The 71761-nt window shown below is 50.5% G+C and overlaps 1 protein-coding gene across 1 annotated transcript; it reads left to right on the forward strand.

Moving 5' to 3' along the window:
• The first annotated feature begins 13488 nt into the window (after positions 1-13488).
• On the forward strand, positions 13489-38326 carry LOC127585813 (lymphotoxin-alpha-like). The gene is made up of 5 exons (XM_052043510.1): positions 13489-13602; positions 16358-16464; positions 22293-22345; positions 31851-31937; positions 37911-38326. The coding sequence occupies exons 1-5, from the start codon at positions 13489-13491 to the stop codon at positions 38324-38326; spliced, it is 777 nt and encodes a 258-aa protein (XP_051899470.1).
• The last annotated feature ends 33435 nt before the right edge of the window (positions 38327-71761 follow it).

Genomic DNA, 71761 nt, shown 5'->3' on the forward strand with positions numbered 1-71761 from the left:
CACTGGTGCAGTGAAAAACTTACTTGCAGCAGCATAATGGGCACACAGCATCAGATACACAACATTCACAAGAAAAGCACTAATTAAACATAAATTGTACACAATTTTTACAAGAAAGAACACAATTAGATCAAGAAAAATCAAAGTCCATTTTAGTGCAAGTGGCCATAGTGTTGTTAAGCTGAGGCAGTGATTAGGGGTGCGCCAGTTGGTTCATGAACTGAATGGTTAAGGGGAAGTAGCTGTTCCTGAACCTGGTGGTGTGGGGCTTCTGTACCTCAGAATCAGAATCAGGCTTATTATCATTGACATAAGTCGTGAAATGTGTTGCTTTGCGGCAGCAGAACAGTGCAAGGCATAAAGACATAAACATTACCATAAGTTACAAAAATAAATAACGTAAAAAAACTCCTGCCCGATAGGAGCTGCGAGAAGATGGTACGGCTCGGATGGTGGGCGTCTTTGATGACGGCTGTTGCCTTCTTGAAGCAGCGCCTCCTGTAGGTACTACCGATACATGTTGGAAACACTCAGCAGGTCAGGCAGCATCCGTGGAGAGACAAACAGTCAATGTTTCAGATCAATCACAGACATTTGGTCGCCTCATTATAGGAAGGATGTGGGAGTGTTGGAAAGGGTGCAGAGGAGATTTGCCAGGATGCTGCCTGGTTTAGAGAGTATGTATTATGAGGAGAGACTAAGGGAGTTGGGCTTTACTCTTTGGAGAGAAGGAGGATGAGAGGAGACATGATAGAGGTGTACAAAATATTAAGAGGAATAGATAGAGTAGACAGCCAGTGCCTCTTTCCCAGGGCACCAATGCTCAATACAAGAGGGCATGGCTTTAAAGTAATGGGTGGGAAGTTCAAGGGAGATATCAGGGGAAAGTTTTTTACCCAGAGAATGGTTGGGGCATGGAATGCGCTGACTGGGGCAGTGGTGGAGGCAGGTACATTGGTCAGATTCAAGAGATAGGCATATGGAGGAATTTAAAATAGAGGGATATGTGGGAGGAAGGGGTTAGATAGTCTTAGGCGAGGTTTAAAGGTCAGCACAACATTGTGGGCTGAAGGGCCTGTATTGTGCTGTACTGTTCTATGTTCTATGTTCTATGTACATCGCATCTCCACCCTCCAACCCTAAACCTCCTGCTCTCACTTTCCGATCTGTGAGCTAAAATGCTGACACTGTTTCTGTCCCAGAGCTTTGGGCATGAGGGATTAAAATAAAGGTAATTTTAAGCTGTGGAGAAGATGGCAGCAAGGGGTGGATAGGACAAAGGGAATATCTTTGCTAGGCAAGACCAGCTCAAAATGGAGCTGTTAGAGGCTGATTGTGCTTGTCTGTGCGATGTGTTGGTCGTAGCAGGGCTGTGGGACATGCTGTACTGACGGAGAGAGGAAAACTGAGCCAAAATTTGCAGGTGGTTGATTATCAGAAATGGCCAGTTCTGGGGCAAACAGAAGGAAAGAGGGGAGTTACCTCAAATTGGAGAATTGAACATTTGAGTCCTGCATGTGTGGACGGAAGATGAGGTGCTGTTCCTCGAGCTTGTTTGGACCACAGACAGAGCGAGGTCAGCGTGGGACTGTGATGGGGAACTAAAGTGGTGGCTGAACGCTGATGTCCCACAGACTGATCGCCAGCCTGCGTTTGATTTCTCCAGCGCTGAGGAGACCTCAGCAAAACAAGTTAACCACAGGTAAATTCCTCTCGCTAAGGTTATGACAGGTACATGGGGGGGGGGGGGGGGGGGGGGGGGAAGGTGGAAGCTTGAGTGGGTGCAGTTGCTTGGTGAAATGCAAGAGGACAGGGTGACACCTCAGTAAGAGCAGGAGGACAGCAGGAAGGAAGGGAGGAGGTGTTTGATGGACAGACACACTCTGCCAGGGCAGGGGAAAGAGCTGTGGTTTCAGACGAAAGGCAGAGTGCATTCCCTAACTTTCATGTGGTCTTCTGCAGAGCGACAGCCTGCCTTGGAAGTTCCATGTCAGAGAAACAGCAGTGAGCACTGGTGAGCCAGGGGACAGGCCAGAACGAAACCATTATCACATCTGCACCTGGTGGATTTTTTGTTGTATATTTCTGTGATCTTCCTGCAGTAGGAACAGGACTTTTTCCAAAGGTCAAATGGGGATTAATCTGTAGGCTGGGACGATTAAAATTCAACATGAGAATGTATCTGTTGGCAGTGATCATTGCAGTACAAAATGGGATTTATCTAGGACGGGGATATTTACAAGTGGGGATTTATCTGGGGAATTAGATAATTGAAGATTAATATAGGGATTTATATGCAGACAGGGATTTTACAGGTTGAATTTGAGATTTAACAGGGTTCAGGGATAATTAGAGTTGTAAAGGACAGAAGCAGGTCCTTCGGCCCAACTCGTCCATGCTGACCAAGGTGCTCACCGTAACTGGTCCCATTTGCCCGCATTTGGCCCAAATCCCTCTCATACTTTCCTATCCAAATGTCTTTTAAATGTTGTTATTGTATCTGCCTCAACAACTTCTTAAGGCAGCTCGTTCTGTATGCCCTCCACCCTCCGGTTCCTATTAAATCTCTCCCCTCTCACTTTAAACCTGTGCCCTCCAGTTCTTGATTCCCCAACCCTGGGGAAAAGACTGTGCGCATTTACCCTACCTATGCCCCACATGACTTTATACACCTCGATAAGGTCAGTTTACCCCTCAGTTTCCTGTGGATTTATCCGCAGACCAGTATATTTCTTGATCAGGATTTGTCCAGGTTAAGGATTAATGCAGGACAAATGGGGATTTGTCCAGGGACGAGGAATAATTACAGATCAGTGTGGGTGTTTATCCAGAGAATAGTTACTTACAGTTGAACATTGGGATTCATAGAACATAGAACACTACAGCACAGTAGAGGCCCTTCGGCCCACAATGTTGTTCTGGCATTTTATCCTGCTCTAAGACCTATCTAACTCTTCCCTCCCACATAGCCCCCTATTTTTCTATCATTCATGTGTCTATCTAAGAGTCTCTTAAATGTCCCAAATGTATCTGCCCCCTACAACCTCTGCTGGCAGTGTGTTCCATGCAACCACCACTCCCTGTGTAAAAAAACTTACCCCTGACATCCCCCTTATACGTTCCTCCAATCACATTAAAATTGTACCCTCGTGTTAGCCATTGTCACAATGGTAAAAAGTCTCTGACTGTCCACTCAATCTATGCCCCATATCATCTTGTACACCTCTATCAAGTCACCTCTCATCCTCTCCAAAGAGAAAAGCCCTAGCTCACTCAACCTATCCTCATAAGATATGCTCTGCAATCCAGGCAACATCCTGGTAACTCTCCTCTGCACCCTCTGTAAAGCTTCCTTCCACATCCTTTCTATAATGAGGCGACCAGACTGAACACAATACTCCCAGTGTAGTCTGACCAGAGTTTTATAGAGCTGCAACATTACCTCGCAGCTCTTGAACTCAATACCCTGACTAATGAAGGCCAACTCTCCATATGCCTTCTTAACAACCCTATCGACCTGCATGGCAACCTTGAGGGATCTATGGACTTGGACCCCAAGATCCCTCTGTTCTTCCACACTGCTAAGGGTCCTGCCATTACCCTTGTATTCTGCCTTTGAATTTGATCTCCCGAAGTGTATCACTTCACACTTATCTGGGTTGAACTCCACCTGCCACTTCTCAGCCCAGCTCTGCATTCTGTCAATATCCTGTTGTAATCTACAGCAACCTCCTACACTATCCACAACACCACCAACCTTTGTGTCATCAGCAAACTGACTGACCCACCCTTCCACATCCTCATCCAAGTCATTTATAAAAATCACCAAGAGCAGGCGTCCCAGAACAGATCCCTGCGGAACACCACTGGTCACCGACCTCCAGGCAGAATACGCTCCATCTACCACCTCCCTCTGTCTTCTATGGGTGAGCCAATTCTGAATCCACACAGCCAAGTTTCCCTGGATCCCATGCCTCCTCACTTTCTGAATAAGCCTTCCATGAGGAACCTTATCAAATGCCTCACTAAAATCCATGTACACCACATCCGCTGCTCTACCTTCATCAATGTGCTTTGTCATATCTTCAAAGATCCTTCAGGGACCTGGTTATCAGAGAACTATGTGGGATTTATCCCAGACCAAGAGGTGCCTATGAGGTCATTGTTGGACGTCAGACTTTGGCACAGGTGAGGCGGGAAAGAACTAATGGGGAGTGTGGTGATCTGTGAAGTGATGTGTTCCTCCCACCACTTACACAGGGACTCTGCGCACACCCAACACTCCGACTCAAGGCTCACAGTCCCATCCCAAACACTCCTTTTTGAGCAGTCACGGGCCGGGGGTTCCCAGGAGTCTGCGGGAATAGAACATAGAACACAGAACAGTACGGCACAGGAACAGGCCCTTCAGCCCACGATGTTGTGCTGAACTAATTAAGCGAATGACACCTAATCCCATCTGACCGCACGTGATCCATATCCCTCCATTCTCTGCACATCCATGTGTCTACCTAAGAGCCTCTTAAATGCCTCATCGTATCTGCCTCCACCGCCACCCCTGGCAGCACATTCCAGGCACCCACCACCCTCTGTGTAAAAAACTTGCCCCGCAAATCTCCTTTGGACTTTCCCCCTTTCACCTTAAATGCATGCCCTCCTGTATTAGACATTTCGACCCTGGGAAAAATATACTGGCTGTCTACTCTATCTATGCCTCTCGTCATCTTATAAACTTCTGTCAGGTTTCCCCTCGGCCTCCACCGCTACAGAGAAAACAACCCAAATTTGTCCAACCTCCCCTTATAGCACATACCTCCTCATCCAGGCAGCGTCCTGGTGAACCTCCTCTGCACCCTTTCCAAAGTCTCCACATCCTTCCTGTAATGGGGCGTCCAGAACTGAATGCAACACTCCAGATGCGGCCTAACCAGAGTTTTATAAAGCTGCAGCATAGCTTCCTGACTCTGAACTCAATGCCTCGACTAATGAAGGCAAGCATGCCGTCTGTCTTCTTTACCACCCTATCAACCTGTGTATCCACTTTCAGGGAGCTATGGACTTGACCCCGAGATCCCTCTGCACATCAACAATGTTAGGGGTCCTGCCTTAACCTGTGTACTTTCCCCTTACATTTGACCTCCCAAAGTGCAACACCTCACACTTGCCCGGATTAATCTTCATCAGAAGTTGCATTTCTTCCGGAGGCTTTGAGAACAACCTTGGAACCTCTCCCTCACTCTGCCCAGTGGGATCCTCCAATAACAGAGCTCAGAACACTACATCTGGCTCGGGAGTCCCCGCTGGGCTGATGGACTGCAAGCAAGACGTCAGTGCTGGGGTCATTGGCCTGGCAGAGGACACTGATGTTGATTTGTTCATCCTTCCAGTAGAGTTTTTTTAGAGTCAGAGTCAGAGGCATAGAGCATGGAAACAGGCCCTTGGGTGCGACTGGTCCATGCCGACCAAGATTCCCATCTAAGCTAGTCCCATTTGCCCATGTTTGGCTCATATCCCTCTAAATCCTTCCTATCTATGTACCTGTCCAAGCACCTTTTAAATGTTTTTAATGTACCTGCCTTAGTCACTTTCTCTGGCAGCTCACTCCATATATTGATTATTTCTGGGTGAAAAAATTGCCCCTCAAGTTCCTATTAAATCTTTCTCCTCTCACATTAAAACTATGCCTTATCTAGTTCTTGATTCCCCAAAGCTGGTAAATAGACTACACGCATTCACTCTATCTGTGCCCTTCATGATTTTATACACCTCTATAATGTATATGGAGGACCCTGTAGAGACACACTGGGGACTTGCCTCTGGAGCTGTGCTGAAACACCACAGCCAATATAGAGCAAAGCACTAACTGCTGGAGGGTCAAAGCAGCATCTGTGGAGGCTAGGGAGATGGCTGCTGTTTCAGTTGCGATGCAGGATCTCAACCAGAAACGTCAACTGTCCATTTCCCTCCACAGATGCCGCCTGACCCATTAAGTCCCTCTGCACAACAACAGCATGCTGCAATCTTTCACCATTTAAATAATAATCTAATATTCTATTTTTCCTTCCAAAGTGGATGACCTTGCGTTTATGAACATTGTACTCCATCTTCTAGACCCTTGCCCACTCACAACCTACCTATGTCTCTCTGTAGACTCTCTGCATCCTCTGCGACATCTATTTCTTGGGTTATTGCCTGTGTCACTGTAATGTTATCATTTGGTGGCCTATAGACAACTCCCATCAGTTATTTTTCCCTTTATTGTCCCTAAGGGCAGGCTCAGTAGTATAGCAGTTAGCGTGATGCTATTACAGCGCCAGAGACCCAGGTTCAACTCCCGCCGCTGTCTGTAAGGAGATTGTACATTCTCCCCGCGTCTGCGTGGGTTTCCTCCTGGTGCTCCGGTTTCCTCCCACATTACAAAGACGTATGGGTTAGGAAGTTGTGGGCATGCTATGTTGGCGCCGGAAGAGTGCAGACACTTGCGGGCTGCCCCCCAGAACACTCTACGCAAAAGATGCATTTCACTGCGTGTTTCGATGTACATGTGACTAATAAAGAGATCTTGTCTTTTTGTTGCTCCAGATTCCAGCATCTGCAACCTCTTGTGTCTCCGCTTGACTGCAGGGAGGTGCAGTCCTGTCCTTCCCAGCGATTTCTGTGCCCTGCCTTGGATGGTACTGAGGTGACATACCACAAGCTGTTCCTTTACTCCTGCCTTCATTAACTTCCCATCCCACAGTCTGTTTTTATTACACACAAATCCATATCTCCCTTTTTCGTACTTTTTAAAAAAGTTCCAGGGAAGTTCTCTGCATACACTCCAGATATTTATATGCAACAGAGGGATTTCCCTGTGTTTTTATTAGCTGAGCCAAGGCTCCTGTGGCTGTGCCTTTTGTAAAGGGAACTCAGTTTCCTGAGTGTCAGAAAATCAGGATAGCAGGGCAGGGCTGGTTCTCTCCCTCATTCCATCCTCCTCGCTCCCCTTGCCGTTTCAAAGCAGTCGGCCTACTGGTGAGGCTGCTGGGCTACAAATCCAGAAAGCAGGCAGAGTAGTGGGTTCAAATCCCCTCTTGGCATCTGGGAATTTAAATTAAGGTACTGAAATCAATTCAGAGACTTCGGAGGAGGTGGGGGGTTGGGGAGGGGGTAAGAAATAAAAACAGTGGCATCAATACAGGTGCCTGCAAATCTACTGGATTGTTGAAAAAAATCCCAACTGATTCACTAAATCTTGCAGAGATGAGCGTCCTTCTGGGCTGTGTGTGACTCCAGATACACCAGTGTCATTGATTCTTAACTCAAAGACAAGGTCGAGCTTATTGTCCCATATGCACAAGTCCATGTGTGCACAGGTGCAATGAAAAACTTACTTGCAGCAGCATCACAGGCACAGAGCATCAGATAAGGAGCATTCACAAGAAAAACATAAATGACACACAGTTTTTACAAGAAAGAACACAATTAGAACAAAAGAGAATGAAGTCCACTGTAGTGCAAAGTGGTCATAGTGTTACTGAGGTAGTGATTAGGGTTGTGCCGGTTGGTTCAAGAACCAAATGGTTGAAGGGAAGTAGCTGTTCTTGAACCCAGCAGTGTTGTCACACTGAGGTGGTGATTAGGGTTGTGCAGGTAAGATAAGATAAGATAAGATTTCTTTATTAGTCACACGTACATGGAAACACACAGTGAAATGCATCTTCTTGCGTAGAGTGTTCTGGGGGCAGCCCGCAAGTGTTGCCACGCTTCCGGCGCCAACATAGCATGCCCACAACTTCCTCACTCATACGTCTTTGGAATGTGGGAGGAAACCGGAGCACCCGGAGGAAACCCACACAGACACGGGGAGAACATACAAACTCCTTACAGACAGCGGCGGGAATTGATCCAGGGTCGCTGGCACTGTAATAGCGTTACGCTAACTGCTACTGGCAATTAGGGGCAGGCAATAAATGCCAGTGGAGCCCAGCTTCTTGAAGGAATGCAAGATAAGGTGCACGTTCAATTCTCACCCCTTGCTTTTGCAATATTATAACAAGGTTCAACGCAAACTTGAGGGACAACACCGTATCCCTAGCCTGGGCACTTTGCAGCCACCCAGGGTCAATGTGGAGAACTTGTTCTGATCATTTTGTCTCTGTTTTTCTTATTCGAGTGCACTGCCGGCAGAGATGGTGGGGGCAGATACACTAGGGACATTCAAGAGACTCTTGGATAGCCACATGAATGATAGAAAAATGGGAGGGAAGGGTTAACATTTGGGAGGGAAGGGTTAGATAGAGCAGGATAAAATGTTGGCACAACATCGTGGGCTGAAGGGCTTGTACCGTGCTGTATTGTTCTATGTTCTATTCATATCATCTATCCTGCAGGGCCTATCCCCCAGTCTGGCCATGAACAACACATAACACTAACAAAGAAGCAGATTGTGTACGCAGCTGACCCCATTAACCCATTTGGTCTTGCCCCATCAGAGAAAATCCCCTTGTTCTACCCATCCCTTCCCTACTTGTGACAACAAACATGTTTTCTCATTTTTCCAAGTCTGACAAAGAGTCCTGGACCTGAAATGTTAACCCACTTTCTCTCTCCACAGATGCTGCCTGATCTGACAATTGGTTTATTATTGTCACATGTACTGAGATACAGTGAAAAAAAGCTGTTTTGCATGTTGTCCATACAGATCATTACACCGCATCAGTACATCGAGGTAATACAAAGGGAAAAGCAATGCAGAATATTGTGTTACAGTCACAGAAAAAGTGCAGTGTAGGCAGACAATAAGGTGCAAGGGCCATGGTGAAGTAGATTGTGAGGTCAAGAGCCCATCTTATCATACAAGGGAACTGTTCAATAGTCTTATAACAGCAGGGTAGAAGCTGTCCTTGAGCCTGGTGGGACGTGCTTTCAGGCTTTTGTATCTTCTGCCAGATGAGAGGGGGGGGAGAAGAGAAAATGTCCCGGGGTGGGTGGGGTCTTTGATTATTTTGGCTGCTTTCGCAAGGCAGCAGGAAGCGTAGAGAGAGTCCATGGAGGGGAGGCTGGTTTCCGTGATGTGCTAAGCTGTGTCCTCAGCTCTCTACAGTTTCTTGCAGTCCCGGGCAGAGACCTGCTGAGCTTTTCTTGCAGTTTCTGCTTTTGTTTCAGATTTCCAGCACCTGCAGTTTGTTTGAACTTCCTTTGCCCCCTCACCCCCTCCCCCGCTCTAATCACTGCCCCTTTAAAAGCAAAGGAGAGGAGAGCGCCTTGTATTGACATAGCACCTTCACGTCCCTTCTGAACGTCCCAACCAATGGACAGGACACTGTTAATGTCGGGACCCCTAACGGCATCAACGTACAAAGGGTTCTCAGGGTCCAAGTCCATAGCTCCTTGAAAATGTCCACACAGGTTGATAGGGTGGCAGAAAAGGTGTACGGCATGCTTGCCTTTATTAGTTGAGGCCCTGAGTTGAGTCAGGAAGTTATGTTGCAACTTTATAAAACCCTGGTTAGGCTGCATCTGGAGTGTTGCATTCAGTTCTGGTCGTCCCATTACAGGAAGGACGTGAGGGCTTTGGAGAGGGTGCAGAAGAGGTTCACCAGGATGCTGCCTGGATTAGAGGGCATGTGCTATAAGGAGAGACTGGACAAACTTGGGCTGTTTTCTCTGGAGAGGCAGAAGCTGAGGGGAGACCTGATAGAGGTTTATAAAATGATGAGAGGCATAGATAGACAGCCAGTATTTTTTTCCCAGGATTGAAATGTCTAATATTAGAGGGCATGCATTTAAGGTGAGAGGGGGTACATTCAAAGGAGATGTGTGGGGTAGGATTTTTACACAGTGAGTGGTGGGTGCCTGGAATGTGCTGCCAGGGGTGGTGGTGGAGGCAGATACAACAGAGGCAGTTAAGAGGCTCTTAGATAGGCACATGAATGTGCAGGGAATGGAGGGATATGGACGTTGTGCAGGCAGAAGGGACTAATTTAGTTTGGCATTTAATTACGTCTATTTAGTTCGGCACAACATGGTCGGCCGAAGGGCCTGTTCCTGTGCTGTACTTTTCTACGTTCTGTGTTCTACGTCCGACGGAAGGGTTGCCTTCTGAAGAAAGGTTGGACTACATCAGTATCAGGGAGCTTGTGGGGCAGGCAGACGTACCCCAATGAGTAGTGTTAAAATTTTGAGAATAATTTTGACCCAATATCCTGAGCAGGAATCCCTTGGGAGATATCGGGTCAAAATTCCAGCGTTTTTAACCGCCTTCCACCCCGCCCCATTGCCCCTCCTGCTGACACTACAATTGGGCGGCAGGGTAAAACCAACACCAACCACCATTCCATCCAGTCCCCCCACCACCACCCCCCAGGCCAACATTCCCCTGAAGTCGGCCCGGATGTTTTCTCGGTTAGATCTTCGTGCAAAACGCTTGTGGAAACAAACAGGCAATTTGCCAGTCGACCTGGAGGCAGAAGGTCTTTCAATGAAGGCGGATTGGTGTGTCTGGTGGCAGGGGCGCTGGTTTGGGAGGAATTCGGGAGACCAGGTGCCAGTTCTCATTGGTCGGTCGGCGGGGAGAGAGTCAGCAGCTTCACACATTTCAGGTGACACGTCCTGGGCCCAGCACACAGATGCAATCACAAATAGGACACCTCAGCGTCTCTACTTTCTGAGAAGCTTAAGGAGATTTGGCATGTCACCAAATACTCTAACTAACTCCTACAGGTCCACTGTTGAAAGTTTCCTGACTGGTTGCATCATGGTCTGGTACGGTAATTCCAATGCACTGGAATGCAAGAGGCTGCAGAGAGTGGTGGACACAGCCTGGTCCGTCATGGGCACAGCCCTCTCCTCCACTGACAGCACCTACAGGAGGCGCTGCCTCAAGAAGGCGGCATCTGTCATCAAGGATCCCCAGCAGCCAGGACAAGTCCTCTTCTCGCTGCTACCATCGGGCAGGAGGTACAGAAGCCTGAAGTCCCACACCACCAGGTTCAGGAACAGCTACTTCCCTTCAACCATTCGGTTCTTGAACCGACCTGCACAACCCTAACCCTACCTCAGCAACAGAACACTACGGACCACCTCTTGCACTGCCATAGACCTGTCTCTGTGTGTGTTTTTTGCAGTAAGGTCTTGTTTTTTTGTCTCTCTCTCTTTACTTTGTATAATTAATTATAATTTATTTTCTATGTATTGTCTGTATCTCTGTGGCTGTAATGCTGCTGGAAGCAAGTATTTCAGTGTACCTGTACCTCACCGTACTTGTGCACATCACAATAAACTTGACTTGACTTGGAGCATCTTTGTTGGACGAGTGAGAAGTGGTTGGGCAGTAGGACCCTGGAGAGCCGATAGTCATGCCTACTCTGTGTTTAACACTGTTAACCAGGACATCCCCTTTTCTCCCCCACTGAACTTCCCCGCCCCCCCAGAGCAAGGAATCCAGCTCTGAGTCACCGCAGTTGTCCCGGCGACTGAAGCCAGGCTAACCTTGCCTCGAGAAGCCTGCAGTCCACCAAGGGGAGTGGGCTCCACTCGGGAGCTGGCTGACTCTTAGCAGCAGCTAGACTGCATCGTACCCTCACCCTGCTCCATCCCAGCCCACCCACAGCGACATCCTGTCCTCAAGAGAGCAGCCATGGTGGTGGGGCTTTATAGGACGTGAAACTGCCCTCCCCCTCCTCTGTGAAGGGGCTCCCTGCAAAGTCCAGCGCTCCCTCAGAACCGCGGGCTTCAACCTCTGAGCTGTGGTGTAACGCACTTGGAAGGTTGTGCGCAGTCCTGGTTGCCCTGCTCTGGGGAGGATGTGACTAAGCTGGAGAAGGTGTAGGAAAGCTTCACGGGGATGTTCCCGGGAATGGAGGGTTTGGGTTATAAGGAGAGGCTGGACGGGCTGGGACTGTTTTCCCTGGAACGAAGGAGGCTGAGGGGTGACCTTACAGAGGTTTATAAAATTATGAGATAGGGTAAATGTTCACGATGTTTCTCCCAGTGTTGGCGAGTCTAAAACTAGAGGACATAGGTTTAAGATGAGAGATGAAAGTTTTAAAGGGGACTTGAGGGACAAAGGTGGTGCCTCAAGAAGGTGGCATCCATCACAAAGGACCCTCACCATCTGTGCAGGCAGATGTGCTTGGCTTGGAATGACACAAACCTTGTGGGCCAAAGGGCCTGTTCTTGTGCTGCACTGTTCTGTGTTGGAAGGCTTTCCATCCAGAGGCTGGTGGGTTTTTGGAGTGAATTGGAACAGGAGGTGAGAGAGGGAGGTACAGTTGCAATGTTTGAAAGGCATTTGGATAGAAATGGGCCAAAAGGAGGTGAATGGGATTAGTGTGGGGTGACATCTGGGTCAGCACGTTGGGCTGAAGGGCCTGTTTCCATGCAGTATAACTCCAAGAATTATGGACCTGCAGGCAAGAGAGTGGGAATCACTTCACCCTGCTCAGCCTTGCGAAGAAGGCACACCAGCAGCTCTACTTCATTAGGATTTTGAGGAGATTCGGTACGTCATCAAAGACTCTTGCAAATTTCTACAGATGTACATTGGAGGGCATTCCAACTGGGTGCATCACCGCCTGGTATGGAGGCTCCAATGCACAGGATCGTAAGAGGCTGCAGAGGGTTATAGACTGAGTCAGCTCCATGTCGTGTATGTCAGTGACAATAAATCTGATTCTGATTCAGTACAAACCAGGACTTAAGAGGTTAACACAAAGCAGTCGATCAAACTTCCCTTCAGGAAGCAGCCGCAGTATGCGTGTGTGTGTGTGTGTGTGTGTGTGTGTGTGTGTGTGTGTGTGTGTGTGTGTGTGTGTGTGTGTATTTGAGTGTGTGTCTGTGTGTGCGTCAGTGTGTGTGTGTATTTGAGTGTGTGTGTGTGTGTGTGAGTGTGAGACTATGTGCGTGAGTGTGTGTGTGTGTTTGAGGCTGTGTGTGTGTGTGTGTGTGTGTGTGCGCACGCGTGTGTGCGCGTGTGTGTGTGCGCGTGTGTGAGAGAGAGAGAGAGAGTGTTTGTGTGTGCGTGGCTGAGTATTTTTGAATATGGCTATCTGTAATTGTTTCCACACCACCCCCCCCACCTTGCTTGCGGACAAACACCCCTCCCCCCACACCCACCCCACCCCCACAGCTCGGAGCACCCAATCAAGGGCTGAGCAGGTGGGAGGGAGAGGGTTTAAGTTGAGGGAGAAACATGGGCCAACGACAGTGGATCAAATGTCAAAGAGGGACGGTCCTCTCGCTGCTCAGAGAAGGTCCCCTCCCACTGGGGAACTCCATTGGCCAGGGGAATTCAGATAGCGCCAGCCCTTGCCTGATCTGGGAACATCTCTCACTGCTGCTGCAGCAAAGCCAGCTGCCAGTTGCCTCCTGGACTCGTTGTAGTGAAGAGGGAGGTGCTGGAGGGGTGCGGGAAGGGCAGCTGGGCCAAACTCTGGCCCCCGTCGTCCGCCGGGGGGACGCAGCCCTCTCCCGCTTCGCCCGCCCCACCCACCGCGTCCCCAGGAGATGGCAAAGGTGGGGCCCAAGATGGTGGTGACCCTCACTCTCTGGTGCGTGGCCCTGACCATTGGCTTCCTGGGGATGGCTTGTTACCTGGTGACCGCCGGCGGCTGGAGGAAGGTAGGTGGGACCCTTCCCCTCCCCTTCCCTCACCTCATTCCCACCCTTCCTACCCACCCCCTCCCAACCTCGGCCCAACAGGGAGGTGGCTCTTGACGATCCCGCCTCCTGGCTGGACCCACCATCCCCCCCGCGGACCCCCTTGGCCGGCCTTGGGTCGTCGGCGAGGCGTACATCAAGTTCCCAGTCAGCCAACCAGGCCAATTGTGACGGGAGGGATCGAGTTGGGGGGGGGGGTGGTTGGGGGGGCTCTCTACCGAAACAATGGAGCGCGACGGGCAGGGGAGGTGCCTGGTTCAGAATCTCTCTCCCTTCCCGACGCTCCCTCAGTGCCGATACCGGAATTCCGGCGTGAAATTGAGGGCTGGGGGGGTGGGACTCCCAAGGGACCCGGCGGACGGAGGGGCAGGGTCAGGCTAGCAGGTCAACCTGGGCAACGGGCAGGCCTCGGATATTATGGGGTGGCTGAGACCATCTCCGTCCCACCCCACCCATTGCCAGGGGGAGGAGACGTTGGGGGCCCAGGCCATACCCACTGCTGCCTGCCTCACAACACAAGTCGGTTGGGCCCCCGTTTCCAGCGTTGTCTCAACTGCCCCTTTCGCCCGTCACCCAGCATCTGAAAACCACAAAGCAGAATTCCTTCAGGAAGTTCTTTGACATTTCCACCTCAGTTTTGATTCTGATTTCAAATCCCAGGACAGGCCGGGACTTTATCCCTTGGAGCATGGGAGACTGAGGGGCGACCTCATTAGGAGGGCAATAAAGAGGGGCAAGATTACACTGGCAGACAAGATTAAGGAAAATCTCAGGGAATTTGATGTATATTAAGGGCAAGGAGTGTAGGAGAATGAGGGGTGACCTTATTGAGGTGTATAAAATCATGAGGAGCATCAATAGGGTGAATGCAGGGTTGGGGAATCAGAAGGGGCATAGGTTGAAGGTGAGAGGGGAGAGATTTAATAGGAACCCCAGGGGCGACTCTTTTACGCAGAGGGTGGTCCACATGTGGAATGAGCTGCCGGAGGAAGTGGTCGAGGCAGGTACAACAACATTTAGAAGACACTTATACAGGTACTTGGATTGGAAAGGTTTAGAAGGTTATGGGCCAAATGCTGGCAAATGGGACTAGTTTGGATGAGGCATCTGGGTCAGCATGGACCAATTGAGCCGAAGGGCCTGTTTCCATGCTGTGTGACTCTGTGACACGAAGGCCATCCCCTGCTCACCCTGCCCTCCCACTCACTGTGGCCTCCACGCTTCTCCTGTTCCATCCCTGGGTTTCCATCTCTCCGCACTCCGTGCCTTCGGCTGCTCAAGCTCCGGATTCCGCTCCCTTGACCTCTCCACCTCTGGCATCCTGGGTTGAAACTGAGGAAGGCGTCACAACCTTTCCCGGGATTTCCACGGGCCCCTGGTGCGGAGACTCCTGGACAATCGGCCTGGGGCTCTGGGGTGGGAACAGGGCCTGTTCACGTACCAGGAGGGCCTCAGCCGATGGCAGGTACAGTGGGGGCTGCTCCGAGTGCAATCCCTGCTCTGGTAGTCCCGAGTTCCTCTATGTGACACTGACCTATGACTTCTCGCCCTCCCTCCCTACAAATCCTAAAGATTCGGACTCCAAAAGTTTTTGAAAAATTCCCAGCCCTGGTGCTTTTGTTTCCTGGTGCGTCAGGCCGGTGTAGGTTCTGCCATGTGGCACTCCAGGAGAACTGAGCGGTGGTCCGGTGCACTCAGGGTGGGACTGGGGTTGTGTCACCTGGCCAGTTCAGCCCCCAGCCATCTCCCTGTCTCTTCCTGAACATCTTTTTATCCCTCTCTCTTTCTATCTATCCATCTCTGTATTGCTATTTATTTCTCTGTATTTATCTATCACTCTATTTCTCTGTATCTCTCTCTATGTCACTGCTCTCTCTGTCTCGTCGGTTCTCCCTCTCTGTTTCTCTCTAGCTTTTTGTTATCACGCACCTTTCACTCTCCATCTACTTATTTACCTCATCACTGTACTGTTGCCGCAAGGCAACAAATTCCACGTCATAAGACAGAGACAATAAATCTGACTCTGATTCTATCTGTCCTGCTGTAACTCTCCACCTCTCTGTTGCATTCTCTCTGTCTCTCTATCCATCTTTATGTCTGCTTTTCTATCTCTATCCCTCTCTCTATCCATCTCTCTCTTTTTCTGCCTTTCTCTCTCTCTCCTCATCTCTATCCTGCTCTTCCTCCCTCTCTATCCCAGTCCCTCCCACTTCCCCTCTCATCGCCCTCTCTGTCTCTCCGTCTCCCCACCCCTCTCTCCCTCTTTCACTCTCTCTCTCCCCCTCTGTTGCAGACTGTCTCTATCCCTCCCTTCCCCTCTGTCAATCCCTGTCCCCCCCTTCCTCTCCCTCTCTTTCTATCAATTCTCTCTCCCTGTCAATCCCTCTTTCCCTCTCCCTCCCTCTGCTTCTCTCTCTCTCTGTCAATCACTCTCCCTCTCTCTCTCTCTATCCCTTTCTCCCTCTCTGCTTCTCTCTCCGTCAACCCGTCCTTCTCCCTCCCTCTCTCAGGAGGTGGGGTCCAAGTCACCCCGGGGAAGTCGTCAGGTCCAGAGGTCAAAGGGGAATGTGAGTGGGGCGGGGCAGATGGGGTGTGATGAACCAAATGGCCTCCGTCTGCTCCTGTGTCCTTATGTACAGACCAGCCACAATGGGGCAGCAGGGCAGCACAGCTCGAAGGGCTGAATAGCCTCCCCCTCACTGTGCCTGGTCTCCAGTCACCAGCGTCTGCCCCTGTCGCCCCTGACAACCCCCGAACCGAGCTTCGGCAGTACCCGCCGTTCACGCAGCCGGGGCTGTCGCTGGGACCCAGCAGGAAACTGGTGTAAGTCCTGCTCATCAGGGGCAGTCTGACGGGAAAAGGCAGCGAGAGAGAGGGCGGGGTGTGGAACAGGCCAGGGTGGGTGAGAGGGGAAAGGAGGGGAGGGGGCAAGGGGTAGACCAGGGAGGGACGGTGCGTGGAGGAGAGCTACAGAGAGCACGAGTGTGGACGGGCAGTCAGAGTGAAACAGAGGAGAGGCAGTGTGCAAGAGCAGAGAGGGAGACAGAGAGGGAGAGTGCAGAAGCAGAGGAGAGAGAGAGAGAGAGAGAGAGAGAGAGAGAGAGAGAGAGAGAGAGAGAGAGAGAGAGAGAGCTAGGCAGAGATAAAGATGACAGGAGCAGACAGAGAGAGGGATGGCAGAAAGAGAGGCAAAACAGAGTGAGTGCAGGAGCAAAGCTCAAGAGAGGCAGTGATAGAGTGTGCAGGAGTGGAGGGGGGAGGACAAAGAGAGCAAGTGCGCAGGAGCAGAGAGAAAGGGAGAGGCAGACAGAGGGAGTGCACAGGAGAGAGAGAGAACGAGTGCATCAGAGCACTCGGAGAGAGCAATAGGGAGGTGGGCTATGAGGGAGCAGCGAGCGAGGGGGAGACGGAGACAGGGAGTGAGCAGGAGCGGGTATGGAAAGAGAGAGGCAGAGATGGAGAGAGTGAGTGTGCAGGAGCAGAGAGAGGAGACAGAGAAACAATGTGCTGGAATAAACAGAGGGGAAAGGGGAGGTGATGAATCAGAAGTGGTCTGAAGGTGGTGGGGGTGGGGGTGGAAGGGAAAAGCAGCCCCAAGTTCTGACTTGGACCACAAGATGCTGCAGAGGGCTCAGACTGAAAGCAAAAGCTCACTGGAGAGAAACAAAGAGAAATAAACACAGTGAAGAGCGTGCAGAGAAACTGATTGAGGTGACAGGAAGAGGGTTAGAGAGGGAATTATTTCATTCAGTGAGTGCTAGGGGGGGGTTTGGAACATTGCTGGAAAGGATAGGAGAGAGAGAAATCCCCTCGCCATGGGTAAACAGTGGCCAGGGCAGCTGGGAGTGGGATAAACCCAATTCCAGTTTTGGCTAGTATGTGTGGGATGGGCCCAATGGCCTGTGTTTATGATTTTCCCAGATACAATGAAACCTCTCCAGATCTCTTCATTTCTGGTGAACTCTCGGCAGCCCCGTGTCCTGATTTGGACAGGTAGTCCCACTCAACTTTGCCCTGTTAGACTGACCCCTCGATGACCTCACCTCCAGCTCTCTCCCTCGACCTCTGAGATCTCCCATCGTCTCCACTCCCGACACTTCTGTTTCATTTGCCGGCAGCAGACGGGAAGCACTGGCAACGCCGGCATTTATTGACCTTCCCTTATTGCTCCTGACCTTCTGGAGGCAGCCAAGGTGTCAACCACGTAGCTGGGTTGGGGCAAGGGCAAGGCCCTTCTTCCATGGAGGACAGGTTCACCTGGGCTGGAGTGTTTCAGTTACCAGGGGAGACGGGACAGGCTGGGTCTGTTTTCCCTGGAGTGGCAGAGGCTGAGGGTGGGGGGGACGGGAACCTGATAGAGGTGTCCAAAACGGTGGGGACGACACAGAGGGGAGGTAGTAGAACACCTTTCCCCGTGGTAGAGGTGTCTAAAGCAAGAGGGAACAGGTTTAGGCTGAGGGCTAATTCAAGGGAGTGGTGGATGCCTGGATGAGTGGTGGAGGCAAATTCATTGGGGGCAAGAGGGGCTTGGATGGGCACATGAATGAGAGGAAAATGGAGGGATGTGGGCATTCTGTAGGTAGGAGGGATTAGCTACGTCGGAACAACATTGTGGGCCGAAGGGCCTGTTCTGTGCTGGACTGTTCTATGTTCTAAGTTCACGTTTATTGTCACGGAGATTCAGATACAGGGTACAAATGTCATCAAACTTAGCTTTCTGCAGCAGCACAGTACGTTAAAAATAAACAGAACAACACTTGTGCAAGACAGGGTGGTAAAGAAGGCATTTAGCACGCTGGCCTTATCAGTCAGGGACTCGAGTTCAGGAGTAGGGACATTGCACTGCAGTTATATAAGTCGTCAGTGAGGCCGCACTTGCAGTACTGTGTACAGTTTTGGTCACCCAGTTAGAGGAAAGACATTGCCAGGCTGGAGAGGGTGCAGAAGAGATTTATGAGGATGCTGCCTGGACTTTGAGTGCCTGAGTTATAGGGAGAGGTTGGCCACACTGGATATTTATTCCTTGGAGCGTAGGAGAATGAGGGGTGACCTCATCGAAGTTTAGAAAATCACGAGGGGTATCGATAAAGTGAACGGTCATAGTCTTTTCCCCAGGGCTGGGGAGTCCAAAACTAGAGGGCACAGATACAAGAGGGGAGAGGTTTAAAAGAGACCTGAGAGGGAACTTCTTTACACAGAGGGCGGGGAGTACCTGGAATGAGCTGCCAGAGGAAGTGGTCGAGGTGGGTACAATGGCTACATTTAAGAGGCATTTGGATAGGCACATGGAGGGCTATGGGCTGAACGCGGGCAACTGGGACTAGCAGGGAGGATGCTGTGGTCGGCATGGACCAGTTGGGCCGAAGGGACTGTTTCCATGCTGTAGTACTCTAGACTCTATTAAGAGAGAAATGAAATATAATCCAAGGTAATGTTGGGGATTCTCAGGTGGGTTCAAGAACCTGACGGCAGTGGGGAACAAGAAGCTGTTGTTGAACCTTGAGGTGTGGGTCTTCAGGCTCCTGTACGTCCTGCCTGACGGCAGCTTTGAGGAGAAGGTAGGAGGTTCAGGAGGGATCGGAGAAAGCCTTCTCACCAGAGTGGGGGGGGGGGTGGTGGTGGTGGTGTGGGTTGGAATCTCAGACACCCTGCTTGAGGGGGTGGTGCAGGCAGAGACCCTCACTACAGGTATATATGTAGATGGGCACTTGAATTGTCAGGGTTACAGACCAAGTGCTGGTAAATGGGATTAGTGTAGGTCAGTACAGACACGGTGGGCTGAAGGGCCTGTCTCTGTGTGTACGACTCTATGACGTTAGTGAACCAGATAAGCTTCCATAACTAGTTATGGTCACAGCTTTATTTTTTTGATTCTCGACTTTATTTAATCAGTTGGATTTAAATTCCCCCAGCTGCCCTGTTGGGACTTGAACCCATGCCTCTGAAACCAGTTTGAATCAGCCTTTGGTCACCGGGGATTGGAACATCCTAGGAGCAGGAAGAGGCAAACCGGACCCTCAAGTCTGCCCTGCCAGTGAGTCAATGTGACCATGGCTGATCCATCCCTGGCCTCTTCTGTGCCCTCAAGTATAACCCAACATCATTGCCATAAGATAAGAGGAGCAGAATCAGGCCAATCAGCCCATCGAGACTGCTCCACCACTCAATCATGGCTGATCATTTTCCTCAACTCCATTCTCCTGCCTTCTTCCTGTAACCCTTAACCCCCCCCCTTACCAATCAAGAACTGATCAATCTCTGCCTTAAATACACCCAATGACTCTCCACAGCCCAACAGATTCCCCACCCTCTGGCTAAAGAAATTCCTCCTCATCTCAGTTCTAAAGGGACGTCCCTTTATTCTGAGGCTGTGGCCTCGGATCCTGGACCCTCCAACCACGCCTTTCAGTATCCGGTAGGTTTCAGTGAGAACCCCTCCCCATCCATCCTTCTGAACTCTAGCGAGTACAGGCCCAGAGACATCAAACGCCAAGTCAAGATCAAAGTTTACCCAGGCAGACCAAGCCCCACTGAATCTCGACAAAACCAATCCAACAGGCTGAGAACATTCTGCAGCCTCTCTCGGCGGGAAGCTCTTGCTCCCTGGGGTACAAGGAGGACGGTTGACTATTGCATGTCTGCTCAACCTCCAGAAAAACTTTCCCCTAACACAACCTCCCTGGGGCTGAGATCGATCCAACGTTGGTGCAGAGACCCCCCAGCTCACTCACTGACTTGCTTCACCACAAGACCATCAGTGAGCAAAGGACTGCTGTTGAGATCATTGAACTCGCATTGACTGCTTTTTTTATGGGAAGGGGGTTCCAGGCACTTTTGCACAGAGAGGTGCCTCGCCCTGCTCTCCGTGTCATTTGGAGATGATTAAGTGTGTAGCACTGAAGGTGAGGGAATTCCCCACAAGTGAAGTAATGCTTTGGTTATTGCACAGAGGGACTCGGCAGCCTATCACACTGACCAGGGGTAATTTCAGTGATCCAAATTCAACCGCACCCTCCTCGCCTCTCCCCCCAGCCCCCCTGTGGTCATCCAACACGACCTGTCCCTGGGGCCCCAGTGGCAGATCTGTCCACCTCCGCAAGGGTTGGGGAGGGACAGATCAAAGTGCCAAATCCACCAGGATCAGGCCAGTTTATCTCGTTAACGTGTAACTCCCCCGTTTCTCCCTCTCTCAATCTCCTTTTCTCACCCCCTCTCTCTCCACCATTCCTCCTTCTCTCTCTCTGTCCTGTCTTATCCCTCTTCCATTTCTTCCTCTTCCTCTCCCCGTCTCTCTTTCCTTCCCTCTCTCTCCCCCTCTCCCTGCCTCACTCACTCTGCCTCTCTCTTCCTTTCCCGACCTTTTTTGCTTTCTTTTACCCTTTTATTTATACAGCACGGTAACAGGCCCCACGCGTCCGCGCTGCCCCAATTAAACCCACATTAACCTACCCGTACGTCTTTGGAATGTGGGGGGAAACCGGAGCACCCAGAGGAAACCCACGCAGACACGGGGGAAAGTACAAACTCCTTACAGACGGCGACAGGAATTGAACCCCGATCGCTGGCGCTGTAATAGTGTCACGCTATCTCCTCCCTCTTTCTCTCTCCCTCCCCCTCACTCTCTTTGCATCTCTCTCCTGCTCTTTCTCTCTCTCTCTGCCACCCTTTTACTCTCCCTCTCCCTCTTTTTCTCTCCCTTTTCTCTCTTTCCTTCTCTCTCACTCTCTCCTCCCTTGATCCTCTCTCTCCCTCCCTCCCTCTCTCCCTCCCTCCCTCTCTCTCCCCCTCTCTTCCCTCCCCCCTCTCACTCTCCTTGTCCTTTTTTACCCTCTCTCACCCTTTCTTTCCCACTTTCTCCATCTCCCCTTCTCTCTGTCCATCACACTCTCTCTCGCTCTCTATCCATGAACTGATTAATGGGATCTTTCTATGCAGCCCCATCTCTTTCATGCCTTGCGCTCTGCCACTTACTGCTCCCCTCTCTCATACCATCGTTCTCATTAGGAGCAGGAGTCGCCCTTTTGGCGCCTCAAGCCAGCTCTGCCTTTTAACCCCACATCCCTGCCTTCCCCTGGTGACCTTTAACATCCTCACTTAACAAAAATCTGTCTTCCTCTGCCTTCAAAATATTCAAAGGCTCTGCTTCCACTGCCCTTTGAAGAAGAGAGTTCTGAAGACTCACGGCACTGTGAGGGAGAAAATATCATCTCATCTCTATCTTAAACTGGTAACCCCCTAATCATTGACGTAATCCAACTTCCACCAGCACGTAGCACCAGGCTCAAGGACAGCTTCTATCCCGCTGTTATAAGACTATTGAACGGTTCCCTAGTATGATAAGAAGGACTCTTGACCTCAGCATCCACCTTGTTATGACCTTGCACCTGCACTGCACTTTCTCTGTAGCTGTGACTCTTTACTCTGCATTCTCTTATTGTTTTACCTTGCACTACCTCAATGCACTGAGTAATGAATTGATCTGTACGAACGGTATGCAAGACAAGTTTTTCACTGTACCTCGGTACATGTGACAATAATAAACCAATACCAGTTCCAATTCCCCCACAATAGAAAACATCCCCTCCGTATCCAGCCCATCAGGAACCCTCAGGGATCACTTGCGTTTCCACCACTCTGCTGAACTCCCACAGATACAAGCCGAGCCTGCCCAACCTCTCTGCAGAAGACAACCTGCCCATTTCAGGTATTAACTGAACAAGGAACCAAGGCCGTACGCAGTGCTCCACACCTGGCCTCACCAATGTCCTCTATAACTAAAGCATAACTTCCCTTCTTTTGTATTCAAATCCCCTCACAATAACATGTGCTGTGGTCAAAAAGGAACCAGTGAATTCACTATACTTGGATTTCCAGGCTTTTGATATTGGTAATTGGTTTCTTATTGTCTCGTGTACCGAGATACAGTGAAAAGCTTTTGTTTTATGTGCCATCCAGACAGATCATTCTATATGTCAGTACATCGAGGTAGTACAAAAGTAAAACAGAATGCATAACATATACAGTTACAGAGAAGATGCAGTGCAGGTAGTCAAATAAAATGCAGGGGCCACGTCGAGGTAGATTGGGAGATCAAGAGTTCATCTTTAGCGTATGAGAGGTCAGTTCAAGAGTCTGATAACAGCAGATTGAAGCTGTCTTTGAGCCTGGTGGTATGTGTTCTCGGGGCTTTGTATCACCCGCCCGATAGGAGAGGGGAGAATGACTGGGGTGGGAGGGATCCTTAATTATAGAACATTACAGCACAGTACAGGCCCCTCGGCCCACAATGTTGTGCCGACATTTTATCCTGCTCTCAGATCTATTGAACCCTTCCCTCCCACACAGCCCCCCACTTCTCTATCATTCGTGTGTCTAAGAGTCTCTTAAACGTCCCTAATGTATCTGCTCCCACAACCTCTGCAGGCAGTCTGTTCCACGCACCCACCACTCTCTGTGTAAAGAACTCACCCCTGACATCCCCCTTATACCTTCCTCCAATCACCTTAAAATTATGTCCCCTCGTGTTAGCCATTGTTGTCCTGGGAAAAAGTCTCTGACTGTCCACTTGATCTATGCCTCGTATCACCTTGTACACCTCTGTCAAGTCACCTCTCATCCTCCTTCTCTCCCAAGAGAAAAGCCCCAGCTCAATCAACCTGTTGGCTGCTTTCCCAAAGCAGCAGGAAGTGTAGAGAGTCCATGGAGAGGAGGCTGGTTTGTGTGATCACAAGATCACAAGATCACAAGATAAGGGAGCAGAAGCAGGCCATTCGGCCCATCGAGTCTGCTCCAAGGAAAAGGGAAAAAGAAATGGGGTGGGAAAAAAAGAGAGAGAAAAAAAAAACTATTCTAATCCCATTTGCCAGCCTTATCCCCATATCCCTTGATACCCTGACTATTTAGATATCTGTCTATCTCCTCCTTGAACACCCCCACTGATCTGGCCTCCACTGCTGTGCGTGGCAAGGAGTTCCACAATTTCACCACCCTCTGGGTAAAGAAACTTCTCCTCATCTCTGTCTTGAAACTGTACCCTCTAATTCTAAGATTGTGCCCTCTGGTCCTGGACACGCCCACCAAGGGAAACAGCCTAGCCACATCTACTCTATCCTTACCTGTCAACATTTTAAATGTCGCTACGAGGTCCCCTCTCATCCTTCTGTACTCCAGCGAGTACAGTCCAAGAGCCGACAAACGCTCATCGTACTTAAGCCCTTTCATTCCTGGTTCAAAGCTCTCTGCAGTTTCTTGCAGTCCCAGGCAGAGTAGTTGCCATCCCAAGCTATGATCCATCCGGATAGGATGCTTTCTATGGTGCATCTGTGAAAATAAGGTGCCACCTCAACACTGTTGTGGAAAATAAATGCTGCTGGTGCAGAAAGTGACAGAGTGCTGCAGGGAGATCGACGGGTTAACAGGAATCACCCTGCTTGCTTTCCTCATCACTTGTTGGCTGTGTACCAGCCTTTGGTGAACCATACGGATCCCTCTGCATCTCAGAGCTCCCACCTTTTCTCATATTTTTCCTGTTAGACTGCACAGTTAGAACATTTTCCCACATTGCACTCCATTGGCCCACACACCTAACCTGTCACTATCCCTCTGTAACCTTTTTATTTCGCTTCACTATTTACACATCACCAATTCCATACCACCAGTGGGGTCACAGGTAGACAGGATGGTGAAGGCGGCGTTTGGCACGCTGGCCTTCATTAGTCAGGGCACTGCGTACAGGAGCAACACACAAAATGCTGGAGGAACTCAGCGGGTCAGGCAGCATCGATGGAGGGAAATGGACTCTTGACATTTTGGGTTGAGACCCTTCATCTGGACTAAGAGACAGAGGGAAGACAGTCAGTATAAAGAGGTAGGGGGAAAAGGCTAGGGCAAGAGCTGGCAGTTGGGACTTTAAGCTGCAGTGTACAAGACATTGGAAAGTATGGTGTACAGTTTTGGTCACTTTATTATAGCAAGGACGTCATTAGGCTGGAGAGAGTGCAAAGCAGATTTATGAGAATGTTGCCAGGACTCAAGGGCCTGAGTTATAGAGAGAGGTTGGGCAGGCTGGGACTTTATTCCTTGGAGCGTAGGACACTGAGGGTTGACCTTATAGAGGTGTATAACATCCGGAGAGGCATAGATAGGGTGAATGCACACAGTCTTTTTCCCAGGGAAAGGGAACCAAAAACTTGAGGGCATGGGTTTAAATTGAGAGAGGATGATTTAAAAGGGACCTGAGCAGCAACTTCTTCACACAGAGGGTGTGGGTATATGGAATGAGCTGCCAGAGGAAGTGGTTGAGGCAGGTACATTAACAACATTTAAAAGTCACTTGGACAGACCATTGGTAGGAAAGGTTTGGAGGGACATGGACCAAACACAGGCAAACGGGACTAGCTTAGATGCACATTTTGGCAGGCACGGAGGAGTTGGGCCGAAGGGCCTGTTTCTATGACTATGACTAATGTTAAGAGCCTTCGATACCTTTATCCTTTCATATAATTTGTAAGAACTGAGTCCCCAGCGCAGATCCCCGTGACACACCATTTGTTACATCTTGCTGACCTAAATACGCCTGCTCCCTGTTACCTCACCAACTCATCTTCGAGCTACAGTAGATCACCTCCCACACCGTCAGATCTTATGTTTCACAACATCCCTTGATGTGGCACCTTATCAAAAACCTTCTGGAAATCTGTGTAGTGCATTCACTGGTTCCCTTTTATCCACAGCACATGCTCAAAGAACAATAAGTTGGTCAGACCCTATATCCCTTTCAAAAACCATGTCCACATTGTCCGATCACCATGAATTTTGCTTGTTTTAATAGCTTCTAAGAACTTCCTGTTAAGGTCTCCTGCTTTCTGTTTGCTTCATGCTTAAAAGAGAAACATTATTTTCCACTCCAATGGAATCTTCCCCAGATGTAGGGAATTTTGGAAAGTTAAACCCAACATATCTCACCAGATACGAGTGAGATGCTGTCCTGTCCCACGTGCTGTTAAGCTGGTGGCCAAGGAATTTCCCATTTAGTGAGAGCTGAGGTTGCAAAGAAGCATCATCTGTGGTTTTATCTCTTGGAGAATGTGAACACGGAACAGTACAGCACAGGAACAGGCCCTTCGGCCCACAATGTCTGTGCCGAACGCAATGCCAAATTAAACTAAGTCCCTTCTGCCTGCACACGATCCACATCCCTCCACCCCCAGTCCACCTAACAGCCTCTTAAATGCCACCGTTGTATCTGCTCCCACCACCACCCCCAGCAGCCTGTTCCAGGCACCCACCGCTCTCTATGTAAAAAAAAGCCGGCCCACACATCTCCTTTAAACTTTCCCCCTCTCACCTTGCATGCATGTCCTCTAGTACTTGACATTCTACCCTGGGGAAAGATTCTGACTGTCTATCTATGCCTCTCACAATTTTATAAACTTCTATCAGGTCTCCCCTCAGCCTCCAGAGAAAACAACCTGACCTCTCCTTATAGCTCATACCCTCTAATCCAGGCAGCATCCCGGTGAACTTCTTCTGCACCCTCTCCAAAGCCTCCACATCCTTCCTGTAATAAGGCGACCAGAACAGCACACAATACGCCAAGTGCAGCCAAACCAAAGCTGCAACGTGACTTCCTGAATCTTATACTCAGTGCCCCGATCAATGAAGGCAAGCACGCTGTACGCCTTCTTTACCGCCCCATCTACTTGTGTGGCCACTTCCAGTGAGCTCTGGACTTGGACCCCAAGAACCCTCTGCACATCAACGCTGTTAAGGGTCCTGCTATTTCCCCTTAGATTTGACCTCCCAAAGTGCAACACCTCTCACTTGCCCGGATTAAACTCCATCTGCCATTTCTCCGCCCATACCTGTAACTGATCTATACCCTGCTGTATCCTTTGGAAGCCGTTTATACTGTCTACAACTCCACCAATCTTGATGTCATCTGCAAACCTACTAACCCACCCATCTACATTTTCATCCAAGTCATTCACAGACATCACAAACGACCGAGGCCCCAGCACTGATCCCTGCAGAACACCACGGGGCACAGACCTCCAGCCAGTATAACAGGCCTCCACCACTGCGAAGCCAAATCTAAATCCAAAGGGCAATTTCCCTGACTGCACCCACTCACCTCTCACCCACTCTGGGAGGGAGAGCTCCTTGCTTCACAGAAGGTCTTCAGCTACTTCCATGAACAGTAGAAATAGATTTAGAAGCAGGAGAAGGCAATTCAGCCCCTCTAGACTGCTCCATCAAGCAATGGCTGATCTCAGTTCCACCGTCCTGTCTACTATCCCTCATAGTTGTTTCCAGGACAGAGAACAAACTGCAGGAGGAACTCAGCAGGTCGAGCAGCATCTGTGGGGGGGGGAGAAGGAACTGTCAACATTTTGGGTTGAGATGCTGCATCAGGACTGAGAGTGGAGAGGGGAGATGGCTGGTATACAGAGGAGGGGGTGGGGGGAGAGAGGCCATTAGGTGATAGGTGGGTTGAGGGGTAATGGACAGATGGAGCCAGGAGAGGGAGAGTAGTGGACACAGCCCAGTCCATCACCGGCACATCCCTCCCCACCATTGACAACATCTACAGGAGGCGATGCCTCAAGAAGGCGGCATCTATTAAGGACCCCCACCACCCGGGACATGCCATCTTCTCGCTGCTACCGTCGGGCAGGAGGTGCAGAAGCCTAAAGTCCCACACCACCAGGTTCAGGAACAGCTTCTTCCCTTCAACCATCAGGTTCTTGAACCGACCTGCACAACGCACAACCCTAACCCTACCTCAGCAACGGGACACTGCGGACCACCTCTTGCACTGCCGTGGACTTGTCTCTGATTGTGTCTTTGTGTTTCACACTAAGGTCTTGGTTTTGCACAGTTTTCTTCCCTCTCCCTTTTCACTGTCTGGTATAATTTATGTTCTGTGTGTTGTCTGTACCTACGTTCCTGTGATGCTACTGCAAGCAAGTTTCTCATTTTACCTGTACCTCACACCGTACTTGTGCACATGGCAATAAACTCGACTTGACTTGAGGTTGAAGCTGGGGACAGAGGCTGGAGGGTGATGGGGGGGGGGGGGGGGGGGACACAAAGGTTCTCAGTGCTGGAATCTGGGAAGGGGAGAATGGGAACCACCAGGGGAGAGGCGTGGGGCAGATAGAACCAGATGGGCAAAGGGATCCAATGGGCGAAGTGTGTGGATGGTAGGTGGCTAGAGCCAGGAGGGAGGGGGATGAAAATGGGTGATGGGGGTTCTGGGGGGGGGGGGGGTGATGGGAAAAGTGGGAAGACTGGAGGAAGATTGGAGAAGGGGGGGTGAACAGGATGTAAGTGTGACCTGAAATTGGAAAATTCAAATGTTATACCATTGGGCTGTAGAGCAGCCAGACCGAATATGAGGTTGAAGTTTACTGTTGTCAGAGGTGTACATACAGAAATGCCACCTCACCTTCGAAGGTACGACAGCCAGCAGAGAGAAGTGTCCTGAACAGATACAGTTAACCGGAGACACAAGGGTCTCGACCCGAAACGTCGACTGTCCATTTCCCTCCATGGATGCTGCCCGACCCGCTGAGATCCTCCCAGCTTTCTGTGTGTGGATTCAGTTAACCACCTGATTCCTGGGGTCCGGTGGGAAGAGAAAGAGGCAAGATTGGCCCCAAACAGTGAAAGAATGAGAGGCCTCTTGTGCAGTGCTCAGGGAATCTGAGAGGGGAGAGGCTGAGCACTGTTCACCCAGACTGGGGGAGTTGGTATGTGGGGGTGGGACCCCTACCTGGGGGTGGGGGGGAGAGTGATTGGGGGAGATGGATTCTGGCAGTGGGGCTGCTGTCTGAGTGAATTTTGACAGTAACACACAAAATCGCCAGTAAAAAGATACAGCTCAGGACGTGCCTGCCCACCTCCGTGAGGGTTGTGGGCGGACCCCAGAGAAGGGGCAAGTTCATTTCACTTGTAACTTCGTTCCACAAGAGCCACCCTCATCCCCAAGCCGGGAGTTCCTGAGTGGCAGCCAAACCCGTTTCCACCTTGCACCCTGTACTGAAGTAAAATCCACCCGAGATCGGCAACATGCCTCCACGTTCAACTGAAACTGTGTGGGAGTGCAAGGAACTTCACAAGGGAATGTACATCTGACCGTTTGCACTCGCTGCCTCTGGCGAGTAGCGATGATTAAGATCCATGGCATTCTCGGGGCTTCCCCTACATGACTGTCTGCTGGAGGGACATTTCCTTCGGACAAGCCCCTTCCATCCCTGCATCACCACCTCCCCCACCCTGCCCCAGCAGTACTCAGCTCAGTTCCCAAACCTGAACTATAGAACCATAGAACAGCACAGCACAATACAGGCCCTTCGACCCACAATGTTGTGCTGACCTTTAAACCTCGCCTAAGACTATCTAACCCCTTCCTCCCACGTATCTCCCTATTTTTAAATTCCTCCATATGCTGATCTAACAGTCTCTTGAACGACCAACGTATCAGCCTCCACCACCGCCCCAGGCAGTGCATTCCATGCCACAACCACTCTCTGGGTAAAAAGCCTCCCTCTGGTATCTCCTTTGAACTTCCCACCCATTACTTTAAAGCTATGCCCTCTTGTATTGAGCATTGGTGCCCTGGGAAAGAGGCGCTGGCTGTCCACTTTATCTATTCCTCTTAATATTTTGTACACCTCTATCATGTCTCCTCTCATCCTCCTTCTCTCCAAAGAGTAAAGCCCAACTCCCTTAGTCTCTCCTCATAATCCATACTCTCTAAACCAGGCAGCATCCTGGTAAATCTCCTCTGCACCCTTTCCAACGCTTCCATATCCTTCCTATAATGAGGCGACCAGAACTGGGTACAGTACTCCAAGTGTGGTCTAACCAGAGTTTTACTGAACGAAATACCCAATATTTTTGATGGGGGTTTGAGCTTTGCTTGGACTGAGTTCTTTAAATCTTTTCCACTTCTTTACAGAGAGGTGGCCACAGAAGCAGGCAGCCGTGCAGGGTGGAAACAGGCCCTTTGGCCCACCATATTCCTGCTGACCATCAAGTACCAACTGTACTAATCCCAGTTTGCACCAGCACCTGGTCCATAATGTTCCAAGCCTCGGCAACTCGAGTGCTGGTCTAGATACTGCTCTAATGGTTGCTGGTATCCTCCTCCACCAGCCCCTCAGGCAGTGCGATCCAGATTTGAACCACTTCCAGCAGTAAATGAAGAATCTCCTGTGTATGAGCTTGTGAGGCTGGAATCATGGACTGGAGTAGGGCATAGGCCAGAATGGAGTAGGGCATAGGCTGGAGTAGGGTTGTGTACAGGCCGGACTACAGTAGGGCAGAGGATGGACTGGAATCGAGTATAGGCCGGACAAGGGTAACATATGGGCCAGACTGGAGTCATACAGCATTGGAAGCTGGCCCTTCGGCCCAACTCATCCATGCTGACCAAGATGCCCACCTAAACTGGTCTCATTTGCCCACATGTGGCCTGTATCCCTTTTAACCTTTCCTATCCACATACCTGTTCAAATGTCTTTTAAACTTCACTATTGCATCTGCCTGGGAAAAAGGCTGTGTACATTCACCCTATCTTTGCCCCTCATAATTTTATACACCTCTATAAGGTCACCCCTCAGTCTCCTACGTTCCAAGGAAAAAGTCCCAGCCTGGCCAACCTCTCCCAATAACTCAGGCCCTCGAGTCCTGGCAACATTCCCGTAAATCTTCTCTGTGCTCCTTCCAACTTAATGACGTCTTTCCCATTACAGTGTAACCAAAAACTGTACACAATACTCCAAGTGTGGCCTCATCAACATCTTGTACACACATGGGCTGAGCTGGAGTCCGCCACTGTCTCCTTCTCTCTCTCCACCCCCACTGTCTCCTTCCCTCTCTCCACCCCCGCTGTCTCCTTCTCTCTCTCTACCCCCACTGTCTCCTTCCCTCTCTCCACCCCCACTGTCTCCTTCTCTCTCTCCACCCCCACTGTCTCCTTCAATCTCCCACTCTCCTTCCATCTCCCACTGTCTCCTTCACTCCCACTGTGCCCAGCTTTACCACTCTACCCTTGCTGTTCCCACCCACAAGCTGTGAACAACCTCAGTGTACAGTTGTGCGTGGTGAGAAGTTCAAGACCCATGTGACGGGGTTTAATGAATAAGGCAGGCTGATGTCAACAAGCAGTGCTGTTATTCCGTAGCGCCATGTTCCTCCATGCCAATAACTGGGTGTTTCCCTCTGCAGGATTGCAAGCAACTCCCAGACAACGGACAGCTGGGAGGTAAGTTGTTGCTCAAGCTCCTCCTGTGTATTTCTGCCCCTCAGTCGATAATGTGCAAGGTCTTCCCCAACCATGAGTCTGGAGAAAGCAGGCTCAGGGTCACGCGCTAACCTTCCCACTCTAGGATCTTGCTATGCAGTGAGTTACCCGCTGTCCTTCCTGCTCTGGGATCTTGCTGTGCAGTGAGTTACCTACTTTCCGCTCTGGGATCCTGCTGTGCAGCAAGTTACCTACTTTCTGCCCTGGGATCTTGCTGTGCAGTGCATCCGCCCTTCACCCCCTGGCAGTCCTGCTCTGCGATGCATCACGGGCTGTCCTTTCCTCTGGGTTCTTGGCAGCATGGGCCACACTTTCTTTCCACCCCCTTGGGATCCTGCTGTGCAGTAGGTCACACGCCGTCCTTGCTGCTGGGGTCCCTGGGACTCCCAGGACACTTGTCCAATCTCCCCCGGGATCTTGCTATGCAGTAATCCACACCCTTCACTTCCCTTTCTGGGAATGAGTGGTCACACCTCACCCTCCTCTCGTGGGATTGCACTGTGTAGTAGGTCAAACCCTCTTCTCATGCCCCTCTGGGATCTTGCTGTGCAGTAGGTTGTGACCTGCCCCTCTGGGATCTTGCTGTGCAGTAGGTCATGCCCTGCCCTCCTGCGGGGTACTGTGTAGATCACACCCTGACCCTACTCCTCTCTGGGATCTTGCTGTGCAGTATGTCACACCTGGTTTCCCTGTGGGATCTTGCTGTGTATTTCACATTCTGTCCTCCTCTCTTCTAGGATCTTGCTCAGAACTTGGACACATCCCCTAATCCTACCCCTCTGGGATCTTGCTGTGCTGTGGGCCACACCCCTCACCTCGGGATCTTGCTGTGCAGCCCCCCTGCCCCCACCCCCCTTGTGGGTTCCGAGTCACTGACTCTCTCTCTCTCCCGTTGTAGGCAAGACCAACAACACCAGGCAGCAGCTGACCCTCCCCACCCACACGGACAGCCCGCAGCCCTGCGGGAAGAAGACAGACAGGCCAGGTAAGCTCGGCGATCGAAGTCCGGGGGTCGCCCTGGGCCCTGGGGACAAGGGGGTGGGGGGTGTCAGGAGGAAGGGGCCGAGGAGGAGGAGGAGGAGGAGGTGCTGGGGGTCTGCGCTCCCCGCTCTCTGGGGCTGACGGGTGTGGAGTGTCAGTGATTCAGCCGCCCACCCTGTGTCAGGGCAAACCCGCAGTCCCCACCCCGAGTGTTACAGGTTCCTCACCACCCCACCCCCCCCCCCCCCACCACCTTCCCTGTAACCAACAGCACTGCTCACTGAGGTATACAACTCAACATACAGAGAGGGAGGGGGAGAAGGTGAGGGGGAGAGAGGGAATGGGAGGGGGAGAGAGGGAGGGGGAGAGAGGGGGAGAGAGGGGGAGAGAGGGGGAGAGAGGGGGAATGGAGAGGGGGAATGGAGAGGGGGAATGGAGAGGGGGAGAGAGGGGGAGAGAGGGGGAGAGAGGGGGGGAGGGGAGAGGGGGTGGGGGAGAGAGGTGGGAGGGGGGGAGGGGGTGGGGGAGAGAGGGGAGGGGGGGGGAGAGGGGGTGGGGGGAGAGGGAATGGAGAGGGGGATAGAAGGCGAGAGGGCGAGGAAGAGTGCAGTAAGATGAACGGAGAGTGGAGAGAGGGATATGGAGGGATGGAGTGAGGGCTTCCACCTCTCTCTCCATCCTAGTCACCCCCTCCATTACCTCCTCCCCGAAACTCCATCCGTCTCCAACCACCCCCTCCCTTTCCCTCACCATCTATTGTGAACCTCTCTCACTCCACCCCTTATCCTGTCCCTCTCCTTCCTGCTTTCCTTCCCTCTGTCCCTCTCTGTCTCACCCTCCCTCCATCCCACTGTGTCCCTCTCACCATTCTTCATCAGCTGTCTCCCCCCCCCCCCGCCTCCCTCATCTCTCCCTCCCCCTTTGCCCCTCCCTGCCTCTCAAGTGGCACATTAGTTGAGAAAACAAGATGGCTGACTGACTCCCTTATTCCTGTAGCTTCCTATTCATCCCTTGCGGGACATCCCAGGACACTTTACAGCCAATGAAATACTTTTAAGATGTAGTAACTCTTGTAGTGTAGGGAGCACGGCAGCTAGTTGATACTTAGCAAGATCCCACAAACTGTAATGGGATTACAAGTCAATGATCGGTCCCTGTTGTGATGCTGATGAAGGGTTAAATATGGACCTTGGTGTTGGGGACAACCCACCCTACCCTTCTTCAAGACAGTGTGGCTTAATGTTTAGTTGGCCGCTGAGAGGGCAGACAGTTAGCGGCAGATGCGGACAGGAAATCGCATTGGCTCCCACCCAGAGTGAAGTCACCACAGAGGTATTTGGGGCTGCCCAGATTTTACTATTGGTACCTGGTATTGGTTTATTATTGTCACATGTACCGAGATACAGTGAAAAGCTTTGTTTGCCATCCTAACAGATCGTGCTGTACATAATTACATCGAGGTAGTAAAAGGGAAAAACAGAATGCAGAACATAGTGTTACATTTACAGAGAAAGTGCAGTGCAGGCAGACAAATAAAGTGCAAGGGTCACGATGAGGTGGATTGGGAGATCAAGAGTTCATCTTTTAGCGTATGAGAGGTCAATTCAAGAGTCTGATAACAGTGGGATAGAAGCTGTCCTTGAGCCTGGTGGTACGTGTTCTCAAGCTTTTGTATCTTCTGCCCGACAAGAGGGGGGAGAAGAGAGAGTGACCGGCGTGGGTGGGGTCTTTGATTATGTCGGCTGCTTTCCCAGGGCAGCAGGAAGTATAGACAGAGTCAGTGGAGGGGAGGCTGGTTTGCGTGCTGGACTGGGCTGTGTCTACAACTCTCTGCAGTTTCCAGTGGTCCCGGGCAGAGCAGTTGCTGTACCAAGACGTGATGCATCGGGATAGGATGCTTTCTGTGGTGCATCTGTAAACATTGGTGAGGGTCATGGGGAACATGCTGAATTTCCTTGGGAATTCCAATGCTTCCCTATCTATGTCTTCAAACTTCCATGAAGAGAGAGCCTTTCCTGTGATATGGTGTATGTTACTGGGAATGTCAAGACGATAGGACATTGGAATGTCCTGTGGGATCCAGCACTGTGTACGAGACCCCACACATTATGGGATGGATTATGTCTCACGCCAGGAGCAACTGTGGAATGTGGAGAAGGGGCTTGCTTTGATCCTTTCAGAGTAGTTCATTGCTGGTTGTGGGGGCGGGGGTGGGAGGGGTGGAAATCCATCAGTTTCTCAAATTTCACCACCCTGTTTCTTTCCACAGATCCCCAAAAAGATGCTGGGCATCACGTGTCAAAGCTGCCAATAGCTCATATTATAGGTAAATATTGGTATTGGTTTGTTATTGTCACTTGTACCGAGGTACAGTGAAAAACTTGTCTTATAAACCGATCGTACAGGTCAATTCATTACACAGTGCAGTTATATTGAGTTAGTACAAAGTGCATTGAGGTAGTACAGGTAAAAACAGTAAAAGTACAGAGTAAAGTGTCACAGTTACAGAGAAAGTGCAGTGCAATAAGGTGCAAGGTCACAACAAGGTAGATCGTGAGGTCAGAGTCCATCTCATCGTATAAAGGAACCGTTCAATAGTCTTATCACAGTGGGGTAGAAGCTGTCCTTAAGTCTGGTGGTCCGTGCCCTCAGGCTCCTGTATCTTCTACCCGATGGAAGAGGAGAGAAGAGAGAATGTCCCGGTTGGGTGGGGTATTTGATTATGCTGGCTGCTACACCAGGGTAACTCACAGATCCGCTCGTGCAACACTACAACCCCTCCTCGCAGCCTGTCCCAAACCTCAGCTCCCATCACGAGTCCTTCCTGTCCCAAACCTCAGTTCCCCATCACCTGATCCCCCTCCTCACAGCCTGTCCCACTCCCCGAAACCCTTCCTTCCCCACAGGCCGTAAGCTTGCACACACTGGGACCATCTTCACCTCACTTCCGGCCTCATGGAATTTCCAGGTGCGTGCAAGGTGGATTCCACAGGACTTTCCCACTTTTGTTGAATGGAATTTCTGGAGTTTTGCAACGGGGACGGTCCCAACCCTGGCAGCTGGTTGAGAAAGCTCTCTGCTCAGCCCTCTTCCACTGGCCTGTTCACCTTTCCCTTGGGTGCAGTTCCCTCGCACAATGCCCGTCAGACCTCCCGGTCCCAGCACCTCGCCTTACGGCTGCGTGAAACTCTTACTGATTAATACCCCAAACACGTGGGTATCACTGGCAAGGCCAACGCTTAGTGGCCCTTGAGAAGGTGGTAAGGAGCTGCCTTTGGTTTGGGTAAAGCTTTGCACATGGCAAGGGCGCAGTTCAGAGCCAATACCATTGGTGGGTCTGGATCCACGCAAGGGCCACACCGGGTAAAGGCACCAAATCTCCTTTCCTGAGAATACTCATAAACCAGATCACTCTTTAACAATAATCCTCTCGTTACTTTTCTACCCACTAGATAGAAAAATAGGCGGCTATGTGGGAGGGAAGGGTTAGATAGATCTTAGAGCAGGATAAAATGTCGGCACAACATTGTGGGCCGAAGGGCCTGTACTGTGCTCTAGTGTTCTATGTTCTGTGTTCTACTTGGTTACCTTGGTGCTACTTAAAAAGCTAAAAGTTATTCCAGGCTACAGGTCCTCCCAGCTTACGATCTTGTGTACACTCCGTACATGCACAGAAAAAGGCCCTTAGGCCCAACTCATCCATGCTGACCAAGATGCCCTATCTGAGCTATGTTTGCCCATTGGTGGGTCTGTCCTTCTGGGACAGGTGCTCCCACCGTACTGTTGGTGAGGGAGTTCCAGGATTTAGACTCAGCCATGATGTAGATCTCTCATCTTTGGTCCGTATCCCTCTGAACCGTTCCTAGCCATGTACCTGTCCATTGTTCATGTACCCACCTCAACCACTTCCTCTGGCAGCTCGTTCCATAGGCAGACCACGCTCTGGGTGAAGTTACCCCTCAGGTTCCTATTAAATCTCTCCCCTCTCACCTTAAACCTTATGCCCTCTAATTCCTGATTCCCCAACCCTGGGAAAAGGACTGAATGTGTTCGCCCATCTATGCCCTGTACGAACGAGCGTTTGAGAGACCGACGGGATGCGTTTGCTGGCTGCCGCAGGGCTGCAGACATCTTCTTCCCGGTGGGATCTGGGTTTGTGGATGCATTTCCAAGTTGTGAATCGTTCGGGGTTACGAACAGTTCTCAGGATCGGAACCGTGCCATCACCGGGGGACGAGCAATATTTCAAAATTTATTAGAAGTTAGATTCTACAGCTGCAGTGGCAGGGTGTGGACTCACATCAGTAGGTTTCTTAGCCCAGGCCAATGTATTTCCAATCCAGTAACTCAACACCCTGTACCCCATTCGGTTTCTTTTGCCAATAGTCTTCAACTTGTGAATGTACAGTACCGTGGAACGAGCTGCCAGAGGAAGTGGAGGAGACAGGTACAAGAATAACTTTTAAAAGACAATTGGACAGGTACATGGATAGGAAAGGTTTAGAGGGATACGGGCCAAAGGCTGGCAAATGGGACTAGCTTGGATGGGGCATCTTGGTCAGCACAGACCAGTTGGGCCAAAGGGCCTGTTTCTGTGCTGTATGATGCTATGGCTCTATGACTGTGGTTCTCAACCTGACACTACATGGAAAAACATTCACACTCTCGGCTCTGGAGAATGAGGTACATGCCTAGGAGAGAGCTCGTCCTGTCCTCCCGAGGACAGCACATCCATTGCTCCCGAGTCCCTGATCCTCACGGATCTTCCTGGTAGACACCACTAAAGCATCAAATGACCTGGAACCCAGCTGGACCCATGAAGCAAACACTGCCGAGTTCAGGCCAGAGGTTGGCGATCCACTGGTGGGTGACTTACCTCCTGACACTGCAAAACCTTTCCACATCGGCAAGGCGCCAGCCAGGAGTGCGATGGAACACGCATCACTTCGCTGGGTAGATGCAGGTCCGACAACTCTCAGGAGGCTCCGCACTATTCAGGACAAAGCAGACCGCTCGATCCGCACCCCATCCACCTCCCGAAACCTTCCCTCCCTCAACCACTGGTGCACAGCGGCTGCAGCATGCACTGCCTGCGGAATACACCGCAGTTACTCGCCCAGGTTACTCGGACAGCACCTCCCAAACCCGTCACCTCCTCTGCAGAGGACATGGGCAGCAGATGCACGGGGACACTGCCATCCGCAGGTCCCACTCTGAACTGCACCCCATTCTGACTTGGACCTCAAGTCAAGTTTATTGTCCTGCGCACAAGTACAAGAATCACAGGCACCTAGGTACAGACAGCACGGAGAACATGAATCTCACATACACCAACCTGCACAACCCGAATCACTACGGCAAACACTATGACCACTGCATTGAACTTTGTTTTTATTTGTTCTAAATGTGTTCTTTCTTGTATAATTTACATTTAAACATAGAAACAGAAAAACTACAGCACAATTCAGGACTTTCGGCCCACAAAAGCTGTGCCGAACATGTCCCTAACTTAGAAATTACTAGGCTTACCCATAGCCCTCTATTTTTCTAAACTCCATGTACCTCTCCAAAAGTCTCTTAAAAGACCCTATTTCTTCAACCAGAGGGTGGTGAATCTGTGGAATTCATTGCCACAGAGGGCTGTGGATGCCAAGTCATTCGGTGTATTTAAGGCAGAGATTGATAGGTTCCTGATTGGTGGTGGTGGTGGTGGTGGGGGGGGGGGGGGGGGGGAGGTTACGGGGAGAAGGCGGGAGAATGGACTTGAGAAAGAGTCAGCCACAATCGAATGGCAGAGCAGACGCGATGGGCCGAATGGCCTAGTTCTGCCCCAATGTCTTATGGTGGTCATCGGGGGAGTGGAAGCGGTGGGATTGTTTAGCATTCCTCTGGTGGGGGTGTTTGCTCACTGGGAGTCTGGTGGTGAGTCTGTGATCTGATGTGCGCCCCCTCTCCCTTTCTCTCTCTCTCCTCCCAGCCGCAGGCAAGTTTAACAGTTCGAGCGTGAAGTGGGAATCTTCCAGAAAGGAGTCCACCCTGCAATCCATGAACTACAGCGACGGCTTCATCATCATTGCAGAGCCGGGCCATTACTACGTGTACTCCCAGGTCTCCTTCGTCGGTGCGAGCTGCGAGAACGGCTCCGAGGTCCTGGAGAGCACGGTCCTGTACCTGCAGCACTCTGGCCGGTCCAGCCAGCACCCCCTGGAACTGATGGAGGCCGCCCAGTCCGTCTGCGAGGGGCCCAACAACAAGCCCTGGTACCACTCGCTGCGGCAGGGAGGGGTCTTCCAACTGTCGAAGGACACCCACCTCTCCATGAAGATCAGTCCTTTCAACAGGGCAGAACTGGAGCATCACAAGACCTACTTTGGAGCGTTCAAAATCCAGTGACCGTCTCACTGGTCCGAGAGATGGGGAGAGGGTGCCAGATACTTTAAGATACAGCCTATCACCCACCCCAACCCCCACACCCTACCCCTCCGAGAACTGAATGAACAGCGATGGGGGACTGCCCCTTCAAGCGGCTAATTTCCAAACTGTGATCTCCCGCCTCCCCTCCCCTTCCTTAAACATTGGACCTCAATGAATGTCTGGTTTGGGAGATTCCCAAAAAAACCTCCCCTTTGTAAAGGGACAGGGTGGGGGCATGAGGAATGTACGTGCTCCCCAGGATCCCGCCGCTGTTGTGATGTTGAGGTGGGGGACACGAGGGGGTGGTAAAAAGCAGGGATGACTTCTCAGGGGTGGGGGGGGGGTAACTCTACCTGGTTGGAGAAGATGTGAAGTCAACAAGGGTCAGAACCAACCCGCCCCACGGGTATCGGATCGGCGGCTGATGCCTCAGAATGCCAATTTTGCACTTTCAAGCCTCCGCCGGAATCTCCCGGGAGGGGTCGTTCAGACTTCCCAGGGGGGCTGGCGACCCTGCAAACCGTTCCAGCATCCCAGAAGGGCGCGGCCAATGTCCCGGGACACAGGGACGAGTCAGAACCCCACCGAGTGACTGAGGTGAACGGCCCGTGACAAGGAATTCCAGCGACCTTCCGAGGGGGGATTGTCAGCTGCTTCCGCGGGCTGGAGGGTCAAGGACTTCTCCCTTGGGATAAGGGCCGGGACAGAGGAATTTCTCGGGACGGCCCTTTGTACATGTTCAGACATGTGATGGAGAAACCCTTGTACATCGACGGCTCCCGATGTGGAGGATGTGGAGAGGATGCTTCCCCTTGCAGGGGAATCTCGCACAAGGGCGTCACAGTTTAACACGAAGGGGTCGGCTACTTACGGCGGAGGTGGAGTAAAACTTTCAGAGAATCTTTGGAGCTCTCTACTTCAAATGGCGGTGGAGCTTTTGAATACTGTGAACGCAGAGACTGAGAGATTCTTGGAAAAGCAATGAGAATGTGGAGCTGGAGTCCTGGAGTAATACAGCAAGGAAGCAGGCCCTTCGGCTCAACTCGTCCATGCTGACCAAGGTTCCTTCCTGAGCTGGTCCCATTTGCCTGCGTTTGGCCCAGATCCCTCTAAACCTTTCCTGTCCATGTACCTGTCCTTTTAAACGTTGTAATTGTCCCTGCCTCTACCACCTCGTTCCATACACCCAACACCCTCTGTGTGGAAAACCTTGCCCCTCAGGCCCCCTTTAAATCTCTCCCCTCTTACTCTAAAGCTATGCCATACCCTGGACTCCCCTACCCTGGGAAAAAGACCATGACCATCCACACTAACCGTGTCCCTCATGATTGTATAAACCACTATGTGGTCCCTCCTCAGCCTCCTACGTTCCAGGGAAAAATAGTCCCAGCCTCTCCTAAAAACTCAAGCCCTCCAGTCCCAGCAATATCCTCGTGAATCCTTCCTGCACCCTCTCCAGCTTAATGACACCCTTCCTATAGCTGGGTGACCAGAATGGCGCAGTGCTCCAAGTGTGGTCTCACCAAGGTACAGCTATAACCTAACGTCCCAACTCATGTACCCAGTGCACCTGACCGATAAAGGCCGGCGTGCCAAACCTCCTTCACCGCCCTGTCGCCACTTCCAGGGAACTACCTACCTGCGCCCCTGGGTCTCTCTGTTCTACAACACTCCCCAGGGCCCCACCATTTACTGTGCAAGTCCTGCCCTGGTTTAACTGACCAAAGTACAACCCATTGCAACGTGCGGGCCCACCAGAGTCGTGCACTGCTGTTGCAATTGGATGATGGAACAGGATGGACAGAGGGCCGAGTGGCCTTCTCCTGTATCTGGTGGCTGGGCGCGGAAAGCGGGCCACTCGGCCCATCCCCTTCCCTCGGACCAGGGTTCGCGGGGGGGGGGCGGAAGAACTGGGTGTGAGGAGGCCGGCACGGGCCTGGAAGGACGAATGGTCTCTCCCTGCCCCGCTCGTGTGGGTCTGCTGTCGACGGACGCGGCGGGGAGTGGGGGGGGTGGTGGTGGTGGGGGGGGTTACATGAATGTGGACGTTGAGGACCCCACTCCCCAGACACCGTGTGCGTCCGACCTGTGGGCTATGGGGGGTTACCTGGTCCTGCTCACAGCCACCAGCAAGGGACAGCGGTGAGCAGCAAAGGGGGTGGGTGGGTGGGCTCCCTGCCCCTCCCCGTTCCCAACACTGCCAAGGCCACCCAACAGCACCAAGCGGTGTGTGAGGGGTGGGGGCGGGGGCATGGTGGTCAGGTGACCAAACCTCCAGGAATGCCTAGATCCGGAGTTGTTGACCCCTCCCCTTCCCATCCCTGCCTGGGCAGCCTACACCCCAATGGCATGAACATTTTCCCACTTTTAGGTAACCCCCCCCCCCCCCATTTTCTTTTCTTTTCCCTCCCACCCCCAATACTCCGATCCTCCCATTTTTGTCCCCCTTCCCACCCTCCCCACCAGAATGCCCCCCCATCTGTCCCCTCCAGGCTCCATCCACCCAGTTCACACCCCCGCCCCCACCCACCCCACCCCACCCCACCCACCCATCATCTATAGAGGTGCGTAGATATTTCTGTCACCGGGCGGTGAAGCTCTGGAACTCTCTGCCCCCGAGGGTGGGGGAGGCTGGATCATTGGAGAGATTTAAGGTGGAGACAGATAAATATTTGAACCATCGAGGAATTGAGGGTGACAAGGAACTGGCACAGAAGAGAGGTTGAGGCCAGCGTAGATCAGCCACGAAGAGAACAGGAGACCACAGCTGCTGGAGTCCAGTTCAAAACAATGGACCGCAGGAAAATTCAACCGGTCGATCAGCATCGGTGGAAGGAAAAGGCATACATGCGTATCTCAAGTCAAGACTCTACATCAGGACAACAGCCACAATCATACTGAGTGGCGGTGCAGGCATGAGGCTCTGTTTCTGCACCTATGTGTTCTTGAAACGTCAGCTCTCCACGGAGGCTGCCTGACCCGCTGAGTGTTTCCAGTATTTTCTGATTTTATTTCAGGATTCCAGCATCAGCTGGTTTTTTCTCCCCCCTCACAAACTTTCATACACTGGGAGTGATTGTCCCCGAGTACTTTGTCGTCTGCCCTCCAGGAGGCAGGAGCCCTCAGGATGGGAGTTAAACACCGACCCAGTGTCAAGAGAGTGATTGCACTGAATATTCAGCCGAAGCGGGTTTTCCCACCCGCGTTCAAATGAAGTTTCTGACAGGACAGGTTGGTGTCAGGAAGCAGTTGCCGGTGAAGTGGAGCGAGTAAGATTCCGGGAATGAATGTACTCTCACTAGTTGGCGCTTGCTGCTAGCATTCAGATGCATAGAGTCTTTATTTATTATACGCGCGCTTTCAACGTTTTAACTTATTTTAAGAGTTATTTTCGGGTGTTAACTTTATTCTATGATGTGATGCGGTGTCAGAGCTGGAGAACAATTCTCCGTGATCGTCGGAAACCGCGTTTGTTTTGCACAAGGTCTTAATAAATTCTGTGTCAATAAAAGAGGAGCAGTCTGCGTTGTGTGCGCTTCTCATTCCCCAAGTCTCCTCTCGGCTGCCTCCCGCTGAGTCTGTGGAAGATTGCAAGGCAGGGATTGTCTGCATGTCCTATGTCTGTTTGTGTGGTGTCTTTGGGTCAGTGCATTATTGTCACCTGTATCGAGGTGCAGTGAAAAACCGTTTTGCCTGCCATCCATACAGATCATTTCATCACATCAGTGCATTGAGGTAGTACAAGGGAAAACAATAAAAGGATACAGTATAAAGTGTTAGTTACAGAGAAAGTGCAGTGCAGGCAGGCAATAAGGTGCAAGGCCATGATGAGGTCAGGAGTCCATTTTATAGTATTGGGGACCGTTTGATAGTCTTAGAACAGTGGGGTAGAAGCTGCTCTTGAGCCTGGTGGTACGTGCTTTCAGGCTTTTGTCTTCTGCCAGATGGGAAAGGAGAGGAGAGAGAATGTCTAGGGTGGGTGGGGACTTTGATTATGTTGGCTGCTTTCCTGAGACAGCAAGAAGTGTGGACAGAATCCATGGAGGGGAGGCTGGTTTCCATGATGTGCTGAGCTGTCCATAACTCTCTGCAGTTTCTAGCAGTCACGGGCAGAGCAGTTGCCATACCAAGCAGTGGTGTATCCAGATAGGATGCTTTCTATGGTACATCTAAAAAAATTGAAGGTCAGAGACCTGCCAAATTTCTTTAGCCTCCTGAAGTAGGTGCTGGTGAGCTTTCTTGGCTGTGACATCTATGTGGTTGGACCAGGACAGTGTTCTTGCTGTCCGATGTTCACAACTAGAAACTTGGAAGCTCTCAACCCTCTTGACCTCAGGACCATTGATGTAAACAGGAGTGCACGCACTACCCCCTTCCTGAAGGGAATGACCAGCTCTGTTTTGCTGACATTGAGGGAAATGTTGTCATAACATCATGTCACTAAGATCTAGCTCCTTCCTGTACTCTGACTCATTATTTGATGATACAGCCTACTACAGTGGTATCATCTGTAGACTTGTAGATGGAGTTAAAGCAGATTCTGGCCACACAGTCATGAATGTATAGGCAGTAAAGTTGGGGGCCAGGGATGCAGCCATCTGGGGCACTGGTGTATGTGGATACACAAGTCTACAGATGCTGGAAAAGAACAGAACACTACAGGCCCTTTGGTCCACAGTGTTGTGCTGACATTTTATCCTGCTCTAAGATCTAACCCTTCTCTCCCACATAGCCACATGAAAGAGAAATAGGAGGGCTATCTGAAAGTCAGAAATGTCCCTAATGTATCTGCCCCCACAACCTCTGCTGGGGGTATGTTCCACACACCCACCACTCTGTATAAAAACATACCTTCCTCCAATCACCTTAAAATTATGCCCCCTCTGCATTTTTGCCCTGGGAAAGTCTGACTGTCCACTCGATCTATGCCTCTCATCTTGTACACCTCTATTAAGTCACCTCTCATCCTTCTTTGCTCCAAAGAGAAAAGCTCTCTCAAAGCTCACGCAACCTATAAGGTATGCTTTCCAATCCAGGCAACATCCTGGTAAATCTCCTCTGCATCCTCTAAAGCTGCCACATTCTTCCTATAATGAAGTGACCAGAACTGAACACAATACTCCAAGTGCAGTCTAACCAGAGTTTTATAGAGCTGCAACATTACCTCACAGCTCTTGAACCCAATACCCTGACTAATGAAGCCCAACACACTATGTGCCTTCTCAACAACCCTATTGACCCATGCAGCAACCTTGAGGGATCTATGGACTTGGACCCCAAGATTCCTCTGTTCCTCCACACTGCTAAGAGTCCTGCCATTAACCTTGTACTCTGCCTTCAAATTCCATCTTCCAAAGTGTATCACTTCACACTTATCTGGGTTGAACTCCATCTGCCACATCAGCCCAGGCCTGCATTCTATCAATATCCTGTTGTAATCTCCAGCAACCTTTACACTACCCACACCACCAACCTTTGTCATCTGTAAACTTACAAACCCACCCTTCCACATTCAAGTCATTTATTTTAAAATAATCACTAAGAGCAGGGGTCCCAGAACAGATCCCTGTGGACCACCACTGGTCACTGACCTCCAGGCACTACCTGTCACTACCAGCATCCTGTCTTGGGTGAGCCAATTCTGAATCCACACAGCCAAGTTGCCCTGGATCCCATGCCTCCTGAGTTTGAATGAGCCTTCCATGAGGAACCTTATCAAAACACCTTACTGAGATCCATGTACACCAGAGTTAAACAGCATGGAAACAGGCCTTACAGTAAGTGACTGAAATGACAGCAATGTTATGAAAACCCATCTGATTCTTCATGTCCGAGATGGAAATCTGCCAACTCTGCTCAATCTTGCTTCTCAGTAACTTAACTGTTTCTTGTTCTGATCATCCCATTACAGGAAGGACATGGAGGCTTTGGAGAGGGTGCAGAACAGGTTCACCAGGATGCTGCTTGGATTAGAGGGCATGAGCTGTAAGGAGAGGTTGGACCAACTTGGGCTGCTTTCTCTGGAGCAGCAGAGGCTGAGGGGAGACCTGATGGAAGTTTATAAGAGGCATAGATAGGGTAGACAGTTTATTTTCCCCAGGGTCAAAATGTCTAATACTAGAGGGCATGTATTTAAGGTGAGAGGGTTCAAAGGAGATGTATGGGGCAAGTTCTTATTTATTTATATATATATATATTACACACACACAGTGGTGGGTGTCTGTAATGCGCTGCGAGGGGTGGTGGTGGAGGCAGATACAACAGAGGTGTTTAAGAGACAGATCAGCACATGAATATGCAGAGAATGGGGGGGGGGGGAGGGACATTGTGCAGGCAGAAGGGATTAGTTTAGTTAGGTGTTTGATTACTAATTTAGTTTGGCACCACATTGTGGGCCAAAGTGCCTGTTCCTGTGTTTTTCCAGGTAGTTAGGGATGGGCAGTGAGCACTGGCAAGGTCAGTGCATTCTGCAGCTCAAAGAACAGATGTGTTGAAGAACAGATCCTCCTCACATGACTCATTCTCCTTAATGTTAAGGACAAAACAGTACAGGCCCTTCAGCCCACGATGTTGTGCTGAACACCTACTCCATAATCAATCTAACCTTTCCCTCCTACACAGCCCAAAACCACTTTTCTTACTGCCATGTGCCCAAGAGTCTTTTAAATGTCCAATTGTATCAGCCACTACCACCACCCCTGGTAGTGAGTTCCAGGCACCCACCACTCTGTGCAAAGAACCTACCCCTAAACTTTCCTCCTCTGACCTTAAACTGATGTCCTCTGGTATTGGCCATTGCCACCCTGGGGAAAGGTACAGACTGTCCACTTGATCTATGCCTCTCAATCTAATACACCTCTATCAAGTCACCTCCCATCCTGCATCACTCCAAAGAGAAAAGCTGCAGCTCGCCCAACCTCTCCTCATAAGAGAACTTTAAGCCAGGCAGCATCCTGGTAAATCTCCTCGGCACCCTCTCTAAAGCTCCCACATCTTTCCTATAATGTGACCAGAACTGGACACAATTCTTCAAGTGTGGTCTAACCAGAGTTTGAGATGCAACATTAACTTGCAGCTCTTGAACTCAATCCCCTGACTAATGAAGGCCAGCACACAACCATCTGATCAACTTGTGCAGTAACTTTGAGGAATCTATGGACATGGACCCCAAGATCTGTTCCTCCACACTGTTGAGAATCCTGCCATTAGCCTTGTACTCTGCATTCAAGTTAGTTCTTCCAAAGTGCATCACTTCACTTTCCTAGAAGGAACACCACCTGCCACTTCTCCCAATTCTGCATCTTGTCTATTTCCTGTTGTAACCTACGACAGCCTTCTACATTATCCACAACACCACCAACCTTCATGTCATCTGCAAACTTACTAACCCATCCCCTCACTTCCTCATCCAAGTCATTTATATATTTAAAAAAATCACAAAGAGCAGGGTCCCAGAACAGATCCCTGCAGAACACCACTGGTCACCAACTTCCAGGCAGAATACTCTATCTACAGCTACCCTCTGCCTTCTGTGGCAAGCCAATTCTGAATCAGTTCAGCCAATTCTCCATGGATCCCAAGCCTCATGACTTTCTGGATGAGCCTTCCATGGGGAACCTTGTCAAACACTTTAGTAAAGTCCAGGTACACCACATCCACTGCTCTACCTTCATCAAATTGTTTTTATCACTTCAAAGTTGTAGGGAGAGGTGGGCAGGCTAGGACTTTATTCCTTGGAGTGTAGGAGACTTGAGGGCTGACCTTATCGAGTTGATTAAAATCATGAGGTGTGCAGAGAGGGTGAAGGTGGTCTTTCCCCCCTCCACCCCCAAGGAAAGGGAATCTCAGGATCCTTCACTGCTGATCCCCACTGAATGCATACACCATCTCATCCAAATAAACCGAATACAGGGGAAGCTCAAGTATTACAGGAAGTGTACTTAAAAATATTGGGGGGGGGCAAAGTAGGGGTTCACCCTCCCCCTTCAGAATGCTGCAGACCCAGAGATGTCCCTGACCCAGGCACCCAGAAGGCAACATACCATTCAGGAGTCTCTTTCACATCCACAGAATCTCCTGTCTGTCCCCCTTACTGTGGGATCCCCTCATCACTACCACTCTCCTCTTCTCCCCCACTTCCCTCTTGTGGGACACAACCAGGCTCAGTGCCAGAGACCTGGTAACTGCAGCTTTCACCTGGTAGGTTGTCCCCTCCAGCAGTATACCTGTTATTGAGGGGAACAGCCACAGGGGTACTCAGCACTACCTGCCTATTCACCTTCTCCTGACAGTCACCCAGCTACATGCCTCTTGCAGTTTAGGAGTGACTGCCTCCCTGTAGCTCTTATCTATGTACTCTTCAGTATCCCATAGGAGCAGAAGGTCATCCAGCTGCAGCTCCAGTTCCCTAACAGGGTCTATAAGCAGCTGCATGCACCTCATGCAGATGTAGCTATCAGGGAAACTGGATGTCTTCCAGAACTCCCAACATCTCACAAGATGAACACACCACTGACCCTGGAGCCATTATCACTACTCTAGCCTGGCACTAAAGGAACAAAAAAATCAAAGAAAGAAACTTATCAGAGACTTACCTTAACCTCTGCCTTCTCTCACTGAAGCCTCTTGAGCCAGAGCCTAAGTCCTCCAATCTAACCCTGCCCCACTCACACAACATAGCTACCCTACTGAGACCTACCTTCCTTTTATTTGCTGCTGTTAATGAGCCAATCAGCTATTAACAATCTGCAAATGTGCCTCATTTAGACTCCTGCAAGGTGAAGCTCACAGGCACAGGCACAGGCACAGAGACTCACCTTTTTTTTCAAAGGTCCCGCTCCAAATCTCACTCCAACTCCTGACTCTGCAAGGTAATCTGTTGCCCTGTGGCTGCCCCCCCCCCCCCTGTACTGAGAACACCGGGCTGCCATCTTCCATTCTGTCTGCTTCTCTGCTAGTTTCTGCCCTGCTGTTATAATACTACTGGAGAGTCCCCTGGTACAATAAGATGGACTCACAATCTACCTGGTTATGACCTTGCACCTTATTGTCTGCCTGCACTGCTCTTTCTCTGTAACTGTAACACCTTATTCTGCACTCTGTTATTGTTTTCCCTTGTACTACCTCCATACACTGTTGTAACGAAATGATCTGTATGGACAGCAGGCAAAACAAAGTTTTTCACTGCACCTCGGTACGTGTGACATTAATAAACCAATTTACCATTCCACCAATAGGTGGCACCACAGGTCACTTAATTCCTCCTGAAGGGATAAGAGCAAAATCCAGCACAGAACAGGCCCTTCGGCCCACTGAGTCTGTTCCGATCATCACACCCCCACTCTTGCACTCATCCTACCTCGGACCCACACTCCCAGCAACTGCCTCCACGTTCTACAGTTGCAGTGCGCTCAGTCCGTCCGCACAAGCAGACTCGGCCTTGCTGCAACTTCTCTCCCACATCCCATTTCCCTTCCCCCTTGTGAGCTTATCTCACTCCCCCTGAGGCGCTCCCCCACCGTTCACCTCGTCCACCCTCCTCGAAGCAAGGTCCACATTCCCAAACCTCTCCGGGCGGGCAATGCCTCCCAGAATTCCTGATGGATTTAGTGGGAGACCGTTGTAAACTTCTGCTCCCCCCCACTTGCCCACCAACCCCACCCAACCCTGTCGTGAAGCAACAGACCACCCTCAGGTCAGCGTCAGGCTGCAACCTTGCTGGTGGTGAACTCCCTGGATCAGAATCACCACTGCAAATCTCACCTCCAGCTGTAACAAACAGAGAGTTCTGGAAACACTCAGCAGGTCAGGCAGAATCTGCAACAGATTCTGGTCAGAGAGAGGAACAGCGTTAACATTCCAGCTCAAAGACCCTGTAAAGGATTTTAGTTCATTTAGTTTGTTGCTGAATACAGCAGCGTGCACTGAAATTCCTTGCTCATGTGAAGCTCACAGAGTAAAGAGTGTACACGGTAACAATAAATATAACACAGCAACAGACGCAAATTCAAAGTCAAGTTTATTGTCATCTGCCCAAGTCCGTGTGTGCACAGGTGCAGCAGCATCACAGGCACAGAGCATTAGTGACACAACATTCACAAGAAAACCATAAATTAAACATAAATTATACAAAATTATGCAAGAAAGAACACAATTAGAACAAAAAACGAAGTCCACTGCAGTGCAAAGTGGTCCCAGTGTTGCTGTACTGAGGCAGTGATTAGGGCTGTGCCGGTTGGTTCAAGAACTGAATGGTTGAAGGGAAGTAGCTGTTCCTGAACCTGGTGGTGTGGGGACTTCAGGCTTCTGTACCTCCTGCCCGATGGGAGCTGCGGGAAGATGGCACGGCCTGGATGGTGGGGATCTTTGATGATGGATATTGCCTTCTTGAGGCAGCACCTTCTGTAGATACTACTGATGATGGGGAGGGATGTGCCCGTGATGTATCGGGCAGAGTCCACTACTATCTGCGGCTTCTTATGTTCCTGTAGAACCATAAAATGGTTTACAGCACAGAAAGAGGCCATTCAGCCCATTGCCAACTCTCTACCAGAGCAGCTCCCATGTTTCCACCACCGGTCCCCAACTCTTTCTCCATTGATCTTGCCAACAGGGCAGATACAGCAAAAAAACGTTGTTTTCCGTGCCATCCAGACAGATGATGCCATGTACATGGAGGTAGTACAAAGGGAAAAGCAACAGAATGCAGAATATACATCGAACATAGAACAGTACAGCACAGGAAGAGGCCTTCGGCCCACCATGTCGTACCTAGCTAATTAAACTGGTGACGTCTCTTCCAGTTCCTTTGTGCGTTGCTCCTAATCAAACTAATCCCTTCTACCTGCACGTGGTCCATCTCCCTCCAATCCCCGCACATTCATGTGCCTATCTAAGAGCCTCTTAAATGCCTCTTATTGTATCTGCCTCCACCCCCACCCCTGGCAGCACATTCCAGGCACCCACCGCTCTCTGTGTGTAAACAACTTGCCCCGCACATCTCCTTTGAAATGTCCCCCTCTCACCTTAAATGCATGCCCTCAGGTTTTCATTTTGACCCTGGGAAAAAGATACCGGCTGTCTATGCCTCTCATAATTTTACAAACCTCTATCAGATCTCCCCTCAGCCTCCCCCACTCCAGAGAAAACAACCCAAGTTTGCCCAACCTCCCCTTATAGCCCATGCCCTCTAATCCGGGCAGCATCCTGGTGAACCTTTTCTGCACCCGCTCCAAAGCCTCCACATCCTGCCTACAATGGGGTGACCAGAACTGAATGCAATATCCAGATGGAGTATAGCGTTACAGTTATAGAGAAAGTGCAATGCAGGCAGACAATAAGGTGCAAGGGCCACGACGAGGTAGATTGAGAGATGAAGGATTCATCTTTATTGTACAGAGATCCATCCCCTTTAATTTCTCGACCAACCTGTATGAAAAGTGTTTGAAATCTCTGGGCCTGTTTGAGATCAGGAGGATGAGGGGGGGAATCTCATTGAAACCTACTGAACACTGAAAGGCCTGGACAGAGTGGACGTGGAGAGGATGTTTCCATCAGTGGGAGAGTCTAGGATCTGAGGGCACAGCCTCAGAATAAAGGGAATAAAGGAGGAATTTCTTCAGCCAGAGTGTGGTGAATCCATGGAATTCAGTGCCACAGAGAGCTGTGGAGTTCAGGTCATTGGGTGTATTTAAGGCAGAGAATGATAGGTTCTCGATTGGTAAGGGGGTTAAGGGTTAGGGGGAGAAGGCGGGAGAATGGGGTTGTTAAAAAATGGTGGAGCAGACTCGATGGGCCGAATGGCCTAATTCTACTCCTATATTTTATAGACAATAGACAATAGGAGCAGAAGTGGACCATTCGGCCCTTCGAGTCTGCACCGCCGTTTTGAGGTCATGGCTGATCCTCAACAATCAATATCCTGTTCCTGCCTTGTCCCCATATCCCTTGATTCCCCTATCTATAAGAAACCTATCTAGCTCCTTCTTGAAAGTGCCCAGAGAATTGGCCTCCGCTGCCCTCTGAGGCAGTGCATTCCACAAATTCACAACCCTCTGGGAGAAGAAGTTTTTCCTCCCCTCTGTCCTAAATGGCCTAGCCCTTATTCTTAAATCATGCCCCCTGGTCCTGGACTTCCCCAACATCTGGAACATATTTCCTGTCTCTATCTTGTCCAATCCCTTAATAATCCTGTAAGTTTCAATCAGATCCCCTCTCAATCTTCTCAATTCCAGCGTGTACAATCCCAGTCTCTCCAACCTCTCAGCATAAGACAGTCCCGACATCCCCGGAATTAACCTCATAAACCTACGCTGCATGCCCTCTATAGCCAGGATATCCTTCCTTAACCCTGGAGACCAAAACTGTACACAATACTCCAGGAGTGGTCTCACCAGGGCCCTGTACAAATGCAAAAGAATCTCTTTACTTTTGTACTCAATTCCCCTTGTAATACAGGCCGACATTCCATTAGCCTTCATCACTGCCTGCTGCACTTGCTCATTCACTTTCAGTGACTGATGGACAAGGACTCCTAGATCCCTTTGTATTTCCCCCTTACCTAACTCCACACCATTCAGATAATAATCCGCCTTCCTGTTCCTGCTCCCAAAGTGGATAACCTCACACTTATCCACATTAAACTTCATCTGCCAAGTATCTGCCTACTTACCCAACCTATCCAAATCACCTTGAATTCTCCTAACTTCCTCCACACATGCCGCACTGCCACCCAACTTTGTATCATCAGCAAACTTGCTAATGTTATTCACAATGCCTTCATCTAAATCATCAACATAGATCGTAAACAGCTGCGGTCCCAGCACCGAGCCCTGTGGCACCCCACTAGTGACGGCCTGCCATTCTGAGAAACATCCATTCACCCCTACCCTTTGTTTCCTATCCGCCAACCAGTTTTCCATCCATGTTAATACCCGCCCCCCAATTCCATGAGCCCTAATTTTACCCACCAATCTCCTGTGCGGCACTTTATCAAATGCCTTCTGAAAGTCAAGTTATACAACATCCACTGAATCTCCCTCGTCTATTTTCCTGGTTACACCCTCAAAAAACTCCAGTAGATTAGTCAAGCATGATTTGCCCTTGGTAAATCCATGTTGACTCGACCCAATCCTATCATTGCTATCCAAATATGCCATTATTTCATCCTTAATAATGAACTCTAACATCTTCCCCACCACAGATGTTAGGCTAACTGGACGATAGTTCCCCATTTTCTCCCTCCCTCCTTTCTTAAAAAGTGGGATAACATTAGCCATTCTCCAATCCTCAGGAACTGACCCCGAATCTAAGGAACATCGGAAAATGATCACCAATGCATCCACAATTTCTAGAGCCACCTCCTTTAGTACCCTGGGATGCAGACCATCTGGACCTGGGGATTTGTCAGTCTTCAGCCCCATTAGTCTACCCACCACCATTTCTTTCCTAATGTCAATCTTATGGTCAACCAGTCAAGATTTGGATCACCTCAATTAAATTTCCTCTCAGCTTTTCCTGCCCCAGCAAGGTGAGCAACCCTAGCTTCTCCTGCCTTTCTACATCACCAGGGATCAGGTCCCTAGGACACCAGCCTGTCTAGGCTGCCATCCCACCCCCGGTCACCAGATGGCAGAGGGGGAGCAGAATGGCCCATGGTGGAGTCACCAGCCCCGAGTGCGGACCGTCGGAAAAAGTAGTTGGGGGTGAAAGGGCAGCTGCTTCCCCATCCCCAGTGTTCAGAGCTCACAGAGGGACATCCACGCGGAGCCGAGGGAATAACGGCCAAAACCTTGCCAAAACACACACACACACGTGCAATCATATACACAGGCCGTCCCTGTGTTATGGACATCTGACTCACGGACACACCTACGTACTATCTAGCACCATTAATAAATTCAAAAGACCGACCGATGTACAAACGCTCGTTTCTACGAACTAGCTTCCTCTCTCTCATCACTTTTAGTTATTGTTCTTCAAGTCACAGAGTCACACACAGCACAGAAACAGGCCCTTCGGATTCTCAAGATAGCTGGTCCCACAAGCCCGCGTTTGGCCCATAACCTTCTAAACCTTTCCTATCCATGTACCTGTTCAACTGTCTGTTAAATGTTAATGTACTTACCTCAACCACTTCCTCTGGCAGCTCGTTCCATCTACTGACCACCTTCTGTGTAAAAAAAAAGTTGCCCCTCAGGTTCCTATTAAATCTCTCCCCTCTCCTCTTAAACCTGTGCCCTCTAGTTCTTGATTCCCAAACCCTGGGAAAAAGACTGAGCGCATTCACCCTGTCTCCGCCCCTCATGACTTTAGCCACTTTCTTTTCAGTCTGCTGCGCTTTTGATGCCATTCATTACAATACTGAGGAGGTGTGGTTACCATATCGAATGACATTGGTGTATTTTCCGACTTATGGACAGAATTGACTTAAGGACGTCTGTAAAAACAGAACCCGTTTGTTACGCAGGGACAGTCTGTATGTACACAGGCACACATCATACGCAGGTGCATGCATCCATGTGTACGCACATACACACAGGCACCCACAAACACGCTCACTCACACACATACATGTACACATACACAGGCACACACAGCATGGTGGTAGAGGGTTGCTTTTCAGACTGGAGGCCTGTGACCAGCGGTGTGCCGCAGGGATCGGTGCTGGGCCCACTGTTGTTCATCATTTATATAAACAATCTTGGTGAAAATGCAAGTGGCGTGGTTAGTGCGGATGGTGTGGTGAACAGTGAGGAAGGTTGTTTAAAGTTACAACAGGATCTAGGTCAACTGGGAAAGTGGACAAAGGAATGGTAGAAGGAATTCAACGCAAACACGTGTGAAGTGATTCATTTTGGGAAGTTAAACCAGGGCAGGATTTACACAGTGGACAGCTTCTATCCCACTGTTATACAATCATTGAATGGTCCTCTAGTGCGATAAGTTGGACACTTGACCTCACAATCTACCTCGTTATGGCCTGCACTGCACTTTCTCTGTAACTGAAACACTTTATTCTGAATTCTGTTATTGTTTTCCTTTGTACAACCTCAATGCACTGTCGTAACAAAATCATCCGTGTGGATGGCATGGAAAGGTTTTTCACTCTACCTCAGTCCATGTTCCTGGGCATCAACATCTCAGAAAATCTATCCTGGACCCAACACATTGACGCAATGAACAAAGAAGGCATGCCAGCGGCTCTACTTCATTAAGAGTTTGAGGAGATTTGTTATGTCACCAAAGGCTCTTGCAAATTTCTACAGACTTATGTTGGAGAATTCTGCATCACCGCCTGGTACGGAGGCTCCAATGTACAGGATCACAAGAGGCTGCAGAGGGTTGTAGACTCAGCCAGCTCCATCACGGGCACAACCCTCCCCACCATCCTGAACTTTTCCAAGAGGCGGTGCCTCAAGGAGGCAGCATCCATCATAAAGGAACCTCACCATCCAGGACATGCCCTCTTCTCGTTACTACCACCAGGGAGGAGGTACAGGAGCCTGAAGACCCACACTCAATGATTCAGGAACAGCTTCTTCCCCTCCGCTGCCTTTTTATTTTGAACCATTTATTTATTTTGTAATTTCTAGTAATTTTATGTCTTTGCGCTGCACTGCTGCCGCAAACAACACATTTCACATCATATAAGTCAGTGATAATATATCTTATTCTGATAATAAACAATTTACTAATTTATTTGGTGCTGAGAGCTTGAAAATCCCACGTAAAAGATCCTCGCGTCTTTCGTAGCACACCCTGTCTGCCTCTCTCCCCTGTCTGCCTCTCTCTTTCTCTATAGCTTCATCTGTCTCTCTCTACTTCTGCAGCTCTCTATCTCTCTCACTGTTTCATTATCGTTCTCTCTGCTTATTCAAGTCTCCCTGTTTCTCTCCTCCTCTCTGGAGTCTGCTGGGGAATGAGAATTTAAGAGGGAGGGGTTTGGGGGACAAGGTACCTTGCCTGAGGCTGGGTTCAGTAAAGGTGGGGAGAGGGTCCACGCCTTTGCAAAGAAGGGGAACTAGTGAAGGTGTGATTGATTGCAAATAACATGGGACAGAGGTAAACACAGAGTGTATTCAGGCATGTGAGTGATAACGAGCTTAACTCATGTCCATATCTTCACTACAGTAAGACAATCTCACCATTATGATGGAATAAAACCAGAGAAGTGGCAAATATCAACACTGAACATAATTGGCCTCAGGACTCTGCTGTCATTCGAGTGTGAACTAATAACCGGGGAGGAGTGGGGGGGTGGGGTGGGGGCGTGTAGTGGGGATACCTTGGAACTGGCCACAGTTCAAATGGCAGCCTGGGGGCTTAGCAGCAAGGGTTCAAATCCTGCTGCAGACTCTCAGAGTGAAGGGCACGACTGACCTGTGGAGGAAGTCTTTGCGGAGGAGTTGCAGGGTTCGATCCCGACCTCCGCTGCTGCCTGTGTGGAGTTTGCATGTTCTCTCCCGTGACCGGGTGGGTCTCCCCCGCGTGCCCCCACATCCCGAAGAAGTGTGTGGGTTGGTAAGTGGTAGAATCTGGGGGGAGTTGATGGGAACGTGGGAGAGTAAAATGTCGGATTAGTGCAAATGGGTGGTTGATGGTTGGCATGGTGGGCCGAAGGGCCTCTTTCCGTTTTGTCTTTCTAAATATTTCAGTCTTCAAGCCTTCGACCTCGCCTCCAGCTGGGCCCCTATCCTGGTCACAGCACGGAAACAAGCCCTTCAGCCCAACTCGTCCATGGTGTCTTCTTGAGCGGGTCCCATTTCCTGCCTTTGGCCCACATCCCTCGAAACCTTCCCTATCCAAGTACCTGTCCGCTGTAACTGTGTCCGCCTCCGCCACTTCCTCTGGCAGCTCGTTCCACACACCCACCGCCCCCTGTGTGAAGAAGTTCTCCCTCAGGTCCCCTCTCACTTTAAGCCTGTGCCCTCTAGTTTTGGACTCCCCCACCCTGGGAGAAAGACCTGTGACCGTCCACCTTATCTACGTCCCTCATGACTTTATATACCTCTACAAGGTCACCCCTCACCCTCCTACACAGGGAGAAAGCCCCGGTTTATCCAGCCTCTCCTTAAAACCCAACCCCTCCAGTCCTGGTAACACCCTGGTGAATCTTCCCCACCCCCTCTCCAGCTTAATGACGTCCTTCCTGCAGCTGGGCGACCAGAACTGCACGCAGTGGGTGCGGTCTCAACAAAGTCTTCTCCTGCTGTAACATGGCGTTCCAACTCATGTCCTTAGTGCCCCGATCGATGAAGGCAAGTGTGCCAAACACCTCCTTCGCCACTTTGTCTACCTCTCAGGGAACTATGTACGTGTTCCCCTCGGTATCTCAGTTCTACGACGCTCCCCAGGGCCCTGCCACTCGCTGTGTATATCCTGCCCTGGTTTAACTTCCCAAAAAGCATCACTTCACACGTATCTATGTTGAATTCCTTCTGCCGGTTTCCTTTCTCAGTTGATCTCGATCCTGCTGTAACTTCAGACAACCTTCCTCACTGTCCACCACACCACCAATGTTGGTGTCAGCAGCAAGTTTACTCATCATGTCACCCACATTCTCATCCCAATTATCCAGCCCACGTTGTGTGTCCGGGACCCTCTCCCCAGTCACGGCCCATGTTGGGGGGTGGGGGAGGCAGTCTCAGTGCCACCGGCGTTGTCGTGGTTACACGGCTCAGCGGGGGCGGTGTAAACCCAGACCACACGTGCCGGCTGTGGTTCACCCGAGTGTAGCCAACCGGTAGCCCCGGCTCACAGACTGTAACCGTTCACTTCCTGCCGTGCGTGACCTCAGTTTGTCCCCGCCGCTCCCTCAGAGGTAAACGCTCCGCCTGCTCAGTGTGCCAGGGAGTGGGGGCAGAGTGTTCGTGTTCTGTCCCCCCACCTGTCCGGCTGTTCCCTCCCCATCTCCCTCCCTCTCCCACCTCCTCCCTCTCTGTCCCACCTCCCTCCCTCTCCCTCCTCCCTCTCCCCTCTCCCACCTCCTCCCTCTCTGTCCCACCTCCCTCCCTCTCCCTCCTCCCTCTCTCCCACCTCCCTCCCCCTCCCCATCTCCTTTTCTCTCCCCCCTCTGTCCCTCTCCCCCTTTCCTCTCCCTCTCCCCTCGCCCTCTCCCACCTTTCTCCTGCTCTCTCCCCTCCCCCCTCCCTCCCACCCTCTCTCCCTTTCGCTCTCTACTCCACCTCCCTCCCTCCCTCCCCCTTTCCTCTCCTCCTCTTTTCCGCTCTCTCCTCCCTCCCTCCCACTACTGAGCTCTCCCCTCCCCCCATTCTTCCTTCTCTCTCCCACTCTCTTCCTCTCTCTCTCCCTTCCTCTCTCGCTCCCCTCCTCTCCCTTCCCCCTCTACCCTGCTCCTCCTCTCTCCCTCTTCCCCCACCCACCCGCCCTCTCCCATCTCCCTCTCCCACCTCCTCCCTCTCTCCCTCTTTCTCCCTCTCCCTCTCCGCTTTGCCCCTCTATCCACCCTCCCTCTCTCCCACCTCCCTCCCTCTCCCACCCTTCACTCCTTCCTTCCCCTCTCTCCTTTTCTCTCCCCCTCTGTCCCTCTCTCTCCCCCTCCTCCTCTCCCTCTCCCCCCTTTCTGCTCTCCCCACCCTCTCCCCTCTCCGCTGCTCTCTCCCTTCCCCCTCTCCCCCCTTTCTCTCCCACTCCGTCTCTCCCTTTCGCTCTTCTCCACTCCACCTCTCTCTCCCCTCCCCCTTCCTCTCCCTCCCTCCCCCTCATTTCCCCTCTCTCCTCCCTCCCTCCCTCCCACTCCTGTGCTCTCCCCTCCCCCTCGCTCCCCCTTTTTCTCTCTCCCTCTCTACCCTGCTCCCCCTCTCTCTCCCTCTTTCCCCACTTTCTCCCTCTCTCCCCTCCTCTCCCCCTCCCTATCCTGCTCCTCTCTCCCTCTTCGCCCACTTTCTCCCTCCCCCTCTCTCTCCCCCCTTCCTCTCTCCCCTCTCTCTCCCCTCCTCTCCCTCCCCTCTCCCTCTCTACCCTGCTCCCCCCTTTCTCCCTCTCTTCCCCCACTTTCTCCCTCTCCCCCTCTGTCCCCTTGCTCTCTCCCATCCTCTCTCCCACCTCCCCCTCTCCCCTCTTGCTCTCCCCAAAGTCTATCTACCCACGTGTCCAGCTACCTGTCGATCGCTCTCTCTCTCTGTCAGTCATTCCATCTCTGCCTCCCTCTGCATCTATCTATCGGTCTTTGCATCATATTTCTCCCATGACAGAGAGGAAGACTGTTTGGCCCATCGAGTTAATGGCAGCTCTCAGGACATCCCGTTGATCCCATTCACCCACATACTTCTCAGTGTTGGGATGCTGGTGTGGCGCCTGTCAGTGACACGGTGTGTCTGACGGTAGGACTCAGAGTAACTGGTACCGCGGTTTGTTTGTCCTTTCTGGGAATCTGGAGCATCCTTGATCCAAGGGACCACCCAAGGAGACAGTCAATGCACTGCGAGAGGAGGTGACCTTCCCTGTAACTTTATTCTCTCTCACAGGCCCATTCACTCCCCCCGATTTTTGCACCACCCACCCACACTCAGGGCAATTCTCAGTAACCAATAAACCCACCGACCCCCATGTCTGTGGGATGTGGGAGGAAAGTGGGTCACCCGGGGGAAGCCCACGTGGAGAACGTGCGAACTCCACACACAGACGGTGCCGGAGGTCGGGATCGAACCCGGGTCGCTGGGGCTGTGAGGCAGCGGCTGTACCCGCTGCACCAGTGTAACTCCCCTGGCAGCAAGTCAGTCAGTATCTGTCTATTGACTTCTGACTCGCACAGCAATTCAGGAACAGCTTCTTCCCCTCCGCCATCAGATTTCTGAACGGTCCATGAACCCATGAACACTACCTCGTTATTCCTTTTTTTTTGCACTATTTATTTATTTTATGTCTTGCGCTGTACTGCTGCCACAAAACAACATTTCACATCATATACGTCAGTGATTCATTCTTCCTTTTGTGTTATTTATCTATTTCTCTGTCTGCACAGTTTGTCTGTACGAGGGAGAGAAAATGAGTGTGTGTTTGAGGGAGAGAGAGTGTGCAAGAATGTATGTGTGTTTGTGTGTGTGTGTGTGTGTGTGTGTGTGTGTGTGTGTGTGTGTGTGTATTCATGTTTGCCATAGCATTATGCAGCAGGCAAACAGGTCCTTCGGCCCATCCCAGTTATGCCAACCAGCTAGAAGGGGGGAGAAGAGAGAATGCCTGGGGTTGGTGAGGTCTTTGCTTATGTTGGTTGCTTTACCGAGGCAGTGAGAAGTGTAGACAGTTTCCGTGATGTGCTGGGCTGTGTCCAGAACTCTCTGCAGTTTCTTGCGTTCACGGACAGAGCAGTTCTCATACCAAGCTGTGAAGCATCCGGATCACCCTCAATAAAAACTGGTGAGGGTGAAAGGGGACATGCCAAATTTCTTTAGCCTCCTGAAGAAGTAGAGGCACTGGTGAGCTTTGTTGGCCGTGGCATCTACGTGGTTGGACCAGGGCAGGCTATTGGTGATGTTCACTCCTAGGAACTTGAAGGTCTCAACCCTCTCGACCTCAGCACTGTTGATGTAAACAGGAGCTCAGCAAACAACTCAACAAACACTCTCCACACTGTCCCACCTAAAGGTCCCAGGGCAGTTAAAGCTTGGGGTAGATACAGAGTAAAGCTACACAGTCCCATCCAAGAATCCCAGGGCAGAGACAACACAGACTAGACACAGAGCAAAGTTCCCTCTAAACATCCTGTCACACACTCCCAGGACAAATAGCTTGCCGGTTAGGAATAGCATAAAACTCCCTCTGCACTGTCCTATCAAAGAATCCCAGGGCAGAGACAACACAGATTAGATACGGAGCAAAGTTCCCTCGAAACATGCCATCACAGACTCCCAGGACAAATAGCGCAGGGGTTAGGCACAGGGTAAACTCCCTCTGACATTGTCGGGATAGTGTGGGTAGGGCAAGATACAGACCGAATCTGCTTTACACAGTCCTATTGCAGCACCCAGTGCCTTTGATGGACGTAGGTGACTTTATCTGCTCCATGACTCAGTCACTCAGGCCCTGAATTTGGACAACATCACCCAGAATTGTTTTGTTCAAATCTCCTGTGTTGAAACTCTCAGTCGCAGATGAGCTTCGGGGAAATGATGAAAGGGAGAGTTGTGCAGGAGGGAGTTTTGTGCAACAGTTCGAGAGTACCTGTGCCCTTTGTTGTGGGATGGTGTGCTCTCCCTCCCACCCAGCCCCGACCTGCTTCGATGAAGTTCTTGTAAATCGTCAAGGATGTGGTTTGTACGAGAAAGAAAAGGCTGTGTGTGTGTCTCTCCTGTTTGTTGGCTGTCAGACAGTCAATCTGCAGCTCAGTCTGATTCGACGAGGTGTTGGTACGCTAACCTCTAATTCTCAGGTGATCCTGGTGGTGGTGGGTGGGAGGGTGTGGAGACAGTGGGGAGAGAGGGGATTTCCCACCCTGGGGTGCAGCACCCAAGCAGCTTTGCGATCTTTGCGGAAAAGTACAACCAGAGAGTGCTGGAAATAGTGCCTCAAAGAATGTCGGCGTTACAGCCACCTGGGTTAAAAGTTCAGCTCCCTGAGCTCGCTTTGGAGGTAGGGAGGGTCAGAGAGGTGGCCAGAAATCAGGGCGAGGGGTGGAGGGACAGCCCTGGGTCTACACTGGTGCAGAGAGGGCAGGAGAGGGAAATTTTCATGGATGGTAGGTACACTGCCAATCACTAACGCCTTATGGTAACTATATCACAGGGGTAAGGTGTCACATGTTTCATAAATCAGGATTAATGTAGGACTAATGCAGATGTTCTCTCTTCTCCCCTCTCCCACTGGGCAGGAGATACAAAAGCCTGAAAGTACGTACCACCAGGCTCAAGGACGGCTTCTACCCCACTGTTATAAAACTATTGAACGGTCCCCTGGTACGATAAGATGGACTCTTGACCTCATAATCTACCTCATTATGGCCTTGTTCCTTATTGTCTGCCTGCACTGCACTTTCTCTGTAATGGTAACACTTTATTCTGCGTTCTGTTATTGTTTCCCCTCGATGCACTGATGTGATGAAATGATCTGTATGGATGGCATGCAAAAGTTCCCTGTACCTCGGTACGTGTGACAATGATAAACCAATTTACCAATAGGTGGTTGATTGTTGGCACAGACTCGATGGGCGGAAGGGCCTGTTTCTGTGCCGTGTGGCTCTATGACTTTAGAGCCACTCTTCCTCTCACGTGTCTCGTCGACTGCCCTTTGAGGCTCATTCTCACTCACCCACACTGAGGGGGACCCTACAGCGGGCAATTAATCTAGCCACCCACATGTCTCTGGGATGTGGGAGGAAACTGGAGCACCCGGGGGAAACCCACGGGGTTACTGGGAGAGCGTGCATACTCCGGATCAAGTAATGTAAGGATCGAACCTGGGTTACCGGAGCCGTAAGGCAGGACGAACCACTGGGACACTCTGCTATCCACCTGGTTCATGATTGCCCTTTGGGGTGTTGAAGTTCAAGTTTATTGTCATGGGCATTAATACCCAGGGTATAAAAGCCATGAAAAGTTTACAGCAGTAGCACAGTACATTGGAAACATGACAAACATTAGTTAACATAAACTTAACATAAATTATACACAACTTACACAGCACAATAAACGTAACCTTACTTGTGCAAGTTGAGAGAGAGTAATGATAGAACTTCTGATAGAAATTTATAAAGTTATGAGACGCATAGATGTAGCAGACAGCCAGCATTCCTTCCCCAGGGTCAAGGCGTCTAGTACAGAACCAGAATCAGAATCAACATCGAGGACATCTTCAAGAGGCGATACCTCAAGAAGGCGGCCTCCATCACTGAGGACTCCTACCATCCTGGACCCTTATCTCCTCCCGACCCGGGACATGTCCTCTTCTCGTTACTACCATCAGGGAGGAGGCACAGGAGCCAAACTCAATGATTCAGGAACAGCTTCTTCCCCTCTGCCATCAGATTTCTGAACGGCCCATGAACCCATGAGCACTACCTCGTTACTCCTTTTTCTGCACTATATTTTTATTTTTGTAAGTTCCAGTAATTTTATGTCTTGCGCTGTCCTGCTGCCGCAAAACTACACACTTCACATCATGTCAGTGATAATAAGCAATGAGGACCGGTGTGCGTTCTCCCGACCTTTCCTTCATCAGTTCGTTTTTTTATAAACATACAAAAGTTTATTAACTAAAAGCTCTACAAAATGACACCCAGTGTCAAAACTAGAGCAACTTACACAAGAAAGAAAAACAATGCAGACAGATTCAAACTACATAACTACAGCAGATAACGCTAACCAAATGACTGCAAAGCACACACGCACTACTTCAGATAAGAATCTCATTCACACCATCCACGACACACATGATCCCCTGAGGGGCTTCTTCAGTTCCTTGGTCTTGCTGACGCTGGGTGCAAAGTTGTCGATGCGACACGGCTCAACCAGCCAATCGATCTCCCTCCTGGAACCTCCTCATCGCCATCTGAGGACGTGTATTTAAGGTGAGAGGGGGAAAGTTCAAAGGAGATGGACGGGACAGACTTTGTACACGGAGAGTGGTGGGTGCCTGGAATGCACTGCCAGCGGTGGTGGTTGAGGCAGATACAATGAAGCATTTAAGAGGCTCTTAGGTAGACACATGGATGTGCAGAGAATGGAGGGATATGGTCCACATGCAGGCAGAAGGGATTAGGTTGCATTAGTTTAATTAGTTTGGCACACAACATCGTGGGCTGAAGGGTCTGTTCTGTGTTCTAAAAAGACATATAGTTCGAGGTAGAATTAGGGTCTTGCAGATGAGTTCAAGAACTTGACAGCAGATGGGAAGAAACTGTTGTTGAACCTTGAGGTTTTCAGGCTCCTGTACCTCCTGCCTGACGGCAGCATCGAGCAGAGGGCACGGCCCGGATGGTGGGGGTCCCCGATGACGGATATCGACTCCCTGACACGTCGCCTCTTGTGGAGGTCCTCGACGGCGGGGAGAGCTGTGCCCATGACGGAACTGGCTGAGTCCCACCGCTCAGAGAATCTGCTGTCCTGACCCAGCCTGGGCCGTGAGTGACTCCAGCCCCTGACGTGGCTCTTTCTGGCACAGCCCACCTCATACAGAGACAATGAAGTATGGGCGGTAAGTGCTGGCCTTGCCAGTGATGTTTGGGTCCTGAAAAAAAAAACTAAAAATAAAATTTCTAGGCGATCATTTTAACCACTGGCTAGATCGTGGGAGGGATGTGGTGACATCTGGGGTCCACATTTAACGATAATCCCACAACTGATAAAATCATGCCGTTTAATTATTACTGAAATAGAAACTGCTGCAAATACACAGCAGGTCAGGTAGCATCTGTGGAGAGGGACACACAGCTAATGCTCAGGTCAATGACCTTCATTGCAAGCACTTTCCCCTCAATTTAATCTTGCGGTGAGCGGCAGCAGGGTTGGATTGGGTCAACGGTCTCCAAGAGTCTTTTAGAGACCGGAGGTGCTTTATTCTGAGGTGCTGTCAATGATGCAAAGTGAGTTGCTTTATCAGTCGCTGGAAATCACCGAGATTCAGTGGAGGGTGAAAAGAGAGGTGATTAAAAAGCCCAAAATAAAAGATTTGCAAGTTTATGCCGCAGGAAGCTCCGCTTAGCAAACAGTTGCTAAGGTTTTGGTTAGAGGAGTATTTGCATCTCTCTGGGGTCTCAGCGTCTCAGAACACCCAGCGGGTTGCTTCTGAACTTAGTCACCCCTGTGATTCAGGAAACACAGACACTTATTTCAATGCAGAAAGGTCCCGGAAGCAGACACTGAGTACAGTAGTTGGGATGTCATATTACAGTTGCACAAGATGTTGGTGAGACCGCACTGTCTGCAGTTCTGGTCGCTCAGCTATAGGAAGGATGTGATTAGGCTGGAGAGAGTGCAGAAAGGATTCACAAGGTTGTTACCAGGACTGGAGGACTTGAGTTTTATAAGGAGAGAACTTATAGTCTGGGACTGTTTTCCCAGGAGCGAAGGAGGCCAAGGTGAGACCTTGTAGAGGTCTATAAAGTCATGAGGGGCGTTAGGGTAGATATCACAGTCTTGTCCCCAGGGTAGGGGAGCCCACAATGAGAGGGCATGGGTTTACAGTGAGAGGGGAAAGATTTAAAGGGGATTTGTGAAGTTTCTCACACAGAGGGTGGAGGGTACATGGAACGGGCTGCCGAAGGAAGTTGCAGAGGCTGCTACAATTACAGGTCAAAGGTCTAGCTGTCTAAAGGTTTAGGGGCTTATGGGTCAAATGCAGGCAAATGGGATTATCTTAGAAAGGTATCTTGGTTGGCATGGATGAGTTGGGCCGAAGGGCCTGTTTCAGTGATGTATGACTCTATGAATCCATAATGCCATAAACAGTGATCAGATGATCCACTTAAATGAAGTCGTGCGGGTGAGAATCTTGTCCTGTCTGGGGAGAACCTCATCTCCAAAGAGCTGCCTACCTCAGCCCTCTGAGGAGATGGTGTCCCTGACCTCAGCCCTCGGAGGAGGTGGTGTCCCTGACCTCAGCCTTCTGAGGAGACGGTGTCCCTGACCTCAGCCCTCGGAGGAGATGGTATCCCTGACCTCAGCCCTCGGAGGAGACGGTGTCCCTGACCTCAGCCCTCTGAGGGTGTCCCTGATCAATCCCTCCATCGCACCTCAAGAAGTCTGGCTCCTTGACTCCGTGCAGAGTCTTGTTTCCCAGTTGGGCCTTATGAAGGGCTTCTCTCCTTGGCCTTGGAGAAGGGAGCAACACACATTCTCCACACTGATGCAAGGAGAATACAGGGGTTAACCCAGCACTGGGCGGGGTACTTGTGTCCCCCTCCTGTCCTGAAGATCGGCAGCAATTGCAATGGAGGTGTTTAAACTAATTACAAAGGCAGATTACTTCCTCTTTTTTATTTCAAGATTACATTTTATGCATGAAAGTATATGCCAAATACTCAATAACAGTGCATAGTTTTCTTTATATTCATAATATCATCCGGTCTGTTCATTCACAGTGGTATTGGTATTGGTTTATTATTGTCACGTACTGAGGTACAGTGAAAAACTTGTCTTGCATACCAATCGTACAGGTCAATTCATTACACAGTGCAGTTACATTGGGTTAGTACAGAGTGCATTGATGTAGTACAGGTAGAAACAATAACAATACAGAGTAAAGTGTCACAGCTGCAGACAAAGTGCAGTGCAATAAGGTGCAAGGTCACAACAAGGTAGATCGTGAGGTCAGAGTCCATCTCATCATATAAGGGAATCGTTCAATAGTCTTATCACCGTGGGATAGAAGCTGTCCTTGAGCCTGGTGGTACGTGCCCTCAGGCTCCTGTATCTTCTACCTGATGGAAGAGGAGAGAAGAGAGAATGACCCGAGTGGGTGGGGTCTTTGATGATGCTGGCTGCTTCACCAAGGCAGCGAGAGGTGTAGGCAAGAGTCTATGGAGGGGAGGCTGGTGTCTGTGATGTGCTGGGCTGTGTCCACAACTGTCTGCAGTTCCTTGCAGTCCTGGGCAGAGCAGTTGCCATCCCAAGCCGTGATACGTCCAGATAGTGTTGTCAGGTCTTTACATTTGCACTACGCGGGTTTCCTCCCCCATTCCAAAGACATATGGGTAGGTTCACACAGGTGTAACTGGGCAGCGCGGGCTCGTTGGGCCGGAAGGGCCTGTTACCATGCTGTATAAATAAAGTTTTAAAGTTAATAACAGTCCGCGTACAAAGTACCAGTGCCAGCTGATGTTTCCCTTTACGCCCTTCAAGTGCTTGTGGAGCCACTACACAGGGGCCAGACCCTTGGTGACAGCAAGGCCTTAGACTGAAGACCCTACCGACGGAGCCTTTGCATTGGCTGCACCCAGCTTCAGTGCGCACCCCACCTCCCCGCATGTACTCCTGCAGCCTGGAGCCCGCAGTGTGCCAGTCTTGCAGGGGCAGTGCTGCCTGACCTGCTGAGTTCCTCCAGAGTCCCATGGGCTACTCCAGCTATCCCGAGCTGGCAGGAAGGGGAAGGAAGGGTGGAGTGAGGAGAGGACTATTAGATAAGGAGACCAGAATCCGGCGCCAACCCTGAGTAACAACAGGGTGTCCAGTTTCCCGCTCAGTACAGTGACACGTTCACAGGCTAAATGTGTAGGTTGATGAAAGACTTTCCAGGTACCTTCTGCCCACCTTAAAAGTGAAAGTAGGAAATCCCCAGACAGTTACCCAGAACAATGCAGCACACCATCAGGTAGACGGGGTGTGTGTGTGGATGTGGGTGGGTGGGGGAGGCAGTGGCCAGTTTAACTCTTGGTCAGCAACTGAAAGTTACACACAGGAGTTGGCAGCCTGCCCCATGTCACACTCCACGGGCAGTGTTGTAAAACTGGTCAAGGAGTCTTGGATTATAATTTGGCGGCGCCTCAAGAAGGTGGCATCCATCACCCAGGACGCTCACCATCCGGGACGAGCCCTCTTCTCGGGTTGAAACCCTGCACCAGGACTGAGAGTGGGGAGGAGAGATGGCCAGTATGAAGAGGAGAGGGGTCCCAGTGCTGACCATCTCCCCTCTCCACTCTTAGTCCTAATACAGTGTTTCAATCCGAAACGTTGGCAATTCCTTTCTTGCAGATGTACAGTGGAGAGCGTTCTGACTGGTTGCATCACCACCTGGTACGGAGGCTCCAATGCACAGGATCACAAGAGGCTGCAGGGGGTTGTAGACTCGACCAGCTCCATCACAGGCACAACCCTCCCCACCATCGAGGACATCTTCAAGAGGTGGTACCTCAAGAAGGCAGCATCCATCACTAAGGTCCCTCACCATCCGGGACATGCTCTCTTCTCGTTACTACCATCAGGGAGGAGGTACAGGAGCCTGAAGACCCACACTCGACGATTCAGGGACAGCTTCTTCCCCTCCGCCATCAGATGTCTGAACGGTCCATGAACCCATGAACACTACCTCGTTATTCCTTTTTTTTGCACGATTTACTTGGTAGTGTGGCGGTTAGCGTAACGCTATTACAGCACCAGCGACCCGGGTTCGATTCCTGCCACTGTCTGTAAGGAGTTTGCACGTTCTCTCTGTGTCTGCGTGGGTTTCCTCCGGGTGCTCCGGTTTCCTCCCACATTCCAAAGACGTACAGGTTAGGAAGTTGTGGGCATGCTATGCTGGTGCCGGAAGCATGGCGACACTTGCGGGCTGCCCCCAGAACGCTCTACGCAAAAAAAATGCATCTCACTGTGTGTTTCAATGTACATGTGACTAATAAAGATACCTTACCTTATAAAGATACTTTATTTTTGTAACTTACAGTAATTTTATGTCTTTGCACTGTACTGCTGCCACAAAACAACAAATTTCACATCATCTAAGTCAGTGATAATAATCCCGATTCTGATTATAACTCCCCCCACAGATGCTGCTCGACCTGCTGAGTTCCTCCAGCAGATTGTAGCTTGGATGGGCACCTTGGTCAGCATAGACCAGTTGGGCCAAAGGGCCTGTTTCCGTGCTGTATGACTCCGTGACTCCGCAGTGGAATACAGAGTCGGTAAGAATGTCAGGAGTGTCCCGGCTCATCTGAAGGGTTGACATTCGAACTTCGTTGGAACTTCCCCCACTGATGGGAAGGGGGCTGGTTCAGCGAAGATTCCGAGAGGATGCCGAAAGAAATGCAACACCTCGCAACTGCAGGAAACCATCACTTTGAACCGAGACGGCCCTTTCCTGTGAGAAACATTTAGTACCTGCGTCAGGAAGTCACTCTGACGTTCAAGTAAAGGAGGTCAACTTCTCAGTAACACGTCAGGTGAAACACACACTTCCCTGTAACTCCCACCCTGCCTTCCTTCTGATTCCTTCCATTTCCCAACCTTCCCTCTCCTTCCAAATCCTTCCTGGGTGGTGTGTGACCTGGAGGAGAAACTGGAGGGGATGGTGTTCCCTGATACCTCCCTGGTGGTAGGGGTTACAGGACTGGGAGGTTCTGTAGGGGTAACGAGGCAGTAGGGGGCTCAACTGGTAGAGCAGCTGCTTCACAGCACCAGAGACGCGGGTTCGAGCCTGAGCTCCGGCGCTGTCTGTGCGGAGTTTGCACATTCTCCCTGTGACCGCGTGGGTTTCCTCTGGGTGTTCTGGTTTCCTCCCGCATCCCAAAGACGTGCTGGTCGGTAGGATAATCGGTAAATCGGTTTGTTATTGTCACTTGCACCGAGGTACTGTGAAAAACTTGCATATTGTTCATTCAGATCAATTCATTACACAGTGCATTGAGGTAGTACAAGGGAAAACAATAACAGAACGCAGAATAAAGTGTTACAGTTACAGAGAAAGTGAGTGCAGGCAGACAATAAGGTGCAAGGAGGTAGATTGTGAGGTCAAGAGTCCATCTTATCACACCAGGGAACCATTCAATAGTCTTATAACAGTGGGACAGAAGCTGTCCTTGAGCCTGGTGGTACGTGCCTTCAGGCTTTTGTATCTTCTGCCCAATGGGAGGGGGGAGAAGAGAGAATGTCCGGGGTGGGTGATCTAGTGTAGGTTGTCTTGAGTGCAGGTAGATGTGGTAGAATCTGGGGGTGGGGGAGTGTTGATGGGAATTTGATGAGTAAAATGGGAATAGTGTAGAATATTTTGCTTTTTTAAATTTTCCAAGAGAGGTTTATTCAGTGATTACACATCATTACAGTACTACAATATTCCACTATTCACACAATTTTCAGTTTGAAATAGCAACACAGTCATCTCTATCCAGAACATACTCGAGTCCCTGTGGTGCCCACCGGTCCGGGAAATCCCCCATTGTATCCGTGGAGACCACGTGCTCCTTCTCCAGGGACACGCGGGCACAGATGTGTCACCCCGGGAGAAGGGCAGGCAGCTGGCATGGGCAGAACCCTCGACTGCCCGCCGCCTGGACACGTGAATGGTCACCTTGGTCAGGCCCAGAAGCAAACTGACCAGGAGATCCCCCGAGCGATCTTCAGTCACCCTCCACCACACCGGGTGACTGAAGATCAGGAGCATGGAGCTGAAAATAGTGTGGGATTAACGTTAGTGGGTGGTTGATTGTCAGCATGGACTTGGTGGGCCAAAGGGCCTGTTTCTATGACTCTGAGCACTATAGAGGCACAGAGTCAAAGAGCACGGAAACAGGCCCTTCAGCTCAACTGGTCCATGCTGACCAAGGTGCCCCATTCCAGATGGTTCCATATGCCAGTGTTTGACCCATAACCTTCTAAATCTTTCCAATCCATGTACCTGCCCAAATGCCTTTTAAATGTTGCTGCACCTGTCTCAGCCACTTCCTCTGGCAGCTCATTCCACACAGAATCAGAATGAGATTCAGATTTACTATCACTGACATATGTCGTGAAATTTGTTGTTTTGTGGCAGCAGTACAGTGCAAGAGATAAAAATTACTAAAACCTACCAAAAATAAATAAATAGTGTAAAAGCTGAATAACGAGGTGGTGTTCAGAAATCTGATGGCGGAGGGGAAGAAGCTGTTCTTGAATCGTCGAGTGTGGGTCTTCAGGCTCTTGTACCTCCTCCCCGATGGTAGTAACAAGAAGAGGGCATGTCCCGGGTGGTGAGGGTCCTTAGTGATGGATACCACCTTCTTGAGGCACAGACACTTGAAGATGTCCTCGATGGTGGGGAGGGTTGTGCCTGTGATGGAGCTGGCTGAGTCTACAACCCTCTGCAGCCTCTTGCAATCCTGTGCAATGGAGCCTCCACACCAGGCGGTGATGCAACCAGTCAGAATGCTCTCCATCATACATCTATAGAAATTTGCAAGTGTTTGGTGACACACCGAATCTCCTCAAATTCCTAATGAAGTAGAGCCACTGGCGTGCCTTCTTCGTGATTGCGTCAAGATAGATCCTCTGAGATGTTGACGTCCAGGAACTTAAAGCTGCTCACCCTTTCCACCGTTGACCCCTCAATGAGGACTGGTGTGTGTTCTCCCAACTTCCCCTTCCTGAAGTCCGCAATCAATTCCTTGGTCTTGCTGACGTTGACTGAGAGGTTGTTGTTGCGACACCACTCAACCAGCCGATCGATCTCACTCCTGTACGCCCAACACTTTGTGTAAAAAAGGTTGCCCCTCAGGATCCCATTAAATCTCTCCCCTCTCACATTAAACCTGAGCCCTCTAGTTGTTGATTCCCCATCCCTGGGAAAAAGACTGTGTACATTCACCCTATCCATGCCCCTCATGATTTTATACACCTGTATAAGATTGAGGGGTGATCTTACGCTCTAAGGAATTGAGTCCTAGCCTGTCAAACCTCTCCCAATAACTCAGTCCCTCAAGTCTTGGCAACATCCTTGTAAATCTTTTCTATTACTACAGTACATTTTGTGTGTGCCGGTGGTGGAGGGAGTGAATATTTCGGGAGGTGGATGTGGTTCCAATCAAGTGGGGCTGCTTTATCCTGGATGGTGTCGAGCTTCCTGAGAATTGTTGAAGCCACACTCACCCAGGCGAGTGGAGAGTGTTCCGTCACACTCCTGATTTGTTCCTTGCAGGCCTGAGGTTTCAGGAGGTGAGATACTTGTCTCAGCGTATCCAACCTTGGACTCAATCTCGAAGAGCAAATGAAATGGACAAACTGCTGGAAATCGGAAATAAGAAAAAACAAACAGTGCCCGAAACACTCAGCAGGTCAGGCAGCATCTGTGGAGGGAGAAACAATTCAGCATGGAAGTGACAAAGGGTCTTTGACCTAAAATATGAACCCTTGCTCCTCTCTCTGCCCGACCTGCTGAATGTTTCCAGCACTTTCAGCGGAGTGTTGCAGTTTGGGAGATCAAATGTAAAGACAGCACACTGTTAATGGCAAGACCCGTAACAGTGTTGATGAGCAGAGGGACCTTGGGGTCCAAGTTCATAGCTCCCTGATAGTGGCTACACAGGTCGAAAGGGTGGCAAAGAAGGCATATGGCATGCTTGCCTTCATTAGTTGAGGCACTGAGTTCAAGAGTCAGGAAGTTATGCTGCAGCTTTATAAAACTTTAGTTAGGCCTCATCTGGAGTATTGCATTCAGTTCTGGTCGCCCTGTTACAGGAATGATGTGTAGGCTTTGGAGAGGGTGCAGAAGAGGTTCACCAGGATGCTGCCTGGATCAGAGGACATGTGTTATAAGGAGAGGTTGGACAAACTTGGGTTTTATTGGTATTGGTTTATTATTGTCACTTGCACCGAGGTACAGTGAAAAACTTGTCTTGCATACCGATCGTACAGGTCAATTCATCACACAGTGCAGTTACATTGAGTCAGTACAGAGTCCATTGATGCAGTTTTCTCTGGAGCGACAGAGGCTGAGGGGAGACCTGATAGAGGTTGTTAAGATTATGAGAGGCATAAGTAGAGTAGACAGCCAGGATCTTTTCCCCAGGGTTGAAACGTCTAATACCAGAGGGCATGCATTTAAGGTGAGAGGGGGAAGGTGAGAGGGGGAAGGTTCGAAGGAGATGTGCGGGGCAAGCTTTTTTACACGGAGAGTGGTGGGTGCCTGGAATGTGCTGCCTGGGGTGGGGGGTGGAGGCAAATCCAATAGGGGCGAACAAATAAGATCTTAGATAGGTGCACGAATGTGAGGGAAATGGTAGGATATGGACATTGTGCAGGCAGAAGGGGTTAGTTTCATCGGCACAACATTGTGGGCCGAAGGGCCTGTTCCTGTGCTGTACTGTTCTATGTTCTATGTTCTAAGTGTGGTGCAGATTGAATGGACTAACACACACGAGGCACAAATATCGCAAGGTGGCAAAGCGGGTAGAGCCGCTGCCTCACAGCGCCAGAGACCCGGGTTCGATCCCCACCTCCGGCACTGCCTGTGTGTGGAGCTTTCACGTTCTCCCTGTGATCCCATGGATTCCCCTTCGGGATTTCATCCCACATCCCAAAGACGTGTGGGTTGGTAGGTTAATTGGCCGCTGTTAATTGCCCCAAGGGTGTGGGTGAGGGGTAGAATCTGGCGGGAGTTGATGGGAATGTGGGGAGAATAAAATAGGATTCATGTCGGGTTGGTGTAAGTGGAAGCTTGATGGTCGGCACAGACTTGATGGGCTGAAGGGCCTACCTCTGTGCTGCCTGATACTGTGGTCATAAGATCCATTCAAAGTTTCCACTCAGATTAACTCGAACACAGTCAGGCAAACTGCAGAGAGTTGCGGACACAGCCCAGTCCATCACACAAACCAGCCTCCCCTCCGTGGACTCTGTCTGCACTTCCCGCTGCCTCGGTAAAGCAGCCGGCATAATCAAAGACGCCATCCACCCCGGTCACTCTCTCTTCTCTCCTCTCCCGTCGGGCAGAAGATACAAAAGCTTGAGAGCACATACCACCAGGCTCAAGGACAGCTTCCATCCGGCTGTTATCAGACTC

Source organism: Pristis pectinata, chromosome 34 (assembly GCF_009764475.1).
Source record: "Pristis pectinata isolate sPriPec2 chromosome 34, sPriPec2.1.pri, whole genome shotgun sequence".
NCBI classification, from domain to species: domain Eukaryota; kingdom Metazoa; phylum Chordata; class Chondrichthyes; order Rhinopristiformes; family Pristidae; genus Pristis; species Pristis pectinata.

What these genes read in the sequence shown, in the direction of transcription:
- LOC127585813 (XM_052043510.1), top strand. Translation starts at nt 13,489, where the DNA reads ATGGCAAAGGTGGGGCCCAAGATGGTGGTGACCCTCACTCTCTGGTGC. An exon ending in CCGCCGGCGGCTGGAGGAAG is followed by an intron (nt 13,603 to 16,357) that starts GTAGGTGGGACC and finishes CCTGGTCTCCAG; the next exon opens with TCACCAGCGTCTGCCCCTGT. An exon ending in AGACAACCTGCCCATTTCAG is followed by an intron (nt 22,346 to 31,850) that starts GTATTAACTGAA and finishes CTCCCGTTGTAG; the next exon opens with GCAAGACCAACAACACCAGG.